Genomic DNA, 72,089 nt, shown 5'->3' on the forward strand with positions numbered 1-72,089 from the left:
ATCCCGACCATCCTGGCCTTCCCGACCTTCCTGTCCTTCCCGACCACCCTGGCCATCCCGACCTTCCTGTCCTTCCCGACCACCCTGGCCATCCCGACCATCCTGTCCTTCCCGACCATCCCGTCCTTCCCGACCATCCTGTCCTTCACGACCATCCTGGCCTTCCCGACCATCCTGGCCATCCCGACCATCCTGTCCATCCCGACCACCCTGGCCATCCCGACCATCCTGTCCTTCCCGACCATCCTGTCCTTCCCGACCATCCTGGCCTTCCCGACCATCCTGTCCTTGCCGACCATCCTGGCCTTCCCGACCATCCTGTCCATCCCGACCACCCTGGCCATCCCGACCATCCTGTCCTTCCCGACCATCCTGTCCTTCCCGACCACCCTGGCCATCCCGACCATCCTGTCCTTCCCGACCATCCTGGCCATCCCGACCATCCTGTCCTTCCCGACCATCCCGTCCTTCCCGACCATCCTGTCCTTCCCGACCATCCTGGCCTTCCCGACCATCCTGTCCTTCCCGACCATCCTGGCCTTCCCGACCCTCCTGTCCATCCCGACCACCCTGGCCATCCCGACCATCCTGTCCTTCCCGACCATCCTGTCCTTCCCGACCACCCTGGCCATCCCGACCTTCCTGTCCTTCCCGACCACCCTGGCCTTCCCGACCATCCTGTCCTTCCCGACCACCCTGGCCATCCCGACCTTCCTGTCCTTCCCGACCATCCTGTCCTTCCCGACCATCCTGTCCTTCCCGACCATCCTGGCCTTCCCGACCATCCTGTCCATCCCGACCACCCTGGCCATCCCGACCATCCTGTCCTTCCCGACGATCCTGTCCTTCCCGACCACCCTGGCCATCCCGACCTTCCTGTCCTTCCCGACCATCCTGGCCTTCCCGACCACCCTGGCCATCCCGACCATCCTGTCCTTCCCGACCATCCTGGCCTTCCCGACCATCCTGTCCTTCCCGACCACCCTGGCCATCCCGACCACCCTGGCCTACCCGACCACCCTGGCCATCCCGACCATCCTGTCCTTCCCGACCATCCTGTCCATCCCGACCACCCTGGCCATCCCGACCATCCTGTCCTTCCCGACCATCCTGTCCTTCCCGACCATCCTGTCCTTCCCGACCATCCTGTCCTTCCCGACCATCCTGCCCTTCCAGACCATCCTGTCCTTCCCGACCATCCTGTCCTTCCCGACCACCCTGGCTATCCCGACCATCCTGTCCTTCCCGACCAACCTGGCCATCCCGACCATCCTGTCCTTCCCGACCATCCCGTCGTTCCCGACCATCCTGTCCTTCCCGACCATCCTGGCCTTCCCGACCATCCTGTCCTTCCCGACCATCCTGGCCTTCCCGACCATCCTGGCCTTCCCGACCATCCTGTCCATCCCGACCATCCTGTCCTACCCGACCATCCTGTCCTTCCCGACCACCCTGGCCATCCCGACCTTCCTGTCCTTCCCGACCATCCTTGCCATCCCGACCATCCTGTCCTTCCCGACCACCCTGGCCTTCCCGACCATCCTGTCCTTCCCGACCATCCTGTCCATCCCGACCATCCTGCCCTTCCCGACCTTCCTGTCCTTCCCGACCATCCTGTCCATCCCGACCATCTTGCCCTTCCCGACCTTCCTGTCCTTCCCGACCATCCTGTCCTTTCCGACCACCCTGGCCATCCCGACCATCCTGTCCTTCCCGACCATCCTGGCCATCCCGACCATCCTGTCCTTCCCTACCATCCTGGCCATCCCGACCGTCCTGTCCTTCCCGACCATCCTGTCCTTCTTGACCATCCTGTCCATCCCGACCATCCTGCCCTTCCCGACCTTCCTGTCCTTCCCGACCATCCTGTCCTTCCCGACCATCCTGGCCTTCCCGACCACCCTGGCCATCCCGATCATCCTGTCCTTCCCGACCATCCTGGCCTTCCCGACCATCCTGTCCTTCCCGACCACCCTGGCCATCCCGACCACCCTGGCCTTCCCGACCACCCTGGCCATCCCGACCATCCTGTCCTTCCCGACCATCCTGGCCTTCCCGACCATCCTGTCCATCCCGACCACCCTGGCCATCCCGACCATCCTGTCCTTCCCGACCATTCTGTCCTTCCCGACCACCCTGGCACTCCCGACCATCCTGTCCTTCCCGACCATCCTGGCCATCCCGACCATCCTGTCCTTCCCGACCATCCCGTCCTTCCCGACCATCCTGTCCTTCCCGACCATCCGGGCCTTCCCGACCATCCTGTCCTTCCCGACCATCCTGGCCTTCCCGACCATCCTGTCCATCCCGACCACCCAGGCCATCCCGACCATCCTGTCCTTCCCGACCATCCTGTCCTTCCTGACCACCCTGACCTTCCCGACCATCCTGTCCTTCCCGACCATCCTGTCCATCCCGACCATCCTGCCCTTCCCGACCTTCCTGTCCTTCCCGACCATCCTGTCTTTCCCGACCATCCTGTCCTTCCCGACCACCCTGGCCATCCCGACCTTCCTGTCCTTCCCGACCATCCTGGCCTTCCCGACCACCCTGGCCATCCCGACCATCCTGTCCTTCCCGACCATCCTGTCCTTCCCGACCTTCCTGGCCTTCCCGACCATCCTGTCCTTCCCGACCACCCTGGCCATCCCGACCACCCTGGCCTTCCTGACCACCCTGGCCATCCCGACCATCCTGTCCATCCCGACCATCCTGTCCATCCCGACCATCCTGTCCTTCCCGACCATCCTGTCCTTCCCGACCATCCTGTCCATCCCGACCATCCTGGCCTTCCCGACCATCCTGTCCTTCACGACCATCCTGTCCTTCCCGACCATCCTGTCCATCCCGACCACCCTGGCCATCCCGACCATCCTGTCCATCCCGACCATCCTGTAATTCCCGACCATCCTGTCCTTCCCGACCATCCTGTAATTCCCGACCATCCTGTTCTTTCCAGACCATCCTGTCCTTCCCGACCATCCTGTCCCTCCCGACCATCCTGTCCCTCCCGACCATCCTGTCCATCCCGACCATCCTGTCCTTCCCGACCATCCTGTCCTTCCCGACCACCCTGGCCATCCCGACCATCCTGTCCTTCCCGACCATCCTGTCCTTCCCGTCCATCCTGTAATTCCCGACCATCCTGTCCTTCCCGAACATCCTGTCCTTCCCGACCATCCTGTCTTTCCCGACCATCCTGTCCTTCCCGACCATCCTGTCCATCCCGACCATCCTGTCCTTCCCGACCATCCTGTCCATCCCGACCATCCTGTCCATCCCGACCATCCTGTCCTTCCCGACCATCCTGTCCATCCCGACCATCCTGTCCCTCCCGACCATCCTGGCCATCCCGACCACCCTGGCTATCCCGACCATCCCGTCCTTCCCGACCATCCTGGCCTTCCCGACCATCCTGGCCTTCCCGACCATCCTGGCCTTCCCGACCATCCTGGCCTTCCCGACCATCCTGGCCTTCCCGACCATCCTGGCCTTCCCGACCATCCTGGCCTTCTTGACCATTCTGGCCATCCCGACCATCCTGGCCTTCCCGACCATCCTGACCATCCCGACCACCCTGGCCATCCCGACCATCCTGGCCATCCCGACCATCCTGGCCTTCCCGACCATCCTGGCCTTCCCGACCATCCTGTCTATCCCGACCATCCTGTCCTTCCCGACCATCCTGGCCTTTCCGACCATCCTGTCCTTCCCGACCATCCTGGCCTTCCCGACCATCCAGGCCTTCCCGACCATCCTGGCCATCCCGACCACCCTGGCCATGCCGACCATCCTGACCATCCCGACCATCCTGTCCATCCCGACCATCCAGGCCATCCCGACCATCCTGGCCTTCCCAACCATCCTGTCCTTCCCGACCATCCTGTCCTTCCCGACCATCCTGTCCATCCCGACCATCCTGGCCTTCCCGACCATCCTGGCCTTCCCGACCACCCTGGCCTTCCCGACCACCCTGGCCTTCCCGACCATCCTGTCCATCCCGACCATCCTGGCCTTCCCGACCTTCCTGTCCTTCCCGACCACCCTGGCCATCCCGACCTTCCTGTCCTTCCCGACCACCCTGGCCATCCCGACCATCCTGTCCTTCCCGACCATCCCGTCCTTCCCGACCATCCTGTCCTTCACGACCATCCTGGCCTTCCCGACCATCCTGGCCATCCCGACCATCCTGTCCATCCCGACCACCCTGGCCATCCCGACCATCCTGTCCTTCCCGACCATCCTGTCCTTCCCGACCATCCTGGCCTTCCCGACCATCCTGTCCTTGCCGACCATCCTGGCCTTCCCGACCATCCTGTCCATCCCGACCACCCTGGCCATCCCGACCATCCTGTCCTTCCCGACCATCCTGTCCTTCCCGACCACCCTGGCCATCCCGACCATCCTGTCCTTCCCGACCATCCTGGCCATCCCGACCATCCTGTCCTTCCCGACCATCCCGTCCTTCCCGACCATCCTGTCCTTCCCGACCATCCTGGCCTTCCCGACCATCCTGTCCTTCCCGACCATCCTGGCCTTCCCGACCCTCCTGTCCATCCCGACCACCCTGGCCATCCCGACCATCCTGTCCTTCCCGACCATCCTGTCCTTCCCGACCACCCTGGCCATCCCGACCTTCCTGTCCTTCCCGACCACCCTGGCCTTCCCGACCATCCTGTCCTTCCCGACCACCCTGGCCATCCCGACCATCCTGTCCTTCCCGACCATCCTGTCCTTCCCGACCATCCTGTCCTTCCCGACCATCCTGGCCTTCCCGACCATCCTGTCCATCCCGACCACCCTGGCCATCCCGACCATCCTGTCCTTCCCGACGATCCTGTCCTTCCCGACCACCCTGGCCATCCCGACCTTCCTGTCCTTCCCGACCATCCTGGCCTTCCCGACCACCCTGGCCATCCCGACCATCCTGTCCTTCCCGACCATCCTGGCCTTCCCGACCATCCTGTCCTTCCCGACCACCCTGGCCATCCCGACCACCCTGGCCTACCCGACCACCCTGGCTATCCCGACCATCCTGTCCTTCCCGACCATCCTGTCCATCCCGACCACCCTGGCCATCCCGACCATCCTGTCCTTCCCGACCATCCTGTCCTTCCCGACCATCCTGTCCTTCCCGACCATCCTGTCCTTCCCGACCATCCTGGCCATCCCGACCATCCTGTCCTTCCCGACCATCCCGTCGTTCCCGACCATCCTGTCCTTCCCGACCATCCTGGCCTTCCCGACCATCCTGTCCTTCCCGACCATCCTGGCCTTCCTGACCATCCTGGCCTTCCCGACCCTCCTGTCCATCCCGACCACCCTGGCCATCCCGACCATCCTGTCCTTCCCGACCACCCTGGCCATCCCGACCATCCTGTCCTACCCGACCATCCTGTCCTTCCCGACCACCCTGGCCATCCCGACCTTCCTGTCCTTCCCGACCATCCTTGCCATCCCGACCATCCTGTCCTTCCCGACCACCCTGGCCTTCCCGACCATCCTGTCCTTCCCGACCATCCTGTCCATCCCGACCATCCTGCCCTTCCCGACCTTCCTGTCCTTCCCGACCATCCTGTCCATCCCGACCATCTTGCCCTTCCCGACCATCCTGTCCTTCCCGACCATCCTGTCCTTTCCGACCACCCTGGCCATCCCGACCATCCTGTCCTTCCCGACCATCCTGGCCATCCCGACCATCCTGTCCTTCCCGACCATCCTGGCCATCCCGACCATCCTATCCTTCCCGACCATCCTGTCCTTCTTGACCATCCTGTCCATCCCGACCATCCTGCCCTTCCCGACCTTCCTGTCCTTCCCGACCATCCTGTCCTTCCCGACCATCCTGGCCTTCCCGACCACCCTGGCCATCCCGATCATCCTGTCCTTCCCGACCATCCTGGCCTTCCCGACCATCCTGTCCTTCCCGACCACCCTGGCCATCCCGACCACCCTGGCCTTCCCGACCACCCTGGCCATCCCGACCATCCTGTCCTTCCCGACCATCCTGGCCTTCCCGACCATCCTGTCCATCCCGACCACCCTGGCCATCCCGACCATCCTGTCCTTCCTGACCATTCTGTCCTTCCCGACCACCCTGGCACTCCCGACCATCCTGTCCTTCCCGACCATCCTGGCCATCCCGACCATCCTGTCCTTCCCGACCATCCCTTCCTTCCCGACCATCCTGTCCTTCCCGACCATCCGGGCCTTCCCGACCATCCTGTCCTTCCCGACCATCCTGGCCTTCCCGACCATCCTGTCCATCCCGACCACCCAGGCCATCCCGACCATCCTGTCCTTCCCGACCATCCTGTCCTTCCCGACCACCCTGACCTTCCCGACCATCCTGTCCTTCCCGACCATCCTGTCCATCCCGACCATCCTGCCCTTCCCGACCTTCCTGTCCTTCCCGACCATCCTGTCTTTCCCGACCATCCTGTCCTTCCCGACCACCCTGGCCATCCCGACCTTCCTGTCCTTCCCGACCATCCTGGCCTTCCCGACCACCCTGGCCATCCCGACCATCCTGTCCTTCCCGACCATCCTGTCCTTCCCGACCTTCCTGGCCTTCCCGACCATCCTGTCCTTCCCGACCACCCTGGCCATCCCGACCACCCTGGCCTTCCTGACCACCCTGGCCATCCCGACCATCCTGTCCATCCCGACCATCCTGTCCATCCCGACCATCCTGTCCTTCCCGACCATCCTGTCCTTCCCGACCATCCTGTCCATCCCGACCATCCTGGCCTTCCCGACCATCCTGTCCTTCACGACCATCCTGTCCTTCCCGACCATCCTGTCCATCCCGACCACCCTGGCCATCCCGACCATCCTGTCCTTTCCGACCATCCTGTAATTCCCGACCATCCTGTCCTTCCCGACCATCCTGTAATTCCCGACCATCCTGTTCTTTCCAGACCATCCTGTCCTTCCCGACCATCCTGTCCCTCCCGACCATCCTGTCCCTCCCGACCATCCTGTCCATCCCGACCATCCTGTCCTTCCCGACCATCCTGTCCTTCCCGACCACCCTGGCCATCCCGACCATCCTGTCCTTCCCGACCATCCTGTCCTTCCCGTCCATCCTGTAATTCCCGACCATCCTGTCCTTCCCGACCATCCAGTCCTTCCCGACCATCCTGTCTTTCCCGACCATCCTGTCCTTCCCGACCATCCTGTCCATCCCGACCATCCTGTCCTTCCCGACCATCCTGTCCATCCCGACCATCCTGTCCATCCCGACCATCCTGTCCTTCCCGACCATCCTGTCCATCCCGACCATCCTGTCCCTCCCGACCATCCTGGCCATCCCGACCACCCTGGCTATCCCGACCATCCCGTCCTTCCCGACCATCCTGGCCTTCCCGACCATCCTGGCCTTCCCGACCATCCTGGCCTTCCCGACCATCCTGGCCTTCCCGACCATCCTGGCCTTCCCGACCATCCTGGCCTTCCCGACCATCCTGGCCTTCTTGACCATTCTGGCCATCCCGACCATCCTGGCCTTCCCGACCATCCTGACCATCCCGACCACCCTGGCCATCCCGACCATCCTGGCCATCCCGACCATCCTGGCCTTCCCGACCATCCTGGCCTTCCCGACCATCCTGTCCATCCCGACCATCCTGTCCTTCCCGACCATCCTGGCCTTCCCGACCATCCTGTCCTTCCCGACCATCCTGGCCTTCCCGACCATCCAGGCCTTCCCGACCATCCTGGCCATCCCGACCACCCTGGCCATCCCGACCATCCTGGCCATCCCGACCATCCTGTCCTTCCCGACCATCCTGGCCTTCCCGACCATCCCGTCCTTCCCGACCACCCTGGCCTTCCCGACCATCTTGGCCTTCCCGACCATCCTGTCCTTCCCGACCATCCTGTCCTTCCCGACCATCCTGGCCTTCCCGACCATCCTGGCCTTCCCGACCATCCAGGCCTTCCCGACCATCCTAGCCTTCCCGACCATCCTGGCCTTCCCGACCATCCTGGCCTTCCCGACCATCCTGGCCTTCCCCACCATCCTGGCCATCCCGACCATCCTGGCCTTCCCGACCATCCTGGCCATCCCGACCACCCTGGCCATCCCGACCATCCTGGCCATCCCGACCATCCTGGCCTTCCCGACCATCCTGGCCTTCCCGACCATCCTGTCCATCCCGACCATCCTGTCCTTCCCGACCATCCTGGCCTTCCCTATCATCCTGTCCTTCCCGACCATCCTGGCCTTCCCGACCATCCTGTCCTTCCCGACCATCCTGTCCTTCCCGACCATCCGGGCCTTCCCGACCATCCTGTCCTTCCCGACCATCCTGGCCTTCCCGACCATCCTGTCCATCCCGACCACCCAGGCCATCCCGACCATCCTGTCCTTCCCGACCATCCTGTCCTTCCCGACCACCCTGACCTTCCCGACCATCCTGTCCTTCCCGACCATCCTGTCCATCCCGACCATCCTGCCCTTCCCGACCTTCCTGTCCTTCCCGACCATCCTGTCTTTCCCGACCATCCTGTCCTTCCCGACCACCCTGGCCATCCCGACCTTCCTGTCCTTCCCGACCATCCTGGCCTTCCCGACCACCCTGGCCATCCCGACCATCCTGTCCTTCCCGACCATCCTGTCCTTCCCGACCTTCCTGGCCTTCCCGACCATCCTGTCCTTCCCGACCACCCTGGCCATCCCGACCACCCTGGCCTTCCTGACCACCCTGGCCATCCCGACCATCCTGTCCATCCCGACCATCCTGTCCATCCCGACCATCCTGTCCTTCCCGACCATCCTGTCCTTCCCGACCATCCTGTCCATCCTGGCCTTCCCGACCATCCTGTCCTTCACGACCATCCTGTCCTTCCCGACCATCCTGTCCATCCCGACCACCCTGGCCATCCCGACCATCCTGTCCTTCCCGACCATCCTGTAATTCCCGACCATCCTGTCCTTCCCGACCATCCTGTAATTCCCGACCATCCTGTTCTTTCCAGACCATCCTGTCCTTCCCGACCATCCTGTCCCTCCCGACCATCCTGTCCCTCCCGACCATCCTGTCCATCCCGACCATCCTGTCCTTCCCGACCATCCTGTCCTTCCCGACCACCCTGGCCATCCCGACCATCCTGTCCTTCCCGACCATCCTGTCCTTCCCGTCCATCCTGTAATTCCCGACCATCCTGTCCTTCCCGACCATCCTGTCCTTCCCGACCATCCTGTCTTTCCCGACCATCCTGTCCTTCCCGACCATCCTGTCCATCCCGACCATCCTGTCCTTCCCGACCATCCTGTCCATCCCGACCATCCTGTCCATCCCGACCATCCTGTCCTTCCCGACCATCCTGTCCATCCCGACCATCCTGTCCCTCCCGACCATCCTGGCCATCCCGACCACCCTGGCTATCCCGACCATCCCGTCCTTCCCGACCATCCTGGCCTTCCCGACCATCCTGGCCTTCCCGACCATCCTGGCCTTCCCGACCATCCTGGCCTTCCCGACCATCCTGGCCTTCCCGACCATCCTGGCCTTCTTGACCATTCTGGCCATCCCGACCATCCTGGCCTTCCCGACCATCCTGACCATCCCGACCACCCTGGCCATCCCGACCATCCTGGCCATCCCGACCATCCTGGCCTTCCCGACCATCCTGGCCTTCCCGACCATCCTGTCCATCCCGACCATCCTGTCCTTCCCGACCATCCTGGCCTTCCCGACCATCCTGTCCTTCCCGACCATCCTGGCCTTCCCGACCATCCAGGCCTTCCCGACCATCCTGGCCATCCCGACAACCCTGGCCATCCCGACCATCCTGGCCATCCCGACCATCCTGTCCTTCCCGACCATCCTGGCCTTCCCGACCATCCCGTCCTTCCCGACCACCCTGGCCTTCCCGACCATCTTGGCCTTCCCGACCATCCTGTCCTTCCCGACCATCCTGTCCTTCCCGACCATCCTGGCCTTCCCGACCATCCTGGCCTTCCCGACCATCCAGGCCTTCCCGACCATCCTAGCCTTCCCGACCATCCTGGCCTTCCCGACCATCCTGGCCTTCCCGACCATCCTGGCCTTCCCCACCATCCTGGCCATCCCGACCATCCTGGCCTTCCCGACCATTCTGGCCATCCCGACCACCCTGGCCATCCCGACCATCCTGGCCATCCCGACCATCCTGGCCTTCCCGACCATCCTGGCCTTCCCGACCATCCTGTCCATCCCGACCATCCTGTCCTTCCCGACCATCCTGGCCTTCCCTACCATCCTGTCCTTCCCGACCATCCTGGCCTTCCCGACCATCCTGTCCTTCCCGACCATCCTGTCCTTCCCGACCACCCTGGCCTTCCCGACCATCCTGTCCTTCCCGACCATCCTGTCCTTCCCGACCATCCTGGCCATCCCGACCACCCTTGCCATCCCGACCATCCCGTCCTTCCCGACCATCCTGGCCTTCCCGACCATCCTGGCCTTCCCGACCATCCTGTCCTTCCCGACCATCCTGTCCATCCTGTCCTTCCCGACCACCCTGGCCATCCCGACCATCCTGGCCATCCCGACCATCCTGTCCTTCCCGACCATCCTGGCCTTCCCGACCATCCTGGCCTTCCCGACCATCCTGGCCTTCCCGACCATCCTGGCCTTCCCGACCATCCTGTCAATCCCGATTATCCTGTCCTTCCCGACCATCCTGTCCTTCCCGACCAACCTGGCCTTCCCGACCATCCTGGCCTTCCTGACCATTCTGTCCTTTCCGACCATCCTGTCCTTCCCGACCATCCTGGCCTTCCCGACCATCCTGTCCTTCCCGACCATCCTGTCCTTCACGACCACCCTGGCCTTCCCGACCATCCTTGCCTTCCCGACCATCCTGTCCTTCCCGACCATCCTGTCCTTCCCGACCACCCTGGCCTTCCCGACCACCCTGGCCTTCCCGACCATCCTGGCCTTCCCGACCATCCTGTCCTTCCCGACCATCCTGTCCTTCCCGACCATCCTGTCCTTCCCGACCATCCTGGCCTTCCCGACCATCCTGGCCTTCCCGACCACCCTGGCCTTCCCGACCATCCTTTCCTTCCCGACCATCCTGTCCTTCCCGACCATCCTGGCCTTCCCGACCACCCTGGCCATCCCGACCATCCTGTCCTTCCCGACCTTCCTGGCCATCCCGACTATCCTGGCCTTCCCGACCATCCTGGCCTTCCCGACCATCCTGGCCTTCCCGACCATCCTGGCCTTCCCGACCATCCTGTCAATCCCGACCATCCTGTCCTTCCCGACCATCCTGTCCTTCCCGACCAACCTGGCCTTCCCGACCATCCTGGCCTTCCTGACCATCCTGTCCTTTCCGACCATCCTGTCCTTCCCGACCATCCTGGCCTTCCCGACCATCCTGTCCTTCCCGACCATCCTGTCCTTCACGACCACCCTAGCCTTCCCGACCATCCTGGCCTTCCCGACCATCCTGTCCTTCCCGACCATCCTGTCCTTCCCGACCACCCTGGCCTTCCCGACCACCCTGGCCTTCCCGACCATCCTGGCCTTCCCGACCATCCTGTCCTTCCCGACCATCCTGTCCTTCCCGACCATCCTGTCCTTCCCGACCATCCTGGCCTTCCCGACCACCCTGGCCTTCCCGACCATCCTTTCCTTCCCGACCATCCTGTCCTTCCCGACCATCCTGGCCTTCCCGACCACCCTGGCCATCCCGACCATCCTGTCCTTCCCGACCTTCCTGGCCATCCCGACCATCCTGTCCTTCCCGACCATCCCGTCCTTCCCGACCATCCTGTCCTTCCCGACCATCCTGGCCTTCCCGACCATCCTGTCCTTCCCGACCATCCTGGCCTTCCCGACCATCCTGTCCATCCCGACCACCCTGGCCATCCCGACCATCCTGTCCTTCCCGACCATCCTGTCCTTCCCGACCACCCTGGCCATCCCGACCTTCCTGTCCTTCCCGACCATCCTGGCCATCCCGACCATCCTGTCCTTCCCGACCAGCCTGGCCTTCCCGACCATCCTGTCCTTCCCGACCATCCTGTCCTTCCCGACCACCCTGGCCTTCCCGACCATCCTGTCCTTCCCGACCATCCTGTCCATCCTGTCTTTCCCGACCACCCTGGCCATCCCGACCATCCTGGCCATCCTGACCATCCTGTCCTTCCCGACCATCCTGGCCTTCCCGACCATCCTGGCCTTCCCGACCATCCTGGCCTTCCCGACCATCCTGGCCTTCCCGACCATCCTGGCCTTCCCGACCATCCTGTCCTTCCCGACCATCCTGTCCTTCCCGACCATCCTGGCCTTCCCGACCATCCTGTCCTTCCCGCCCATCCTGTCCTTCCCGACCATCCTGTCCTTCCCGACCATCCTGTCCTTCCCGACCATCCTGGCCTTCCCGACCATCCTGTCCTTCCCGACCATCCTGTCCTTCCCGACCATCCTGGCCTTCCCGACCATCCTGTCCTTCCCGACCTTCCTGTCCTTCCCGACCACCCTGGCCTTCCCGACCATCCTGGCCTTCCCGACCATCCTGTCCTTCCCGACCACCCTGGCCTTCCCGACCACCCTGGCCTTCCTGACCATCCTGGCCTTCCCGACCATCCTGTCCTTACCGACCATCCTTTCCTTCCCGACCATCCTGTCCTTCCCGACCATCCTGGCCATCCCGACCATCCTGTCTTTCCCGACCATCCTGTAATTCCCGACCATCCTGACCATCCCGACCATCCTGTCCATCCCGACCATCCAGGCCATCCCGACCATCCTGGCCTTCCCAACCATCCTGTCCTTCCCGACCATCCTGTCCTTCCCGACCATCCTGTCCATCCCGACCATCCTGGCCTTCCCGAGCATCCTGGCCTTCCCGACCACCCTGGCCTTCCCGACCACCCTGGCCTTCCCGACCATCCTGTCCATCCCGACCATCCTGGCCTTCCCGACCTTCCTGTCCTTCCCGACCACCCTGGCCATCCCGACCTTCCTGTCCTTCCCGACCACCCTGGCCATCCCGACCATCCTGGCCATCCCGACCATCCTGTCCTTCCCGACCATCCCGTCCTTCCCGACCATCCTGTCCTTCACGACCATCCTGGCCTTCCCGACCATCCTGGCCATCCCGACCATCCTGTCTATCCCGACCACCCTGGCCATCCCGACCATCCTGTCCTTCCCGACCATCCTGTCCTTCCCGACCATCCTGGCCTTCCCGACCATCCTGTCCTTGCCGACCATCCTTGCCTTCCCGACCATCCTGTCTTTCCCGACCATCCTGTCCTTCCCGACCATCCTGTCCATCCCGACCATCCTGTCCATCCCGACCACCCTGGCCATCCCGACCATCCTGTCCTTCCCGACCATCCTGTCCTTCCCGACCACCCTGGCCATCCCGACCATCCTGTCCTTCCCGACCATCCTGGCCATCCCGACCATCCTGTCCTTCCCGACCATCCCGTCCTTCCCGAACATCCTGTCCTTCCCGACCATCCTGGCCTTCCCGACCATCCTGTCCTTCCCGACCATCCTGGCCTTCCCGACCCTCCTGTCCATCCCGACCACCCTGGCCATCCCGACCATCCTGTCCTTCCCGACCATCCTGTCCTTCCCGACCACCCTGGCCATCCCGACCTTCCTGTCCTTCCCGACCACCCTGGCCTTCCCGACCATCCTGTCCTTCCCGACCACCCTGGCCATCCCGACCTTCCTGTCCTTCCCGACCATCCTGTCCTTCCCGACCATCCTGTCCTTCCCGACCATCCTGGCCTTCCCGACCATCCTGTCCATCCCGACCACCCTGGCCATCCCGACCATCCTGTCCTTCCCGACGATCCTGTCCTTCCCGACCACCCTGACCATCCCGACCTTCCTGTCCTTCCCGACCATCCTGGCCTTCCCGACCATCCTGGCCATCCCGACCATCCTGTCCTTCCCGACCATCCTGGCCATCCCGACCATCCTGTCCTTCCCGACCATCCCGTCCTTCCTGACCATCCTGTCCTTCACGACCATCCTGGCCTTCCCGACCATCCTGGCCATCCCGACCATCCTGTCCATCCCGACCACCCTGGCCATCCCGACCATCCTGTCCTTCCCGACCATCCTGTCCTTCCCGACCATCCTGGCCTTCCCGACCATCCTGTCCTTGCCGACCATCCTTGCCTTCCCGACCATCCTGTCCATCCCGACCACCCTGGCCATCCCGACCATCCTGTCCTTCCCGACCATCCTGTCCTTCCCGACCACCCTGGCCATCCCGACCATCCTGTCCTTCCCGACCATCCTGGCCATCCCGACCATCCTGTCCTTCCCGACCATCCCGTCCTTCCCGACCATCCTGTCCTTCCCGACCATCCTGGCCTTCCCGACCATCCTGTCCTTCCCGACCATCCTGGCCTTCCCGACCCTCCTGTCCATCCCGACCACCCTGGCCATCCCGACCATCCTGTCCTTCCCGACCATCCTGTCCTTCCCGACCACCCTGGCCATCCCGACCTTCCTGTCCTTCCCGACCACCCTGGCCTTCCCGACCATCCTGTCCTTCCCGACCACCCTGGCCATCCCGACCTTCCTGTCCTTCCCGACCATCCTGTCCTTCCCGACCATCCTGTCCTTCCCGACCATCCTGGCCTTCCCGACCATCCTGTCCATCCCGACCACCCTGGCCATCCCGACCATCCTGTCCTTCCCGACGATCCTGTCCTTCCCGACCACCCTGACCATCCCGACCTTCCTGTCCTTCCCGACCATCCTGGCCTTCCCGACCACCCTGGCCATCCCGACCATCCTGTCCTTCCCGACCATCCTGGCCTTCCCGACCATCCTGTCCTTCCCGACCACCCTGGCCATCCCGACCACCCTGGCCTTCCCGACCACCCCGGCCATCCCGACCATCCTGTCCTTCCCGACCATCCTGTCCATCCCGACCACCCTGGCCATCCCGACCATCCTGTCCTTCCCGACCATCCTGTCCTTCCCGACCATCCTGTCCTTCCCGACCATCCTGTCCTTCCCGACCATCCTGCCCTTCCAGACCATCCTGTCCTTCCCGACCATCCTGTCCTTCCCGACCACCCTGGCTATCCCGACCATCCTGTCCTTCCCGACCATCCTGGCCATCCCGACCATCCTGTCCTTCCCGACCATCCCGTCGTTCCCGACCATCCTGTCCTTCCCGACCATCCTGGCCTTCCCGACCATCCTGTCCTTCCCGACCATCCTGGCCTTCCCGACCATCCTGGCCTTCCCGACCATCCTGTCCATCCCGACCACCCTGGCCATCCCGACCATCCTGTCCTTCCCGACCACCCTGGCCATCCCGACCATCCTGTCCTACCCGACCATCCTGTCCTTCCCGACCACCCTGGCCATCCCGACCTTCCTGTCCTTCCCGACCATCCTTGCCATCCCGACCATCCTGTCCTTCCCGACCACCCTGGCCTTCCCGACCATCCTGTCCTTCCCGACCATCCTGTCCATCCCGACCATCCTGCCCTTCCCGACCTTCCTGTCCTTCCCGACCATCCTGTCCATCCCGACCATCTTGCCCTTCCCGACCTTCCCGTCCTTCCCGACCATCCTGTCCTTTCCGACCACCCTGGCCATCCCGACCATCCTGTCCTTCCCGACCATCCTGGCCATCCCGACCATCCTGTCCTTCCCGACCATCCTGGCCATCCCGACCATCCTGTCCTTCCCGACCATCCTGTCCTTCTTGACCATCCTGTCCATCCCGACCATCCTGCCCTTCCCGACCTTCCTGTCCTTCCCGACCATCCTGTCCTTCCCGACCATCCTGGCCTTCCCGACCACCCTGGCCATCCCGATCATCCTGTCCTTCCCGACCATCCTGGCCTTCCCGACCATCCTGTCCTTCCCGATCACCCTGGCCATCCCGACCACCCTGGCCTTCCCGACCACCCTGGCCATCCCGACCATCCTGTCCTTCCCGACCATCCTGGCCTTCCCGACCATCCTGTCCATCCCGACCACCCTGGCCATCCCGACCATCCTGTCCTTCCCGACCATTCTGTCCTTCCCGACCACCCTGGCACTCCCGACCATCCTGTCCTTCCCGACCATCCTGGCCATCCCGACCATCCTGTCCTTCCCGACCATCCCGTCCTTCCCGACCATCCTGTCCTTCCCGACCATCCGGGCCTTCCCGACCATCCTGTCCTTCCCGACCATCCTGGCCTTCCCGACCATCCTGTCCATCCCGACCACCCAGGCCATCCCGACCATCCTGTCCTTCCCGACCATCCTGTCCTTCCCGACCACCCTGACCTTCCCGACCATCCTGTCCTTCCCGACCATCCTGTCCATCCCGACCATCCTGCCCTTCCCGACCTTCCTGTCCTTCCCGACCATCCTGTCTTTCCCGACCATCCTGTCCTTCCCGACCACCCTGGCCATCCCGACCTTCCTGTCCTTCCCGACCATCCTGGCCTTCCCGACCACCCTGGCCATCCCGACCATCCTGTCCTTCCCGACCATCCTGTCCTTCCCGACCTTCCTGGCCTTCCCGACCATCCTGTCCTTCCCGACCACCCTGGCCATCCCGACCACCCTGGCCTTCCTGACCACCCTGGCCATCCCGACCATCCTGTCCATCCCGACCATCCTGTCCATCCCGACCATCCTGTCCTTCCCGACCATCCTGTCCTTCCCGACCATCCTGTCCATCCCGACCATCCTGGCCTTCCCGACCTTCCTGTCCTTCACGACCATCCTGTCCTTCCCGACCATCCTGTCCATCCCGACCACCCTGGCCATCCCGACCATCCTGTCCTTCCCGACCATCCTGTAATTCCCGACCATCCTGTCCTTCCCGACCATCCTGTAATTCCCGACCATCCTGTTCTTTCCAGACCATCCTGTCCTTCCCGACCATCCTGTCCCTCCCGACCATCCTGTCCCTCCCGACCATCCTGTCCATCCCGACCATCCTGTCCTTCCCGACCATCCTGTCCTTCCCGACCACCCTGGAAATCCCGACCATCCTGTCCTTCCCGACCATCCTGTCCTTCCCATCCATCCTGTAATTCCCGACCATCCTGTCCTTCCCGACCATCCTGTCCTTCTCGACCATCCTGTCTTTCCCGACCATCCTGTCCTTCCCGACCATCCTGTCCATCCCGACCATCCTGTCCTTCCCGACCATCCTGTCCATCCCGACCATCCTGTCCATCCCGACCATCCTGTCCTTCCCGACCATCCTGTCCATCCCGACCATCCTGTCCCTCCCGACCATCCTGGCCATCCCGACCACCCTGGCTATCCCGACCATCCCGTCCTTCCCGACCATCCTGGCCTTCCCGACCATCCTGGCCTTCCCGACCATCCTGGCCTTCCCGACCATCCTGGCCTTCCCGACCATCCTGGCCTTCCCGACCATCCTGGCCTTCCCGACCATCCTGGCCTTCTTGACCATTCTGGCCATCCCGACCATCCTGGCCTTCCCGACCATCCTGACCATCCCGACCACCCTGGCCATCCCGACCATCCTGGCCATCCCGACCATCCTGGCCTTCCCGACCATCCTGGCCTTCCCGACCATCCTGTCCATCCCGACCATCCTGTCCTTCCCGACCATCCTGGCCTTCCCGACCATCCTGTCCTTCCCGACCATCCTGGCCTTCCCGACCATCCAGGCCTTCCCGACCATCCTGGCCATCCCGACCACCCTGGCCATCCCGACCATCCTGGCCATCCCGACCATCCTGTCCTTCCCGACCATCCTGGCCTTCCCGACCATCCCGTCCTTCCCGACCACCCTGGCCATCCCGACCTTCCTGTCCTTCCCGACCACCCTGGCCTTCCCGACCATCCTGTCCTTCCCGACCACCCTGGCCATCCCGACCTTCCTGTCCTTCCCGACCATCCTGTCCTTCCCGACCATCCTGTCCTTTCCGACCATCCTGGCCTTCCCGACCATCCTGTCCATCCCGACCACCCTGGCCATCCCGACCATCCTGTCCTTCCCGACGATCCTGTCCTTCCCGACCACCCTGACCATCCCGACCTTCCTGTCCTTCCCGACCATCCTGGCCTTCCCGACCACCCTGGCCATCCCGACCATCCTGTCCTTCCCGACCATCCTGGCCTTCCCGACCATCCTGTCCTTCCCGACCACCCTGGCCATCCCGACCACCCTGGCCTTCCCGACCACCCTGGCCATCCCGACCATCCTGTCCTTCCCGACCATCCTGTCCATCCCGACCACCCTGGCCATCCCGACCATCCTGTCCTTCCCGACCATCCTGTCCTTCCCGACCATCCTGTCCTTCCCGACCATCCTGTCCTTCCCGACCATCCTGCCCTTCCAGACCATCCTGTCCTTCCCGACCATCCTGTCCTTCCCGACCACCTTGGCTATCCCGACCATCCTGTCCTTCCCGACCATCCTGGCCATCCCGACCATCCTGTCCTTCCCGACCATCCCGTCGTTCCCGACCATCCTGTCCTTCCCGACCATCCTGGCCTTCCCGACCATCCTGTCCTTCCCGACCATCCTGGCCTTCCCGACCATCCTGGCCTTCCCGACCATCCCGTCCATCCCGACCACCCTGGCCATCCCGACCATCCTGTCCTTCCCGACCACCCTGGCCATCCCGACCATCCTGTCCTACCCGACCATCCTGTCCTTCCCGACCACCCTGGCCATCCCGACCTTCCTGTCCTTCCCGACCATCCTTGCCATCCCGACCATCCTGTCCTTCCCGACCACCCTGGCCTTCCCGACCATCCTGTCCTTCCCGACCATCCTGTCCATCCCGACCATCCTGCCCTTCCCGACCTTCCTGTCCTTCCCGACCATCCTGTCCATCCCGACCATCTTGCCCTTCCCGACCTTCCTGTCCTTCCCGACCATCCTGTCCTTTCCGACCACCCTGGTCATCCCGACCATCCTGTCCTTCCCGACCATCCTGGCCATCCCGACCATACTGTCCTTCCCGACCATCCTGGCCATCCCGACCATCCTGTCCTTCCCGACCATCCTGTCCTTCTTGACCATCCTGTCCATCCCGACCATCCTGCCCTTCCCGACCTTCCTGTCCTTCCCGACCATCCTGTCCTTCCCGACCATCCTGGCCTTCCCGACCACCCTGGCCATCCCGATCATCCTGTCCTTCCCGACCATCCTGGCCTTCCCGACCATCCTGTCCTTCCCGATCACCCTGGCCATCCCGACCACCCTGGCCTTCCCGACCACCCTGGCCATCCCGACCATCCTGTCCTTCCCGACCATCCTGGCCTTCCCGACCATCCTGTCCATCCCGACCACCCTGGCCATCCCGACCATCCTGTCCTTCCCGACCATTCTGTCCTTCCCGACCACCCTGGCACTCCCGACCATCCTGTCCTTCCCGACCATCCTGGCCATCCCGACCATCCTGTCCTTCCCGACCATCCCGTCCTTCCCGACCATCCTGTCCTTCCCGACCATCCGGGCCTTCCCGACCATCCTGTCCTTCCCGACCATCCTGGCCTTCCCGACCATCCTGTCCATCCCGACCACCCAGGCCATCCCGACCATCCTGTCCTTCCCGACCATCCTGTCCTTCCCGACCACCCTGACCTTCCCGACCATCCTGTCCTTCCCGACCATCCTGTCCATCCCGACCATCCTGCCCTTCCCGACCTTCCTGTCCTTCCCGACCATCCTGTCTTTCCCGACCATCCTGTCCTTCCCGACCACCCTGGCCATCCCGACCTTCCTGTCCTTCCCGACCATCCTGGCCTTCCCGACCACCCTGGCCATCCCGACCATCCTGTCCTTCCCGACCTTCCTGGCCTTCCCGACCATCCTGTCCTTCCCGACCACCCTGGCCATCCCGACCACCCTGGCCTTCCTGACCTCCCTGGCCATCCCGACCATCCTGTCCATCCCGACCATCCTGTCCATCCCGACCATCCTGTCCTTCCCGACCATCCTGTCCTTCCCGACCATCCTGTCCATCCCGACCATCCTGGCCTTCCCGACCTTCCTGTCCTTCACGACCATCCTGTCCTTCCCGACCATCCTGTCCATCCCGACCACCCTGGCCATCCCGACCATCCTGTCCTTCCCGACCATCCTGTAATTCCCGACCATCCTGTCCTTCCCGACCATCCTGTAATTCCCGACCATCCTGTTCTTTCCAGACCATCCTGTCCTTCCCGACCATCCTGTCCCTCCCGACCATCCTGTCCCTCCCGACCATCCTGTCCATCCCGACCATCCTGTCCTTCCCGACCATCCTGTCCTTCCCGACCACCCTGGAAATCCCGACCATCCTGTCCTTCCCGACCATCCTGTCCTTCCCATCCATCCTGTAATTCCCGACCATCCTGTCCTTCCCGACCATCCTGTCCTTCCCGACCATCCTGTCTTTCCCGACCATCCTGTCCTTCCCGACCATCCTGTCCATCCCGACCATCCTGTCCTTCCCGACCATCCTGTCCATCCCGACCATCCTGTCCATCCCGACCATCCTGTCCTTCCCGACCATCCTGTCCATCCCGACCATCCTGTCCCTCCCGACCATCCTGGCCATCCCGACCACCCTGGCTATCCCGACCATCCCGTCCTTCCCGACCATCCTGGCCTTCCCGACCATCCTGGCCTTCCCGACCATCCTGGCCTTCCCGACCATCCTGGCCTTCCCGACCATCCTGGCCTTCCCGACCATCCTGGCCTTCCCGACCATCCTGGCCTTCTTGACCATTCTGGCCATCCCGACCATCCTGGCCTTCCCGACCATCCTGACCATCCCGACCACCCTGGCCATCCCGACCATCCTGGCCATCCCGACCATCCTGGCCTTCCCGACCATCCTGGCCTTCCCGACCATCCTGTCCATCCCGACCATCCTGTCCTTCCCGACCATCCTGGCCTTCCCGACCATCCTGTCCTTCCCGACCATCCTGGCCTTCCCGACCATCCAGGCCTTCCCGACCATCCTGGCCATCCCGACCACCCTGGCCATCCCGACCATCCTGGCCATCCCGACCATCCTGTCCTTCCCGACCATCCTGGCCTTCCCGACCATCCCGTCCTTCCCGACCACCCTGGCCTTCCCGACCATCTTGGCCTTCCCGACCATCCTGTCCTTCCCGACCATCCTGTCCTTCCCGACCATCCTGGCCTTCCCGACCATCCTGGCCTTCCCGACCATCCAGGCCTTCCCGACCATCCTAGCCTTCCCGACCATCCTGGCCTTCCCGACCATCCTGGCCTTCCCGACCATCCTGGCCTTCCCCACCATCCTGGCCATCACGACCATCCTGGCCTTCCCGACCATCCTGGCCATCCCGACCACCCTGGCCATCCCGACCATCCTGGCCATCCCGACCATCCTGGCCTTCCCGACCATCCTGGCCTTCCCGACTATCCTGTCCATCCCGACCATCCTGTCCTTCCCGACCTTCCTGGCCTTCCCGACCATCCTGTCCTTCCCGACCATCCTGGCCTTCCCGACCATCCTGTCCTTCCCGACCATCCTGTCCTTCCCGACCACCCTGGCCTTCCCGACCATCCTGTCCTTCCCGACCATCCTGTCCTTCCCGACCATCCTGGCCATCCCGACCACCCTGGCCATCCCGACCATCCCGTCCTTCCCGACCATCCTGGCCTTCCCGACCATCCTGGCCTTCCCGACCATCCTGTCCTTCCCGACCATCCTGTCCATCCTGTCCTTCCCGACCACCCTGGCCATCCCGACCATCCTGGCCATCCCGACCATCCTGTCCTTCCCGACCATCCTGGCCTTCCCGACCATCCTGGCCTTCCCGACCATCCTGGCCTTCCCGACCATCCTGGCCTTCCCGACCATCCTGTCAATCCCGACCATCCTGTCCTTCCCGACCATCCTGTCCTTCCCGACCAACCTGGCCTTCCCGACCATCCTGGCCTTCCTGACCATTCTGTCCTTTCCGACCATCCTGTCCTTCCCGACCATCCTGGCCTTCCCGACCATCCTGTACTTCCCGACCATCCTGTCCTTCACGACCACCCTGGCCTTCCCGACCATCCTGGCCTTCCCGACCATCCTGTCCTTCCCGACCATCCTGTCCTTCCCGACCACCCTGGCCTTCCCGACCACCCTGGCCTTCCCGACCATCCTGGCCTTCCCGACCATCCTGTCGTTCCCGACCATCCTGTCCTTCCCGACCATCCTGTCCTTCCCGACCATCCTGGCCTTCCCGACCATCCTGGCCTTCCCGACCACCCTGGCCTTCCCGACCATCCTTTCCTTCCCGACCATCCTGTCCTTCCCGACCATCCTGGCCTTCCCGACCACCCTGGCCATCCCGACCATCCTGTCCTTCCCGACCTTCCTGGCCATCCCGACTATCCTGGCCTTCCCGACCATCCTGGCCTTCCCGACCATCCTGGCCTTCCCGACCATCCTGGCCTTCCCGACCATCCTGTCAATCCCGACCATCCTGTCCTTCCCGACCATCCTGTCCTTCCCGACCAACCTGGCCTTCCCGACCATCCTGGCCTTCCTGACCATCCTGTCCTTTCCGACCATCCTGTCCTTCCCGACCATCCTGGCCTTCCCGACCATCCTGTCCTTCCCGACCATCCTGTCCTTCACGACCACCCTAGCCTTCCCGACCATCCTGGCCTTCCCGACCATCCTGTCCTTCCCGACCATCCTGTCCTTCCCGACCACCCTGGCCTTCCCGACCACCCTGGCCTTCCCGACCATCCTGGCCTTCCCGACCATCCTGTCCTTCCCGACCATCCTGTCCTTCCCGACCATCCTGTCCTTCCCGACCATCCTGGCCTTCCCGACCACCCTGGCCTTCCCGACCATCCTTTCCTTTCCGACCATCCTGTCCTTCCCGACCATCCTGGCCTTCCCGACCACCCTGGCCATCCCGACCATCCTGTCCTTCCCGACCTTCCTGGCCATCCCGACCATCCTGTCCTTCCCGACCATCCCGTCCTTCCCGACCATCCTGTCCTTCCCGACCATCCTGGCCTTCCCGACCATCCTGTCCTTCCCGACCATCCTGGCCTTCCCGACCATCCTGTCCATCCCGACCACCCTGGCCATCCCGACCATCCTGTCCTTCCCGACCATCCTGTCCTTCCCGACCACCCTGGCCATCCCGACCTTCCTGTCCTTCCCGATTATCCTGGCCATCCCGACCATCCTGTCCTTCCCGACCAGCCTGGCCTTCCCGACCATCCTGTCCTTCCCGACCATCCTGTCCTTCCCGACCACCCTGGCCTTCCCGACCATCCTGTCCTTCCCGACCATCCTGTCCATCCTGTCCTTCCCGACCACCCTGGCCATCCCGACCATCCTGGCCATCCTGACCATCCTGTCCTTCCCGACCATCCTGGCCTTCCCGACCATCCTGGCCTTCCCGACCATCCTGGCCTTCCCGACCATCCTGGCCTTCCCGACCATCCTGGCCTTCCCGACCATCCTGGCCTTCCCGACCATCCTGTCCTTCCCGACCATCCTGTCCTTCCCGACCATCCTGGCCTTCCCGACCATCCTGTCCTTCCCGCCCATCCTGTCCTTCCCGACCATCCCGTCCTTCCCGACCATCCTGTCCTTCCCGACCATCCTGGCCTTCCCGACCATCCTGTCCTTCCCGACCATCCTGTCCTTCCCGACCATCCTGGCCTTCCCGACCACCCTGGCCTTCCCGACCATCCTGTCCTTCCCGACCATCCTGTCCTTCCCGACCATCCAGTCCTTCCCGACCATCCTGTCCTTCCCGACCATCCTGTCCATCCCGACCATCCTGTCCTTCCCAACCACCCTGGCCTTCCCGACCATCCTGTCCTTCCCGACCATCCTGTCCTAGTATCCCAGACCATACCCCTATACTTTTAGGGAGCACAGTTGCAAGCGTCTGACCTTCAGCATTGGACAGACAGACAAACAAAGGGTCAGACAGACATTCTCTCCTTCACCACAGCATCATTATTTCCTGTGTCTCATCTCTGTCTTTTTTCCACAATATTTCTCACTTTTCATCTAATATCGCTCTACTATCTCGATGTGTCCGACATTTATTTGGTACTAACGTATTCCACCACTCGAAATTATATCCATTCCCTTGTGTTTTTACCATTTTCTCTTTATATGTAGTTCATGTTTACGTCTCATTACTGTGTTTCTTCTTTCTATCTTTACTACTGCTTCCTCTCTCCCTGTGTCTCAGTTTTTACGTCTTCACCCTCTCGACCTCATTGGTCCATCACCTCCTGTGTGTACACTCCCAGTGTCTAATGTCTCTGTGTTTACCATTCATGGTTGTTGCCTAAACGTGCTCATCCCATGTCTCTCTTCTTCGCTCTCAACTCTTCGTCTTCACTACCAGCGATTCTCTGCTATTTATCCCTGCGTATCTCCCCCTTCATCCTGAACTCTTGTTTGTTACATCTTAGTCTTAGCATTGTGTCTCACTATTATGGCAACACCACGTATCACTATTCATTCCTCACTCATCTGCACTCATCTAGCTGTAACTATTTTCTTAATCTATGCTATACCCGTCACGTGGTATGTAATGTCTACATTTCTTTTATTAGGTTCATATTTTTGCAGAATCCTCTGCATTTATTATGTGCTCTTGTTGCATGTTTTCAATGATAGTTTTGGAATCTGAATGTATGATGACATGCCGTCGATCATCAGCAAGGACGTGTTCTAAACATTTTTGAATGTCTACCATCTGTGTTTGTAAAGTTGATCGCACGTTTGAGTCTCTACCAATAGGATTTCCTGCCTAAACTGCAACTCCAAATTCTTGTCTCTCCTGGTATACTGAGCTGGTATACTGATATGAATGTTAAGTATATGAAGCACTAGGATACCATGTATTCTTCAATATATATTGTTTATCTTTGTTGTGATTCATAGCAGATGGGAATCTGATTCTTCTTTCCTTGAAGAGCCAAAATGTTAAAGCGTGTTGGTAAATATTCACACGGTGCTTGCACAACGAAATCTACAAGTGTTTCCTAGTCACCTTTCTCACTGATTATATTTCTGATATCAAATGTATTGATGACAATTGTTGTAAAATGTTGTTGTCGTTGTTAAAGATTCGCTACCTGAAACAAAAAGGTCCAAGTAGCACGGGCTATGGTGAGCCCGTCGTGTAAAATGTGTCAACCAGTTGCTATTGGAGGCACATGTGAACATTGTTACAGCTCCACTAAGTGTATGGTATGTTATAGTTAACTTTTCTCAGTGAAGTCAGTATTTTGGTCACAATGTATTGAGCAAGGCCTTTTATCTAAATTGTAACCGCTGTTAGTTTGGTTTCTTCAGCTAAGTATTTTAGGCCATCATGGATTCCTCCGCTGTAAGATGCACTGCGTTGTTCAGAACAACATCAACCTTGGCGGTCGCTGCATAATCAACAAGCACACTTCATGTATGTAAAACATCCTGAACCATCTAAGTCCCACTCCTACTTGCGGCCATGACTTTTTCTCATAATTTGCTATCGGAATTGCTCATTTTACACCCCCATATTGAATTTGCTTGTTAAACATATAATAATAATTCCACACTGAGATATAACCCATTAACGGATACAGTTGTGAATGTGTAGGTGGTGAATGTTTGCTGACATAACTGAAACAGTGGATCTTGTTATGTCTAAAATTACGATCACTGCACATGACACGTTACAATTGTTCTGATTACCGGACTTTGTTCTAATATGTGTTGAGGTAAAAGTCTAGTGTTTGGCATTTTTTCTTTTACATTTTTTAATGTTTTTTAAAGGCAACAAATGAAAGGATCCTGTTAAAGAAGAAACGATTGATTTAATTGTTGTTCTTTCTTTGTATGGGGTTGAGAAGCATGATTCATGGTGTTGAGATCCACATATAGCCTCATGATTCATGGTGTTGAGAACCCCATATAGCCTCATGATTCATGGTGTTGAGAACCTCATATAGCCTCATGATTCATGATGATGAGAAGCCCATACAGCCTCATGATTCATGGTGTTGAGAACCCCAAATAGTCTCATGATTTATGGTGTTGAGAACCCCATATAGCCTCATGATTCATGGTGTTGAGAACCCCATATAGCCTCATGATTCATGGTGTTGAGAACCCCATATAGCCTCATGATTCATGGTGTTGAGATCCTCATATAGCCTCATGATTCATGATGATGAGAAGCCCATACAGCCTCATGATTCATGGTGTTGAGAACCCCAAATAGTCTCATGATTTATGGTGTTGAGAACCCCATATAGCCTCATGATTCATGGTGTTGAGAACCCCATATAGCCTCATGATTCATGGTGTTGAGAACCCCATATAGCCTCATGATTCATGGTGTTGAGAACCTCATATAGCCTCATGATTCATGGTGTTGAGAACCCCATATAGCCTCATGATTCATGGTGTTGAGAACCTCATATAGCCTCATGATTCATGGTGTTGAGAACCCCATATAGCCTCATGATTCATGGTGTTGAGAACCTCATATAGCCTCATGATTCATGATGATGAGAAGCCCATATAGCCTCATGATTCATGGTGTTGAGAACCCCAAATAGTCTCATGATTCATGGTGTTGAGAACCCCATATAGCCTCATGATTCATGGTATTGAGAACCCCAAATAGTCTCATGATTCATGGTGTTGAGAACCCCATATAGCCTCATGATTCATGGTGTTGAGAACCCCATATAGCCTCATGATTCATGGTATTGAGAACCCCAAATAGTCTCATGATTCATGGTGTTGAGAACCCCATATAGCCTCATGATTCATGGTGTTGAGAACCCCATATAGCCTCATGATTCATGGTGTTGAGAACCCCATATAGCCTCATGATTCATGGTGTTGAGAACCCCATATTGCCTCATGATTCATGGTGTTGAGAACCCCATATTGCCTCATGATTCATGGTGTTGAGAACCCCATATTGCCTCATGATTCATGGTGTTGAGAACCCCATATTGCCTCATGATTCATGGTGTTGAGAACCCCATATAGCCTCATGATTCATGGTGTTGAGAACCCCATATAGCCTCATGATTCATGGTGTTGAGAACCCCATATTGCCTCATGATTCATGGTGTTGAGAACCCCATATAGCCCCATGATTCATGGTGTTGAGAACCCCATATAGCCTCATGATTCATGGTGTTGAGAACCCCATATAGCCTCATGATTCATGGTGTTGAGAACCCCATATAGCCCCATGATTCATGGTGTTGAGAACCCCATATTGCCTCATGATTCATGGTGTTGAGAACCCCATATAGCCTCATGATTCATGGTGTTGAGAACCCCATATAGCCTCATGATTCATGGTGTTGAGAACCCCATATATAGCCTCATGATTCATGGTGTTGAGATCCACATATATCCTCATGATTCATGGTGTTGAGAACCCGATATATAGCCTCATGATTCATGGTGTTGAGATCCACATATATCCTCATGATTCATGGTGTTGAGAACCCCATATAGCCTCATGATTCATGGTGTTGAGATCCTCATATAGCCTCATGATTCATGATGATGAGAAGCCCATACAGCCTCATGATTCATGGTGTTGAGAACCCCAAATAGTCTCATGATTCATGGTGTTGAGAACCCCATATAGCCTCATGATTCATGGTGTTGAGAACCCCATATAGCCTCATGATTCATGGTGTTGAGAACCCCATATAGCCTCATGATTCATGGTGTTGAGAACCCCATATAGCCTCATGATTCATGGTGTTGAGAACCCCATATAGCCTCATGATTCATGGTGTTGAGAACACCATATAGCCTCATGATTCACGGTGTTGAGAACCCCATATAGCCTCATGATTCACGGTGTTGAGAACCCCATATAGCCTCATGATTCACGGTGTTGAGAACACCATATAGCTTCATGATTTATGGTGTTGAGAACCCCATATAGCCCCATGATTCATGGTGTTGAGAACCCCATATAGCCCCATGATTCACGGTGTTGAGAACCCCATATAGCCTCATGATTCATGGTGTTGAGAACACCATATAGCCTCATGATTCATGGAGTTGAGAACCCCATATATCCTCATAATTCATGGTGTTGAGAACCCCATATAGCCCCATGATTCATGGTGTTGAGAACCCCATATAGCCTCATGATTCATGGTATTGAGAATGGTGAGCAAGAGGAGGGCGATTGTGGCTTTCATCTCGACTTGTGGGGACCAGAAAGGCAATCTGGAGTCAAAGGGTGATTGTACCCTGGTAGTCAACTGTGGTAAACCTAAGAAGATGTCTGTTTATCATAGGAAAGAATCTGTTGAGAGGTAAACCGATGTTGGAGCCTGTGTCTTGACCCCATACTCAGGTTAGAGTATAGAGAAGTCGAGAGTGACGGTCGAATATACAATTTGAAGGTGACTTGAAAGACTTAAACTCCAAGCGCCATTTTGACATTGGAAAACAAGCGTCGTCACTCCCATAATTTTGTGGTAAGATCCTTTGATTGATATAGCATGCTGTGAGAGTTTTTCCTCATAATATTCTAGCATTATGTCCTGAGGAAGCACCTGTTTAGCTAACATGCTAAGTGTAGTAAGCAGCTCATTCCCCACTCTGGAGATAGAAAAAATGACTAGGCACAAGCAAATGCCAAGACCTCACAAGTATGAAATCCCTATAATTAGACCGTCGACCTTCGTCATTCGCTGGAGCGAATCTAACGAGTAGGTCACGGATTATCACAACTTATTTGTATAGTTGTGTGGTGCTATGAATTCTGTCCAAATCTCAGTGAAACAATCTCAAATGAATAGCAATAATAATTTCAGGTCACATAGCAGAACAAATGTAAATCAATAAAGTGTGGGGTGTAACGAAAGACACCGTTCAACATAACAACTCAGTTTATTCCAGAAAGTACTAACTACTACAACAAGGAAAAATATCAGTGACGTCACTGGAAATCCTTCGTGTGACACCTTTACGACAGCTAAACACCAGCCACGAGTATGACTACAGGATCCTTCCTGCAATCGTGTTGTGCTGCATAAATTAACTAACTTAAACATACTGAGTGTTCACAAAGGATGCAATCATGCAAGCAACACATACTAATTTATAATCACTAATGCAACAACAAGGTGGGTTAGAAGACAAGTCTCCTGTAGCCTTCTATAAGTTACTTTACGCTCCTTGCAGCCCTCCCCTGCAATAGCAGTTGGAATGCAATCAAACTAGTAGCCTATCAGTGACATTACAATGACTAATGGGGTTACTGGCAACTCCAGCAACCCTCCTGATTTAAATTCTTACGTTAAATTCAAACTTGTTCGCAATTGTGTTGCTCACGTGGCCCCACAAAGTGAGGTGATTCAGTGAAATATCTATGCCCAAGCTTACCTCAAAGTGCTGTCGGGATGTTGGGGAAATAGCCTCGGCTACCAATGTCTTTTGAACAGTCACAGTGGTCGAGTGGTTAAAGAACCAGGTAAGCCATGGTGTATAGTGCTCCTGGCTGTCTGGATTCGAATCCTTCTGAAGTGTGGAGTTTTCATTTGCATATATGCCTGGGGACCATTCAGGGTTGTTCTCATATGTATATATATATATATATATATATATATATATATATATATATATATATATATATATATATATATATATATATATATATATATATATATATATATATATATATGGTATATATATATATATATATATATATATATATATATATATATATATATATATATATATATATATATATATATATATATATATATATATATATATATATATATATACCATGCACAGTGAACATATAAAAGAGGAAAGAATAATGAAAGAAATAATCCGTAAAGGAGTAAAAAGCACTACTCCTAACCAAAACATAAACCTGATAATATTCTACAAAACCAAGAAGACTTCCGAACTCCTTATCAAAAACAGCCCGAAGCCGACGGAGAACCCTCTACAGCAGTCAAGCGTTGTATACATGTACACTTGCCCCCACGAAGGATGTAACCTTCAATGTAAGTACATAGGTATGACGTCGACCAAGCTGACGACGCGTTTGACATGCCATCTTCAATCTGGTGCCCCTAGGAATCACATGAGACAAGCCCATGACATTCCTCTAACAAGAGAAATGTTGAACAAGAATACTTGCATAATAGACAAAACCCAAGATTCAAGAAGATTACAAATTCTTGAGGCAATTCACATAAGAATAGAGCGACCTACCATGAACACCCAAATCACGGAACTATTTACTCTACCCACCATGAGAGTAGGGACAAGACAAGAACATATCGATGCCAACACAGAAGACAATGTCCAACATAACAGGCCAATTACACTGGATTAATCTTTGTGTTTGGATAGGAGATGCCTCGTATGGGCCAATAAGCCTTCTGCAGCCCCTATGTTTATCCCTTATGTATCCCCCCATGTTTTCACCTTCATTGTATTATCACCTGACCTAATGCGGGTATAAAATCAACTAGTATTGTAAGATCTGTTCACTTGAGAATGAACCATGGAGGTTCGAAACGTCGTGCAAATTATACAAATAAGTGTAATACACTCTATAGTAAATCACTTCTTTTCTTCACCTTAAAAGTACGAAAATGAGTTTTGGAGAACTGCTATTTCAATTAAGCCCTGATGCTAAGAAAATAGTTAGAGGGATAGAAGCCCTAAACCAGAAAATAATAAATACAGAATATGCGGTCATATTCAATGAAACATGTTTGAAAGAAAACCTGCTGCCAGTATACACTAATATATATATATATATATATATATATATATATATATATATATATATATATATATATATATATATATATATATATATATATATATATATATATATATATATATATATATATATATATATATTATATATTCACGGCCCTATGATTCATCCTAAACTGATGATATTTTTAAAAAACTAGAAGCAGATGATTTCTGAATAGGTGATTTAGAAGTGATAAGTTGTTACTGCTGTCGACCGTATTCTCTCTGGTGTGTGATAACATGCACTACTGGTGGACGTGTAGTGACAGTCACTGCCAATGTGCGAGCCATCCACATGTTTAAATAGTATTTTTGTAACTGTGCAACATAGTTATAACATTGATATGTAAGGCGATTAGATAGTAGAATTTTATACTATTCACTTTATTGAGTCCTATAAAACGATGCTAAAAACTAACATAAATATTCCAAGCCCTGGTATAGAACATATATGTACTATATGAGGGCCCCAGATAGCGTGTATTAGGCCTAAGAAGGTTAGGTGAGATTAGTTTAGGTTGTCTTTACAACATAAATTCAAAACCGGTTCCGGTTTGTCCAAATATAATAGTAACAATTTCTACTTCTAATTGTTAATTACGTTAAATATGTACTATGGTCCTCATCGTTACTATTAGTACTAACTAGAGGGAAGGCTGGGCTGCAATGTGACAATGGCAAGTATAAACATAATACCCTGGAACAGTATACTTTATCCTATAGTTTAACTTTTGGTATCCAACTGAATTTAATTGATAACTGTAATACAACAATTTGCTCCATATGACAATGACATTAGGGAGAGAAATTTTATTCAGCATTCTTCAAGCATTTACATCAATCTATATTTATAGAAGAGAATGTTTGTGTGTGTTCTAGGTTGGAGGTCAGATGGTGACCTCCAACCTGACTGTCATAGGCAGGTCATGGTCGACCCATTCTTACCTTTAATATGCCAGTCTCCTATTGTGACCTTTTAGTCACCCCTATGATGTCTCCTCTAAGGTTCACATTTCCTGAATGTTTTCAAACGTTTTAGCTGTTCATCACACATAAATTTGTCACAATATTATTACAACGTTGTGCTAAAGTAACAATAGTTAAACAACGTTGTGGTTATGTTATGTGTTTGTTGGTCACATGCTCCATGTTCAGAGAAAGAGAGAGAGAGAGAGAGAGAGAGAGAGAGAGAGAGGGGGAGGGGGGAGAGAGAGAGAGAGAGAGAGAGAGAGAGAGAGAGAGAGAGAGAGAGAGAGAGAGAGAGAGAGAGAGAGAGAGAGAGAGAGAGAGAGAGAGAGAGAGAGAGAGAGAGAGAGAGGGGGAGGGGGGAGAGAGAGAGAGAGAGAGAGAGAGAGAGAGAGAGAGAGAGAGAGAGAGAGAGAGAGAGAGAGAGAGAGAGAGAGAGAGAGGGAGGGGGGGAGAGAGAGAGAGAGAGAGAGAGAGAGAGAGAGAGAGAGAGAGAGAGGGAGGGGGGGAGAGAGAGAGAGAGAGAGAGAGAGAGAGAGAGAGAGAGAGAGAGAGAGAGAGAGAGAGAGAGAGAGAGAGAGAGAGAGAGAGAGAGAGAGAGGGAGAGAGAGAAAGAGAGAGAGAAAAAAAAAGAGAGAGGGAGAGGGAGAGAGAGAGAGAGAGAGAGAGAGAGAGAGAGAGAGAGAGAGAGAGAGAGAGGGGGGGGGGGGGAAGGAAAATGAATAAATCGGTAAGTTAGGAGATAGAAGGGTAGAGGAAAAGAGGGGAGAACGAGTGGAGTAGAGTGTGAAGGGCAAGAGAAGGCAAGGGGTCCGGGAAAGATAAAGGGTAGGGAAGGGAGTGGGTAAGAGAGGGGTAGAGGAGGGAGGAGGTGGGGGAAAATGGGAGAAGTTGTAATTGAGGGTGGAAAATTGTATAGAGAGGAGAGAGATGGAAACAAAAGGTGATGAAAGTGGGGATGTGTTTAAGGGAAGATACCCGGCCATCGCCGAATATCCCACCTTGTTATGTTATAAAGTTCATGGATTTCTTACCAAATCGCCTAAATTGCCTAATATCGTTGCTATACACTTCATTCTCCTCGTTGATATCTGCACCATAATGGGTGAGGATCTTCACCACGTCGTTGTTACCTCTAAAGGCTGCGTGCTGAACAGCTGTCCAACCTGTCAAACAAATATATTGTTATCTGGTATGATTTATCACGACTCAAGATGCTTCTGAAATGATCATACATAAGTATTATGAACATAACAATTTGTTATGTGTTGCCAGGGTTGGATATGAGAGTAAGGGAATGTTCATATGTGTTCTTGGGAACACTCAGTACTCTTGGCTGAGAGGTGTGGCCAGGGTGGGATATGAGAGTAAGGGAATGTTCTTATGTGTTCTTGGGAACACTCAGTACTCTAGGCTGAGAGGTGTGGCCAGGGTGGGATATGAGAGTAAGGGAATGTCCTTATGTGTTCTTGGGAACACTCAGTACTCTAGGCTGAGAGGTGTGGCCAGGGTGGGATATGAGAGTAAGGGAATGTTCTTATGTGTTCTTGGGAACACTCAGTACTCTAGGCTGAGAGGTGTGGCCAGGGTGGGATATGAGAGTAAGGGAATGTCCTTATGTGTTCTTGGGAACACTCAGTACTCTAGGCTGAGAGGTGTGGCCAGGGTGGGATATGGGAGTAAGGGAATGTTCTTATGTGTTCTTGGGAACAAAGTCGTTAGGAGTTTGGTAGTGTCATTCTTATCTTTAGTGTAGCCTCGTGTTGTTAATATATTTCTTGTTATTTATGTGTCTAGTACAGTTACTGTGCATACACTGAGGGTGTCATGTGTGAAGACAACAACAGGGAAGGAGTCCTGGGATTCTTACCTTATATACCTCAGGAAACTACACCTGTAACTCAATACTAACTCAAACTGTAATTCAATACCCAGTTACAATTAATTGTAGCCAATGAGTGCTGTTTATTTAAACATTTTAAATTCTAGTTGTTTCTAAGCATTACAATAGTTCTATTTTCAATCAGGAGCAAAAATCATTTAGAATCTTTATTTTCACTAATTTTTATGTAATAATAGTCACACATATAAGCTGCTGCCTGGATGCCACTGTGATAACAGTATCCGATAAATAGCTGAGGACGTAATAGTTAATGATTCAAAACTTCTAAAGAAAATCAGTTATCATTTATAGTGACTGCTCGACCTACATGTTCATAAAAGGCCTTACGTTCAAAATTGCCATTAGTCTAAACGATAAATTAATATTTATATATTAATGAGACGGAGAAACTTTTGAAAATATTTGGTAACGTTAATATACCCAGATTCATTGGCATAGTTTGAACGAACTCAACACCTGAAGCAGACTGTGTAAGAGTTGTTCTACACCTGCAGCAGCCTGTATACGAATTGCTCTACACCTGAAGCAGCCTGTGTAAGAATTGTTCTACACCTGTAGTAGCATGTGTAAGAATTGCTCAACACCTGAAGCAGACTGTGTAAGAGTTGTTCTACACCTGAAGCAGACTGTGTAAGAGTTGTTCTACACCTGCAGCAGCCTGTATACGAATTGCTCTACACCTGAAGCAGCCTGTGTAAGAATTGTTCTACACCTGTAGTAGCATGTGTAAGAATTGCTCAACACCTGAAGCAGACTGTGTAAGAGTTGTTCTACACCTGAAGCAGACTGTGTAAGAATTGTTCTACACCTGAAGCAGCCTGTTTAAGAATTGTTCTACACCTGAAGCAGACTGTGTAAGAATTGTTCTACACCTGTAGTAGCCTGTGTAAGAATTGTTCTACACCTGTAGTAGCCTGTGTAAGAATTGTTCTACACCTGAAGCAGCCTGTGTATGAATTGTTCTACACCTGAAGCAGACTGTGTAAGAATTGTTCTACGCCTGAAACAGCCTGTGTAAGAATTGTTCTGCACCTGTAGTAGCCTGTGTAAGAATTGTTCTACACCTGTAGTAGCCTGTGTAAGAATTGTTCTACACCTGAAGCAGCCTGTGCAAGAATTGTTCTACACCTGTAGTAGTCTGCGTAAGAATTGTTCTACACCTGTAGTAGCCTGTGCAAGAATTGTTCTACACCTGTAGTAGTCTGCGTAAGCATTGTTCTACACCTGTATTAGCCTGTGTAAGAATTGTTCTACACCTGTAGTAGCCTGTGTAAGAATTGTTCTACACCTGTAGTAGCCTGTGTAAGCATTGTTCTACACCTGTATTAGCCTGTGTAAGAATTGTTCTACACCTGTAGTAGCCCGTGTAAGAATTGTTCTACACCTGAAGCAGCCTGTGTAAGAATTGTTCTACACCTGAAGCAGCCTGTGTAAGCATTGTTCTACACCTGTAGTAGCCTGTGTAAGAATTGTTCTACACCTGTAGTAGCCTGTGTAAGAATTGTTCTACACCTGAATCAGCCTGTGTAAGCATTGTTCTAACACCTGTAGTAGCCTGTGTAAGAATTGTTCTACACCTGTAGTAGCCACAGATGGGCTACCTGTAAGCATGGGGAATCGGGAAGAATAAATGGAACATGTACACACGGTCACCCTAGAAAGTGCAGAAACCTCCTCAATACAGGTAAATGTACCAAAAGCTGTGAATTATTTCACCCAGAAATTTGCAAGAACTCTTTGGACAGGAAAGAGTGCTTCAATGCTGAATGTCCAGCTTTTCATATAAGAGGTACCAGGCGAATAAAACCGACAGACTAACACTATGAAAACAGCCACTACTCCATCGACCGGGATAATTTTTTAGCAAGAGGAGGAGGAGAAGAATGGCTAAAAATGACCAGAACCTACCACAAACTCGGTCAAATGCTAGAGAGGACGCAAACACAGTGGCCTCCTTACCAGAGCCTCAGATATTAACACCAATTAAAGCATCCAGCACTTCCACTAACACAATAATATCATTTATATTTGCCAACATCCAGGGTATAAAAACACGCAAATCCAACAAAGTTCACTTTATAGATGGTCTCCTTCATGAGGCAAATGCAGTGTTTGCAGCCCTAACGGAAACTCACACAAAGGACTACCTTGATGGTGAAATATGGATCTCATAATACAATCTCTTCAGATGTGATAGGAAACACCGGCTTCAGGGTGGGGTCAGCCTCTACATCAAAGACACACTCATCTGTACTGAGCTGCTAAACACCTCAAATGATATGGTGGAAGTGCTGATAGTCAAAATAGAGATTCTAAATGTAGTTGTTGTCCTTGTATATAAGTCACCGGAGGCAAACCCTCAGCAGTTTAAAGACCAACTAATGAAAATAGAGCACTGCTTGGAAAACCTCACAAATCCAGCTCCGAGCATCATCCTGCTTGGGGACTTCAACCTACGGCACCTGAGATGGAAGCACCTGGCTAATACAGTAATATCAGAAAGAATACCAGGAAGTAGCCTAAATGAACAGGCACATGCAAATGACCTGCTACGGATGTGCGATAGGTTTGCCTTAAACCAGCAAATAGTAGAACCAACTAGGAAGGAGAACACGCTGGACCTCATTTTCACTAATAATGATGAGTTGATCGGGAACATAATGATTACAAATACCTGTTACTCAGATCACAACTTAATTGAAGTTCTGACAACCATGGGGAATGGACCTTCAAAACCAGTCCAGATTCCCGGTGGAGGAGATTTCAGCAAATTCAACTTCAATAATAAACGGATAAACTGGGAGCAAATAAACCAGGACTTCACAGAAATAAACTGGGAAGAACAGCTAGGAAATGCAAACCTGAACCAGTGCCTGGAAAAAATACCCCTAAGAAAAAAGAGAAAGAGATGCAGATTGGAACGGGAACGTCGTTCCCTATATAGGCGAAGAAAACGAATCGCGGAACAACTTGAGAGTCGCACCCTATCTCAAGAACGGCGAAGAAGGTTAGGTAGAGAAATAGAAACAATTGAACTCAAGCTACAAGAATCATACAAAACCCAGGAGAGGCAAAGAGAGCAAAAGGCCATCAGTGAAATAGAGAGAAATCCGAAATATTTTTTCTCCTATGCAAAATCAAGATCAAAAACCACATGTAGTATCGGACCCCTGCGAAAGGGAGATGGAACTTTCACCGATGACAACAAAGAAATGAGCGAGTTACTGAGGAAACAGTACCACTCTGTTTTCAGCGAGCCATTAAATGCACTAAAGATTGATAACCCAAATGAATTTTTCATGGATATCATACTAACATCAAATCATATATCAGACGTCGCCCTATCCCCACTAGATTTTGAAGAAGCAATAAACAGTATGCCTATGCACTCTGCACCAGGCCCGGATTCTTGGAACTCCATATTCATCAAGAACTGTAAGAAACCACTATCGCAGGCCCTTCACATACTGTGGAGACAAAGCCTAGATACTGGCGTTATCCCTGACATACTAAAAACAGCAGAGATAGCACCACTCCATAAAGGAGGAAATAAGGCAGAGGCAAAAAATTACAGACCGATAGCACTGACATCGCACATCATATAAATTTTTGAGAGAGTGCTAAGAAGTAAGATCACAAAATACATGGAATCACAGCATCTCCATAACCCCGGACAACATGGTTTCTGAACAGGGCGCTCTTGCCTGTCGCAGTTGCTGGACTACTATGATATGGCATTAGATGCTATGGAAGACAAACAAAACGCTGATGTAATTTACACAGATTTCGCAAAAGCTTTTGATAAATGTGACCATGGTGTTATTGCACATAAAATGCGTTCAAAAGGAATTACCGGGAAAATAGGCAGATGGATCTACAATTTCCTGACCAACAGAACCCAATGTGTAATAGTCAACAAAATAAAATCCAGACCATCAACCGTGAAGAGCTCAGTCCCCCAGGGTACTGTGCTTGCTCCAGTACTTTTTCTCATCCTCATATCGGACATAGACCAGAACACAACCTATAGCACTGTATCATCCTTTGCAGATGACACTAGGATTTTCATGAGAGTTGGCAACATAGAGGACACGATAAACCTCCAATCAGATGTAGATCAGGTCTTTCTATGGCCTACAGAAAATAATATGGTGTTTAACGAGGATAAGTTCCAGCTCATAACCTACGGAAAAATTGAAAATATAAAAACAGAAACCACGTACAAAACTCAGGCAAATCATAACATAGAACGAAAAGGCAATGTAAAGGACCTGGGTGTACTCATGTCGGAAGACCTTACCTTTAAAGAACACAATAAAGTAGCCGTCACAACTGCAAGAAAAATGACAGGTTGGATAACAAGAACTTTTCACACTAGAGATGCTATACCGATGATGATACTTTTCAAAACGCTTGTGCTCTCTAGAGTGCAGTACTGCTGCACAATGACAGCCCCTTTCAAAGCTGGAGAAATTGCTGACCTAGAGAGCGTGCAGAGATCCTTTACTGCTAGAATCCACTCAGTAAAACATCTAAATTACTGGGACCGACTAAAGAGCCTAAATCTGTACTCCCTTGAGCGCAGGCGGGAGAGATACATAATAATTTACACGTGGAAAATAATTGAGGGGCTGGTCACAAACCTGCACACAGAAATAACACCACATGAGACCAGAAGACATGGCAGGATGTGCAGAATACCCCCGTTGAAAAGCAGAGGTGCAACAGGTACTCTGAGAGAGAACTCTATCAACATCAGAGGCCCGAGACTGTTCAACACGCTTCCACTACACATAAGGGGCATAACTGGTAAACCCCTCACAGTGTTCAAGAGAGAACTGGATAAGCACCTCCAAAGGATACCTGATCAACCAGGCTGTGACTCATACGTCAGGCTGCGAGCAGCCGCGTCTAACAGCCTGGTTGATCAGTCCAGCAACCAGGAGGCCTGGTCGACGACCGGGCCGCGGGGACACTAAGCCCCGGAAGCACCTCAAGGTAGGTAAGGTAGCCTGTGTAAGAATTGTTCTACACCTGAAGCAGCCTGTGTAAGCATTGTTCTACACCTGTAGTAGCCTGTGTAAGAATTGTTCTACACCTGTAGTAGCCTGTGTAAGAATTGTTCTACACCTGAAGCAGCCTGCGATGTCTGTGAAAATAGTAACATTATTGGTAATATTTACATGAAAACTGGTAAAGGAAAATATGTGAACCCAATAACCATCCTACACACTCATCTCTTAGACATAGATTATATGTTTATTGCATTTGGTGATAACAACAGCATCAATTACTAATATGGATCTACTTCAAGCTTCTTGCTGCTTATTTTGGAAAAGATGAATTGACATATAATCAAATAGCTGATATATGTAACACGAACGAATCAGTCTTAATTGGTGACGTAAATCTACCTACACCATATTGGGGATATTATGGCTGGAAATGGGAACAATCCCGTTATTTGCATTAGCGCGGGAGGAAATGATGTTGGTCGAGTTAGGAGTGAGGAACTGATTCAGAGGTATAAAACAGCCATATAATTAGTTAGGAGCAAGGGAGGAATCCCGATCATATGTGGCATTCTTCCAAGAAAGGGAGTGGGAAATAAATGGATGTCGAGCGCACTTGGTGTCGATTGCCGGCTGTAAAGATATTGCAAATCAAATGAAATATCTTTCATAGATAACTGGAAACGCTTCTATGGAAGAAATGAAATGTATGCTCGTGATGGGGTGCATCTATCGAGGGCTGGGGTTGTTGCTGTTGCGAACTCGTTGGAACCAGTGGTTAGAGGTGTTTGTTTGGGTTTAAACTGTTAGTAGATAGTGGTATGGGAATTGATTTGGAGGAAGGAGGTAATAAAAGTATGTGTTTGTGGGAGAAAAGAATTAGCAAAATGATGAGGGAAAGAGAAGGGCCTCAAAATAACAATTCACTTAGGGTATATTACACTAACACTAGAAGTCTAAGAAATAAAATAAACGATTTAAATGCTCTTGTCTGCACAGAAAAACATAGATATTATCGCACTTACCGTTATATATAGGCCACCAAATTTAGACAGAATGGATACAAAGCATCTATGGGATGAAATATCTAGAGCATCTAGATCTAACAGTATTTATGTCGTGGGTGACATTAATTTTAATGGAATAAACTGGTCAAACAAAACAGGGAATAATGAAGCAGAAGATTTTCTAGAAGTAATTGATGATTGCTTTCTTACGCAACACATTAAGGGACTAGCGCGGGGAAATAATATTTTAGATTTAGTGTTAACTAACAGGGAAACACAAATTAAGGACATCGAAATAGGGAGTGAGCTAGGGAAAAGTGATCATAAAGAAATCAGATTTAGCATTGAATGGAATAGATCTGTCGGAGAAAATTCTGTTAAAGTGCCTGATTTTCGAAAAGCTGATTTCAATAGCTTAAAAAAATTTTGGGGTCAAATAGATTGGAAAGTCTTGGGTATGGGGTGTGGGCTGGTATTGGAGCTAGACGCGAACCCAGCGATAGGTGACGTAAAAGGGGTTTTCGATGTGGATTCAAAATATAACCTATTTAAAAATAGTCTAAGCAAAGCCCAGGAATGTAGTATACCATATCAATTGAATAGATCGAATACTAATGATCCAAAGTGGATAACAAAGGATCTGAAGAACCTTATAGGTAAAAAGAGAGCGTGGTACAAAAGGATTAAGAATGGGGAAATCAGTTTAGAACAGGAGTTCGTACAACTAGTTAGAAATACTAAAAAAGAGATAAGGAAAGCAAAAAGAAACTATGAAGTTCTCATAGCAGAGCAAGTGAAGACAAATCCTAAAGGGTTTTTTCCAGTTATTCCGGACAAAGATTTGGGAAAGGATAGATCCATTAAAACTGAGACAGGTCAAATAACAGATAGTGATGAAATGATGAGTAGTATTTATAATAAATATTTTTTATCTGTATTTACTAAAGAGGAACTTAACAATATGCCTTCAGCCGAACAAGTCTATGTGGGTGGGGACGAGGACAGGTTGACGAGTTTAACAGTTACCAGGGAGGATGTTCTTAAACAAATAGTAAAACTCAAACCAAACAAATCCCCAGGGCCGGATGAAGTGTTTGCCAGGGTGCTTAAAGAATGCAAAGAGGAACTTTCCGAGCCACTGTCTACCATTTTAATAAATCAATAGAGTCAAGCAGAGTGCCAGAGTCATGGAAAGTTGCTAATGTGATACCAGTTTATAAGAAAGGAGATAGATCACTTGCGTCAAACTATCGGCCAATTAGCCTAACGTACATTGTGGGAAAGTTACTCGAATTGATAATTGCAAATAAAATTCGTCTTCATCTTAAAAAAAAATAAATTAATAATAAAGCAGTCGCAAAATGGTTTTATAAATGGCCGTTCATGTTTATCAAATTTGTTATCTTTTTATTCTAGCATAGTTGAGGCAGTTTATAGTGGTAAGGATTGTGATGTTGTGTACCTTGAATTTAGCAAAGCTTTTGATACAGTGCCACATGAAAGACTGGTTAAAAAGATAGAGTCTCATGGTATTGGGGGTGCTATATTAAGCTGGATTACGGCATGGCTATCCCAAAGGAAACAGAGAGTTAGTATAAATGGAGTCAAGTCAGAGTGGGAAAATGTTGTAAGTGGAGTGCCTCAAGGCTCTGTCCTGGGACCTCTGTTGCTTATAATATATGTAAATGATTTAGATTCAGGTTTGAGTAGCAACATTTGCAAATTTGCCGATGATACAAAAATCGGTAGAGAAATTAATTCGGAAGAAGACACGCTATCACTTCAAGTTGATCTAAATAGGGTTTTGAAATGGAAAAAGGATTAGCAAATGCAGTTTAATGCTGATAAATGTAAAGTTCTGAGGCCAGGTAATGATAGAATTACAAGATACGAGCTAGATGGTGTTAAGATTGCGAAAGGGATCTGGGAGTTATGATTAGTAAGAACTTAAAACAAAAGGATCAATGCTTGAATGTTCGTAATAAGGCAAATAGGACACTGGGATTTATTAATCGAAGCGTTAGTAACAAGACACCTGGTGTGGTTCTTAAGCTATATCTTGCTCTGGTTAGGCCCTATTTAGATTATGCTGTACAGTTTTGGTCGCCGTACTATAGAATGGATATCAATTCACTTGAACGTGTCCAGCATAGGATGACTAAGTTAATTCCCCAAATTAGAAATCTTTCATATGAAGAAAGATTAACAAAGCTTAAGTTGCATTAACTGGAAAGGTGAAGAGTTAGGGGTGACATGATAGAGGTTTACAAGTGGATGAATGGACATAACAAAGGGGATATTAATAGGGTTAATAGGGATTATTAGGGATTATTAATAGGGATTGCTAAAAAAAAAATTACTATCCGATCTTCATTTTTTTTTAAATGAGAGCCATTGTTTTCCCACAATCCTCCATAGGCCGCATGGGATTAAGGGTCACGCCATGCGGTCGGCCTAGACCTTTGTTTACCTCAGTCGTGACCGGAATGCCGCCCGCCTGCGTCCAGAACTTGTGCACCTCTCTGCCCTGTTTAGGCGTGTTTATTCGTTCCTGTGTCTTGCAATCACCGTATTACTTGAAAACATGGATCGTGGTAAAGGACAGAGCACCCAGGGGCAACAGGGTAAAAGAAACCTTGCCCATTGTTTTCCAGGATCGAACCCTGGTCCCTAGGTCCACAAGTCAAGAGCGCTCTCCACTGAGCCAGCCAGCCCCCCTGGCTGGCTTTGTAGTCGATTTGTAGTTGTTGTAGTAACAAAGTTGTGTGTGTGTGTGTACTCACCTAATTTTGCTTGCGGGGGTTGAGCTTTGGCTCTTTGGTCCCGCCTCTCAACTGTCAATCAACTGGTGTACAGATTCCTGAGCCTACTGGACTCTATCATATCTACATTTAAAACTGTGTATGGAGAAGCCTCCTCCACATCTCTGCCTAATGCATTCCACCTGTTAACTACTCTGACACTGAAGAAGTTCTTTCTAACGTCTCTGTGGCTCATTTGGGTACTCAGTTTCCACCTGTGTCCCCTTGTTCACATACCGCCAGTGTTGAATAGTTTACCCTTGTTTACCCTGTCAATTCCCCTGAGGATTTTGTAGGTAGTGATCATGTCTCCCCTCACTCTTCTGTCTCCCAGTGTCGTAAGGTGCATTTCCCGCAGTCGTTCCTCATATCTCATGCCTCTTAGTTCTGGGACCAGTCTAATGGCATACCTCTGAACTTTTTCCAGCTTCGTCTTGTGCTTGACAAGGTACGGGCTCAATGCTGGGGCCGCATACTCCAGGATTGGTCATATGTATGGGGTGTACAAGATTCTAAACGATTCCTCACACAGGTTCCTGAAGGCTGTTCTGATGTTAGCCAGCCTTGCATATGCCGCAGACGTAATTATTTTTATGTGGGCTTCAGGAGACAGGTTTGGTGTGATGTCAATTCCTACATCTGTCTCTTTCTCCATTTCATTAAGTACTTCATCTCATATTCTGTATCTTGTGTCTGGCCTCCTGTTTCCACCGCCTACTTTCATTACTTTGCATTTACTCGGGTTAAACTTTAACAGCCATTTGTTTGACCATTCATTCAGTCTGTCTAGGTCGTCCTGTAGCCTCATACTATCATCCTCTGTTTCAATCCTCCTCATAATTGGTTTCAGGAGGATTGCACACGCACACAGGAGGATACACACACACACAAACACATATTGTGTTTGTGTGTGTGTGTGTGTGTGTGTGTGTGTGTGTGTGTGTGTGTGTGTGTGTGTGTGTGTGTGTGTGTGTGTGTGTGTGTGTGTGTGTGTGTGTGTGTGTGTGTGTGTGATGTGAGGGGGTGGTACAGAGGGGGGGTTAGCCGATGGCGGGAGGGAGGGAAGGATGGAGAGGGGGGGAGGAATGATGTGAGGAAGAGGGAGGAAGAGAGAGAGGAGAGTGTGGTTGAGTGAGGGAGAGAGAGAAAGTAAGTGTGTGTGTTTGTGTGGTGGGTGGTGTATGTTGAGGAGGAGGGAGGGGGGAGGGGGTGATGGTGTGATCTTATGGCACTTAGGTGTGATAAAGTAATATCCACATGATCAGTATATTTTTAGATTCTTTACGTTTTCATAGCTTATGACCAAGACTAATTGATATACTAAATGCACTGTACACCGTTAATTGACACATGAGGCACTTACCTGCCTTCTCAATCCCCAGAGCACACTAGGTGCGTATGAAGCATTGTAGCCATTGTAGTTGTTGTTGACCACACCGCTGCCAGACTCCAAGTTTCCTCCCTCGTAGCATGAATGACTTACTCCTATTGTAATTGTCCACTTAGCACAATCCGACACTGCCACTAAATTGCTATTGCCTATGCCTTGTGTTACTCTTTTTAATATCACTACACACTGACCTCACACTAGTGTGTGTGCAGAGTCTGCCGATGTCTGGTAATTACCTAAGTAATTACCTAAGTGTAGTTACAGGATGAGAGCTACGCTCGTGGTATCCCGTCTTCCCAGCACTCTTTGTCATATAACGCTTTGAAACTACTGACGGTCTTGGCCTCCACCACCTTCTCACCTAACTTGTTCCAACCGTCTACCACTCTGTTTGCGAAAGTGAATTTTCTTATATTTCTTCGGCATCTGTGTTTAGCTAGTTTAAATCTATGACCTCTTGTTCTTAAAGTTCCAGGTCTCAGGAAATCTTCCCTATCGATTTTATAAATTCCTGTTACTATTTTGTAGGTAGTGATCATATCACCTCTTTTTCTTCTGTCTTCCAGTTTTGGCTACAACTCCTGTAAACAGGGATGCCTGAAAATCAGTTGAAGTGGAATGCTGAGCTCAGGTGCACATTCTCTCAGAACCCATGGTGAAACTCCATCTGGATCAACTGCTTTGTTCTTATTTAGCTCCTTGAGCATTTTTTCCACTTCATCTCTAGACACCTCTATGTGCTCTATGTTGTTCTCTGGAATTCTTATTGTATCTGGTTCCCTGAAGATTTCATTTTGTACAAACACTCTTTGGAACTTTTCGTTTAATGATTCACGCATTTCCTTTTCATTTTCCGTGAATCTATTTCCCACTTTCAACCTCTGAATATTATCCTTTACCTGCAATTTGTTGTTCATGAATTTATAGAATAGGCCTGGTTCTGTTTTACATTTGTCTGCAATCTCTTTTTCAAAATTTCTTTCTGCCTCTCTCCTCACTGCCGTGTAGTTGTTTCTCGCATCTCTGTATCGTAGGTATGCTTGGGGGTTTGGCCTCTTCCTGTATTGAATCCATTTTTGTGTCTTTTGGTCTCTGGGCCTCTCGCAATTTCTGATGAACTAATCCTGTTTCCTAGTTCTGCATCTCTGTTTTGGTATAATTTTTTTGTGCCTTTATCATATATTTCACAAAACTTGCCATACATCTCATTCACTTCCTTGTCTAGCAATAAGTCTGTCCAATTATACTCACTAAAATTTTTTATAAGGCTGCCATAATGTCCTCTCCTAAAGTCAGGTTTTTCAATTGCATCAACCTTCATATTTTCTTCCAGATTATAACGCATTGCATACTTTATTCCCAATAAGACATGATCACTTTTACCCAAGGGAAGGAAGGTATTGAATGTCAAATATTTCTTTCTCCTTCCTGGTAAATATCAAATCTAGCATGGAGGGAACGTCCTCGTAGCTTGTTTAACATGTTGATACAAGAATGTTTCCAGGATGAGGTCTACAAATTTACAGGTCCAAAAATCTTCTGTTTTAGCTTCACATGCTTCCCAGTCTATGGATTTCAACTTGAAGTCGCCAACTATCAACAGTCGTGAACTATCGTTATCCGCTCTCGCTATGATCTCTCTCATTATTGTTATAAGACCTTCTCGTTTACTATCTAGCTCCTCCTTTGACCATGTGCTGCTTGGCGGTGGACTATATACATTTATGATCATTAGTGTGTGTGTGTGTGTGTGTGTGTGTGTGTGTGTGTGTGTGTGTGTGTGTGTGTGTGTGTGTGTGTGTGTGTGTGTGTGTGTGTGAGTGTGTGCACTCACCTAATTGTACTCACCTAATTGTGCTTGCGGGGGTTGAGCTTTGGCTCTTTGGTCCCGCCTCTCAACTGTCAATCAACTGGTGTACAGATTCCTGAGCCTACTGGGCTCTATCATATCTACATTTGAAACTGTGTATGGAGTCAGCCTCCACCACATCACTTCCTAATGCATTCCATTTACTAACTACTCTGACACTGAAAAAGTTCTTTCTAACGTCTCTGTGGCTCATTTGGGTACTCAGCTTCCACCTGTGTCCCCTTGTTCGCGTCCCACCAGTGTTGAATAGTTCATCCTTGTTTACCCGGTCGATTCCCCTGAGGATTTTGTAGGTTGTGATCATGTCCCCCCTTACTCTTCTGTCTTCCAGTGTCGTAAGGTGCATTTCCCGCAGCCTTTCCTCATAACTCATGCCTCTTAGTTCTGGGACTAGTCTAGTAGCATACCTTTGGACTTTTTCCAGCTTCGTCTTGTGCTTGACAAGGTACGGGCTCCATGCTGGGGCCGCATACTCCAGGATTGGTCTTACATATGTGGTGTACAAGACTCTGAATGATTCTTTACACAGGTTCCTGAACGCCGTTCTGATGTTAGCCAGCCTCGCATATGCCGCAGACGTTATGCTCTTTATGTGGGCTTCAGGAGACAGGTTTGGTGTGATATCAACTCCTAGATCTTTCTCTCTGTCTGTTTCATTAAGTACTTCATCTCCTATTCTGTATCCTGTGCCTGGCCTCCTGTTTCCACTGCCTAGTTTCATTACTTTGCATTTACTCGGGTTGAACTTCAACAGCCATTTGTTGGACCATTCACTCAGTCTATCCAGATCATCTTGTAGCCTCCTACTATCATCCTCTGTTTCAATCCTCCTCATAATTTTTGCATCGTCGGCAAACATTGAGAGGAACGAATCTATACCCTCTGGGAGATCATTTACATATACCAGAAACAGTATAGGTCCAAGGACTGACCCCTGCGGGACTCCACTTGTGACGTCTCGCCAATCTGAGACCTCACCCCTCACGCAGACTCGCTGTCTCCTGTTGCTTAGGTACTCCTCTATCCACCGGAGTACCTTCCCTCTCACTCCAGCCTGCATCTCCAACTTTCGCACTAGCCTCTTGTGTGGCACTGTATCAAAGGCTTTCTGACAATCCAAAAATATGCAGTCTGCCCACCCTTCTCTTTCTTGCCTTATTTTTGTTGCCTGGTCGTAGAATTCAAGTAACCCTGTGAGGCAGGACCTGCCATCCATGAACCCATGTTGATGCTGTGTTACAAAGTTCCTTCGCTCCAGATGCTCCACTAGTTTTTTTCGCACAATCTTCTCCATCAGCTTGCATGGTATGCAGGTTAGGGACACTGGCCTGTAGTTCAGGGCCTCCTGTCTATCCCCTTTCTTGTATATCGGGACTACGTTAGCTGCTTTCCAAATATCTGGCAGTTCCCCTGTTGCCAGTGATTTGTTATACACTATGGAGAGTGGTAGGCTCAGTTCTCTTGCTCCTTCCTTTAGAACCCAAGGGGAGATTCCATCTGGGCCTATAGCCTTCGTCACGTCCAACTCTAGTAAACACTTCCTTACTTCCCCACTGGTAATCTCAAACTCTTCCAGTGGTTCCTGGTTAGCTATTCCCTCACTTACCTCTGGAATTTCTCCTTGCTCTAAGGTGAAGACCTCCTGGAATTTCTTATTCAATTCCTCACACACTTCCTTGTCATTTGTAGTGAATCCTTCCGCCCCTATCCTTAATCTCATAACCTGTTCCTTTACTGTTGTTTTTCTCCTAATGTGGCTATGCAACAATTTAGGCTGAGTCTTTGCCTTGCTTGCGATGTCATTTTCGTATTGTCTTTCTGCCTCTCTTCTCATCCTGACATATTCATTCCTGGCATTCTGGTATCTTTCTCTGCTCTCCAGTGTCCTGTTATTCCTATAGTTTCTCCATGCCCTTTTACTTTGCTGCTTAGCTAGCCTACATCTTTGATTAAACCATGGGTTTCTCATCTTCATTTCTCTGTTTTCCTTTTGGACTGGGACAAACTTGTTTGCTGCGTCCTTGCACTTCTGAGTGATGTAATCCATCATATCTTGGGCCGTCTTTCCCCTGAGCTCTGTTTCCCATGCTATATCTGTTAGGAATTTTCTTATCCCCTCATAGTTTCCCTTTCGGTATGCTAACCTTTTGGTTTCGGTATCCCTCCTCGAGTTCAATAACCCTTCTTCAATCAAGTACTCAAACACCAGTACACTGTGGTCGCTCATCCCTACTGGGTCCTCAAAACCGATTTCTCTTATGTCGGAGTCGTTCAGAGTGAAGACTAGGTCGAGTCTCGCTGGTTCGTCATTGCCTCTCATCCTTGTGGGTTCTCCGACATGCTGGGTTAAAAAGTTGCTTGTCACCACCTCCAATAGTTTGGCTCTCCACGTATCCTCGCCTCCATGCGGTTCCTTGTTCTCCCAGTCAATCTTTCCGTGATTGAAGTCGCCCATGATGAGCAGGTGGGATCTATTTCTACAGGCAGCAGAGGCTGCCCTCTCAATTATAGTGTTAACTGCCTTGTTGTTGTTTTCATACTCTTGACTGGGTCTCCTGTCATTTGGTGGAGGGTTGTATATTACTGCTACTACTATTCTTGGTCCTCCCATTGTTATGGTGCCTGCTATTTAGTCTCTGAAGTCCTCACAGCCCGGGATGGCCATCTCCTTAAAACTCCATTCCCTTCTCATGAGTAGGGCCACTCCGCCTCCTCCCCTATCCTTCCCTCTCTTTCCTTATTACTGTATACTCCTGGGGAAACACGGCATTCGTTATGATTCCAGAGAGTTTTGTTTCAGTGAGTCCGATTACATCTGGGTTAACTTCTTGTGCTCTTTCCCTTAGTTCACTTGTCTTGCTTGTGATCCCATCTATGTTCGAGTACATCACCCTGAAACTGACTCTCTTCTGCTTCTTTTCTGGGGGGGACCTTTGGGATCTGGGGTGAGTGGGAGCTGGGGGGACCTGGCACGGGGGGATTGGTGGAGGAGGGAGGGCTTGGGGTGGTGGGGGAGAGGGGGAGGGTATAGGGGGTGGATAAGAGGGGGAGGGTACAGGGGGTGGATAAGAGGGGGAGGGTACAGGGGGTGGGTAAGAGAGGGAGGGTTGGGGAAGCATGGGGGGAGGAGAGGCTGTGGGGGATAGGGGAGATGGGGGGGCTTGGGGGGAGAGAAAAGGGTGGAGGGCTTGGGGGGCGTGGGGGAAAAGGGAGGGCTGAGGTGGGCGAGGAAGAGGGGAGGGTTTAGGGGAGTGGGGGAGAGGGGAAGACTTAGGTGGGGTGGGGGAGAGTGGGGGGCTTAGGGGGGAGGAGGGGAAGGGAGAGCATGGGGGTGGGAGAGACGGAAAGGCATGTGGGAGAAGGGAGGGCATGGGGGATGGGGGAGAAGGGAGGTCCTGGGGAGAGGGGTGAGGGGGAGAAGGGGGGTGAGTGGGGAGGGGGGTGGGTGGGGGGAGGGGGGTGGGTGGGGGGAGGGTGCCCAAGGTGGGTACTTAGTGGGGGGCTGACAGGGGATGGGGCAGGTTGGGTGTCTGTTGGGTAGAATGTGGGGGTGGTGCCCCAATCCCTGTGGCTGTTGCACTGTTTGAGGAGGGTTCTCCACTTCCCTCTGGGATTGTAGGGTTCTGGGTTGTGGTACTCTGATTTCCTTCTCTCTCCCTGCGCTCCTTCCTCGCGTCTGCTGTCCGTATTCTCTCTTCCCTTGTCATATCCCTCTGCAGGAATATTTTCTTGAACTTCTCTACACCTTTTAGACAACACTTCCTTGCTAGCAGTTCCTCTTTCGCGATTTCGCTCATGAAAACCACCTTTATCATTCGGTCTCTGTCCTTGTTGTACTTTCCAAGCCTGAAAACCTTTTCAACATTTCGCTCAGCTCCCTCCATCCTTCCCTCTTTAAGGATCTCTTTAATCATGTTTTTGTCCTTGTCTCTCCGCTCCTTTGGTCTGGTCCCTGTTTGTTCTTTAATGCCTGCTACTACTACTGCTCTATTTCTCTCTATCAGCCGGCTAGTACATCTAGCTGCTTCCTGAGAGGAAGCCACTTCCATGGCAACTTCCTTGACCGCAGACCTAGCTTCAGGGCTCTTTTTAAGCATTTCAGCAAATGAGATCTGGGTTGTGGTGGTCCCCTCCACAGTAGCATTCCCATCTCCCTGGGGTACGGTTTGTGCCTGGTATTGTGGAAGAGTCTCCTTTAGGTATCTTATCTCCTCCTTTGCTGCCCTTAAATCATCTTGCAGGTTGGCTACTGTCTCCCTCATTACCCTCAGTCCTTCACTGAATTCATTCTGCATTTGCTGGAGTACTTCCTTCATCCAGGCTTCCTGTTCCATCCCATCCTCTGTGTTTGTTCCAGTTGTGAATGTCCTGCGTTTGGCAGTCAGAGTTCGTCTCCCTTCCATGATTTCCCTATGAGTGTGTGTGTGTGTGTGAGAGAGAGAGAGAGAGAGAGAGAGAGAGAGAGAGAGAGAGAGAGAGAGAGAGAGAGAGAGAGAGAGAGAGAGAGAGAGAGAGAGAGAGAGAGAGAGAGAGAGAGAGAGAGAGAGAGAGAGAGAGGGGGGGGGAGGGAGAGAGAGGGGGGAGGAAGAGAGAGAGGGGGGGGAGGAAGAGAGAGAGGGGTGGGAGCGAGAGAGGGGAGGGAGAGAGAGAGGGGAGGGAGAGAGAGAGGGGAGGGAGAGAGGGGGTGAGGGAGAGAGAGGGGGAGGGGGAGAGAGAGAGGGGGGGAGAGAGAGAGGGGGAGGGGGAGAGAGAGAGGGGGAGGGGGAGAGAGAGGGGGGGAGGGGGAGAGAGAGGGGGGAGGGGGAGAGAGAGGGGGGAGGGAGAGAGAGGGGGGAGGGAGAGAGAAGGGGGAGGGAGAGAGAGGGGGAGAGGGAGAGAGAGGGGGAGAGGGAGAGAGAGGGAGAGAGAGGGGGAGAGGGAGAGAGAGGGGGAGAGGGGGAGAGGGAGAGAGAGGGGGAGAGGGAGAGAGAGGGGGAGAGGGAGAGAAAGGGAGAGAGAGAGAGAGAGAGAGAGAGAGAGAGAGAGAGAGAGAGAGAGAGAGAGAGAGAGAGAGAGAGAGAGAGAGAGAGAGAGAGAGAGAGAGAGAGAGAGAGAGAGAGAGAGAGAGAGAGAGGGGGGAGAGAGAGAGAGAGGGGGGGGGGAGAGAGAGAGAGAGAGGGGGGGAGAGAGAGAGAGAGAGGGGGGAGAGAGAGAGAGAGAGAGGAGGTGTGTGAGTATATGGGGAGAGGTGGAAGGTGGAAGTGAGGGAGGGGGATGGAGAGGGTGTGTGGGGGTGGGTTAGTGCGGGAGGGTACAGAGAGAGGTTGTGTGTGTGTGCGTGTGTGCGTGTGCGTGTGTACGTGTGTGTGTGTGTGTGCGCGCGCGTGCGCGCGTGTGTGTGTGTGTGTGTGTGTGTGTGTGTGTGTGTGTGTGTGTGTGTGTGTGTGTGTGTGTGTGTGTGTGTGTGTGTGTGTGTGTGTGTGTGTGTGTGTGTGTGTGAGTGTGAGTGTGTGTGTGTGTGAGTGTGAGTGTGTGTGTGTGTGTGTACTCACCTAATTGTGCTTGCGGGGGTTGAGCTCTGGCTCTTTGGTCCCGCCTCTCAACCGTCAATCAACTGGTGTACAGATTCCTGAGCCTATTGGGCTCTATCATATCTACATTTGAAACTGTGAATGGAGTCAGCCTCCACCACATCACTTCCTAATGCATTCCATTTGCTAACTACTCTGACACTGAAAAAGTTCTTTCTAACGTCTCTGTGGCTCATTTGGGTACTCAGCTTCCACCTGTGTCCCCTTGTTCGCGTCCCACCAGTGTTGAAAAGTTCGTCCTTGTTTACCCGGTCGATTCCCCTGAGGATTTTGTAGGTTGTGATCATGTCCCCCCTTACTCTTCTGTCTTCCAGTGTCGTGAGGTGCATTTCCCGCAGCCTTTCCTCATAACTCATGCCTCTTAGTTCTGGGACTAGTCTAGTAGCATACCTTTGGACTTTTTCCAGCTTCGTCTTGTGCTTGACAAGGTACGGGCTCCATGCTGGGGCCGCATACTCCAGGATTGGTCTTACATATGTGGTGTACAAGATTCTGAATGATTCCTTACACAGGTTCCTGAACGCCGTTCTGATGTTAGCCAGCCTCGCATATGCCGCAGACGTTATTCTCTTTATGTGGGCTTCAGGAGACAGGTTTGGTGTGATATCAACTCCTAGATCTTTCTCTCTGTCTGTTTCATTAAGTACTTCATCTCCTATTCTGTATCCTGTGCCTGGCCTCCTGTTTCCACTGCCTAGTTTCATTACTTTGCATTTACTCGGGTTGAACTTCAACAGCCATTTGTTGGACCATTCACTCAGTCTATCCAGGTCATCTTGTAGCCTCCTACTATCATCCTCTGTTTCAATCCTCCTCATAATTTTTGCATCGTCGGCAAACATTGAGAGGAACGAATCTATACCCTCTGGGAGATCATTTACATATACCAGAAACAGTATAGGTCCAAGGACTGACCCCTGCGGGACTCCACTTGTGACGTCTCGCCAATCTGAGACCTCATCCCTCACACAGACTCGTTGTCTCCTGTTGCTTAGGTATTCCTCTATCCACCGGAGTACCTTCCCTCTCACTCCAGCCTGCATCTCCAACTTTCGCACTAGCCTCTTGTGTGGCACTGTATCAAAGGCTTTCTGACAATCCAAAAATATGCAGTCTGCCCACCCTTCTCTTTCTTGCCTTATTTTTGTCGCCTGGTCGTAGAATTCAAGTAACCCTGTGAGGCAGGACCTGCCATCCCTGAACCCATGTTGATGCTGTGTTACAAAGTTCCTTCGCTCCAGATGCTCCACTAGTTTTTTTCGCACAATCTTCTCCATCAGCTTGCATGGTATGCAGGTTAGGGACACTGGCCTGTAGTTCAGTGCCTCCTGTCTATCCCCTTTCTTGTATATCGGGACTACGTTAGCTGCTTTCCAAGTATCTGGCAGTTCCCCTGTTGCCAGTGATTTGTTATACACTATGGAGAGTGGTAGGCTCAGTTCTCTTGCTCCTTCCTTTAGAACCCAAGGGGAGATTCCATCTGGGCCTATAGCCTTCGTCACGTCCAACTCTAGTAAACACTTCCTTACTTCCCCACTGGTAATCTCAAACTCTTCCAGTGGTTCCTGGTTAGCTATTCCCTCACTTACCTCTGGAATTTCTCCTTGTTCTAAGGTGAAGACCTCCTGGAATTTCTTATTCAATTCCTCACACACTTCCTTGTCATTTGTAGTGAATCCTTCCGCCCCTATCCTTAATCTCATAACCTGTTCCTTTACTGTTGTTTTTCTCCTAATGTGGCTATGCAACAATTTAGGCTGAGTCTTTGCCTTGCTTGCGATGTCATTTTCGTATTGTCTTTCTGCCTCTCTTCTCATCCTGACATATTCATTCCTGGCATTCTGGTATCTTTCTCTGCTCTCCAGTGTCCTGTTATTCCTATAGTTTCTCCATGCCCTTTTACTTTGCTGCTTAGCTAGCCTACATCTTTGATTAAACCATGGGTTTCTCATCTTCATTTCTCTGTTTTCCTTTTGGACTGGGACAAACTTGTTTGCTGCGTCCTTGCACTTCTGCGTGATGTAATCCATCATATCTTGGGCCGTCTTTCCCCTGAGCTCTGTTTCCCATGCTATATCTGTTAGGAATTTTCTTATCCCCTCATAGTTTCCCTTTCGGTATGCTAACCTTTTGGTTTCGGTATCCCTCCTCGAGTTCAATAACCCTTCTTCAATCAAGTACTCAAACACCAGTACACTGTGGTCGCTCATTCCTACTGGGTCCTCAAAACCGATTTCTCTTATGTCGGAGTCGTTCAGAGTGAAGACTAGGTCGAGTCTCGCTGGTTCGTCATTGCCTCTCATCCTTGTGGGTTCTCCGACATGCTGCGTTAAAAAGTTGCTTGTCACCACCTCCAATAGTTTGGCTCTCCACGTATCCTCGCCTCCATGCGGTTCCTTGTTCTCCCAGTCAATCTTTCCGTGATTGAAGTCGCCCATGATGAGCAGGTGGGATCTATTTCTACAGGCAGCAGAGGCTGCCCTCTCAATTATAGTGTTAACTGCCTTGTTGTTGTTTTCATACTCTTGACTGGGTCTCCTGTCATTTGGTGGAGGGTTGTATATTACTGCTACTACTATTCTTGGTCCTCCCATTGTTATGGTGCCTGCTATGTAGTCTCTGAACTCCTCACAGCCCGGGATGGCCATCTCCTTAAAACTCCATTCCCTTCTCATGAGTAGGGCCACTCCGCCTCCTCCTCTACCTTCCCTCTCTTTCCTTATTACTGTATACTCCTGGGGAAACACGGCATTCGTTATGATTCCAGAGAGTTTTGTTTCAGTGAGTCCGATTACATCTGGGTTAACTTCTTGTGCTCTTTCCCTTAGTTCACTTGTCTTGCTTGTGATCCCATCTATGTTCGAGTACATCACCCTGAAACTGACTCTCTTCTGCTTCTTTTCTGGGGGGGACCTTTGGGATAAGGAGTGAGTGGGAGCTGGGGGGACCTGGCACGGGGGGATTGGTGGAGGAGGGAGGGCTTGGGGTGGTGGGGGAGAGGGGGAGGGTACAGGGGGTGGATAAGAGGGGGAGGGTACAGGGGGTGGATAAGAGGGGGAGGGTACAGGGGGTGGATAAGAGGGGGAGGGTACAGGGGGTGGGTAAGAGAGGGAGGGTTGGGGAAGCATGGGGGGAGGAGAGGCTGTGGGGGATAGGGGAGATGGGGGGGCTTGGGGGGAGAGAAAAGGGTGGAGGGCTTGGGGGCGTGGGGGAAAAGGGAGGGCTGAGGTGGGTGAGGAAGAGGGGAGGGTTTAGGGGAGTGGGGGAGAGGGGAAGACTTAGGTGGGGTGGGGGAGAGTGGGGGGCTTAGGGGGGAGGGGGAGAAGGGAGGGCATGGGGGAGGGAGAGACGGGAAGGCATGTGGGAGAAGGGAGGGCATGGGGGATGGGGGAGAAGGGAGGTCCTGGGGAGAGGGGTGAGGGGGAGAAGGGGGGTGAGTGGGGGGAGGGGGGTGGGTGGGGGGAGGGTGCCCTAGGTGGGTACTTAGTGGGGTGGGTACTTGTGTGTGTGTGTGTGTGTGTGTGTGTGTGTGTGTGTGAGTGTGTGTGAGTGTGTGTGAGTGTGTGTGTGTGTTGAGTGCGGGGGTGTTTGTGTATAGGGGGAGGGGTAGGGGGGTGTCTTGGGGCAGTGTAAGGCGTGGGAACGTGAGGGGTGAGGGTGGGTGAGTGAGGGTGAGCGGTCACCAGTGTGTGCGTGCGTGCATGTGTGTGTGTGTGTTTACACTGGCTTGTTGTGGTGAGGAAGAGGGGGGGGGGTAGGTCTAGTCAGTGGCGGTGTAATGTAACACAGAGGTGTGAGAAGCTAGTACCAAGCTGAGGCTCTTGAGCTACTTTTTCGTATTTTAATTAACTTATGTTCAAAGCTAATTACTATATAAAAAAAAAACACTGTACACCTTATATGACTGACTTTGAGAGGCACTCACCTCCGAGTAAGCATCCCACAGCACAATTAGGTGATTTGTGAAGCGATGTCCGATATTGTTGTTGACGTCCCCACCAGAGGTCCTCCCATGTGGTGGTCCAAACTCTTCCCTTCGCGGCCTCTGGTGCCACCGTCTTGCCAGAATCTCGTTCTTTTTCAATTTTTTTTCTTATCAAACGTTATAAGAATTCACTATGTTGCATTATCACTGCGTTACTGTACCTTTCATATGACCAAAAACTATGTTTTGGGCTCACTGGTACGTAAATATCCCGAGAATATTGAAGTAATTCGCGGATTGCACGTCCTACCCTTGTTCACTGACCGCCGTCCTACTGCCTACTACTGTGTGTGTGTATGTGTGTGTGTGTGTGTGTGTGTGTGTGTGTGTGTGTGTGTGTGTGTGTGTGTGTGTGTGTGTGTGTGTGTGTATGATTATTTGGTAGGGTTGTGTTTGGTGTGATTGTGAGTTTTTGTGTGTGTTTGGTATGTGAGTGTGTGTGTGTTTGGTATGTGTGTGTGTGTACTCACCTATTTGTACTCACCTATTTGTGCTTGCGGGGGTTGAGCTTTGGCTCTTTGGTCCCGCCTCTCAACTGTCAATCAACTGGTGTACAGGTTCCTGAGCCTACTGGGCTTTATCATATCTACATATGAAACTGCGTATGGAGTCAGCCTCTGCCACATCACTTCCTTGAGCATTCAATTTATTAACTGTTGTTGTTGTTAAAGATTCGCTACCTGGAACAAGAAGTTCCAAGTAGCACGGGCTATGGGGAGCCCGTAGATTTATTAACTACTCTGACACTCAAAAAATTATTTCTAACGTCTCTGTGGCTCATCTTGGTACTACGTTTCCACCTGTGTCCCCTTGTTCGTGTCCCACCCGTGCTGAAGAGTTTGTCTTTGTCCACCCTGTCAATTCCCCAGAGAATTTTGTAGGTGGTTATCATGTCTCCCCTTACTCTTCTGTTTTCCAGGGACTCGAGGTTCAGCTTCTTTAGCCTTTCCTCGTTGCTCATTCCTCTCAGTTCCGGGACGAGCCTGGTGGCATACCGCTGAATCTTCTCTAACTTTGTCTTGTGTTTAACTAGGTATGGATTCCAGGCTAGAGCTGCATATTCCAGGATTGGTCTGACATAAGTGGTATACAGGGTCCTGAATGATTCCTTACACAAGTTTCTAAAGGCCGTTCTTATATTGGCCAGTCTTGCATATGCCGCTGATGATATTCTTTTGATGTGTGTCTCTGGGGACAGGTTCGGTGTGATATCGACCCCCAGATCTTTCTCTGTATTTGACTCTTGCAGGATTTCACCTCCCAGATAGTAAATTGTGTTCAGCCTCCTGCTCCCTTCGCCTAATTTCATTTCCTTACACTTTGCTGAGTTGAACTTTAGCAGCCATTTTCTAGACAATTCCTCCAGTTTTTCCAGGTTCCTCTCAGACATTGAGAGGAATGAGTCTATACACTCCGGAAGATCGTTTACATATATTAGAAGCAGGATGGGTCCAAGTACAGAGCCCTGTGGGACTCCGCTGGTGACATCTCGCCACTCTGATGTCTCACCCCTCACCGTTACTCGCTGTTTCCTGTTGCTTAAGTACTCCCTTATCCACTGGAGCACCTTCCCGTTAATCCTGCCTGTTCCTCCAACTTTTTTAGCAGCTTTTTATGAGGTACTGTGTTAAAGGTTTTCTGGCAGTCCAAGAAAATGCATTTGGCCCACCCTTCTCTTTCCTGCCTAATATTTGTTGCCTGGTCATAGAATTCTATCAAACCTGTGAGGCATGATTTACCATCCCTGAACCCATGTTGGTGGTGCATTGCAAAGTTATTTCCTTCCAGATGCTCCACGAGCCTTTTCCTCACAATCTTCTCCATCACCTTGCATTGTATACAAGTTAGGGAAAATGGCCTGTAGTTCAGTGCCTCTTGCCTGTCACCATTCTTGTATAATGGGACCACGTTAGCTGTCTTCCAACTTTCTGGTAGGTCTCCTGTTTCCAGTGACCTGTTATACACCATAGAGAGTGGCACACTTAGTGCTTCTGCACCTTCCTTTAGTATCCATGGTGAAATTCTGTTAGGCCCAACAGCCTTTGTCACATCCAGCTCCAGCAGACACCTTTTGACCTCATCACTTGTGAGGTCACATTCCTCCAAGGTTGCATGGTTTGCCTCCTCATTTAGTGCAGAGGCTTCTCCTTGTTCTATTGTGAAGACCTCCTGGAATCTCTTGTTGAGTTCTTCACACACCTTTTTGTCATTCTCTGTGTATGTGTTCTCCCTTTTTTTAAATTTCATCACGTGTTCCTTCACTGCTGTTTTCCTCCTGATGTGGCTGTGGAGCTTTAGCTTTGTGTATGTGTGTGTGTGTGTGTGTGTGTGTGTGTGTGTGTGTGTGTGTGTGTGTGTGTGTGTGTGTGTGTGTGTGTGTGTGTGTGTGTGTGTGTGTGTGTGTGTGTGTATGTGTGTGTGTGTGTGTATGTGTGTGTGTGTGTGTGTGTGTGTGTGTGTGTGTGTGTGTGTGTGTGTGTGTGTGTGTGTGTGTGTGTGTGTGTGTGCAGGATCGAGCATTGACTCTTGGATAACGCCTTTCAAGCCATCGGTTGTTTAAAGCAATGACTTCTGTCCCATTTCCCTATCATATCTAGTTTTAAATTATGAATAGAGTTTGTTTCCACAACCTGCTCCATTAAGTGCATTCCATTTTTCCCCTACTCTTACGCTAAAAAAATACTTCCTAACATCTCTGTGACTCATCTGAGTTTCGACCCATGTCCCCTCGTTCTGTTACTATTCCGTGTGAACATTTCGTCTATTTCCATTTTGTCAATTCCCCCGAGTATTTTATACGTTCCTATCGTATCTCCCCCTCTCCCTTCTTTTTTCTAGTGTCGTAAGGTTCAGTTCCTTTTGGCACTCTTCATAGCCCATCCCTAGTAGCTCTGGGATGAGCCTCGTTTCAAACTTTTCCAGTTTCGTTATGTGTTTCTTCAGGTGGGGACTCCATGATTGTGGAGCATACTTCAAGACTGGTCTCACGCAGGCAGTGTAAAGTACCCTAAAAGCCTCCTCACTTAGGTTTCTGAATAACTTTTGCCAGTGCAGAGTATGCTGCTGTTGTTATCCTTAATATATGTGCCTCAGGAGTTAGATTAGGTGTTACATCCACTCCCTGGTCTCATTCTCGAATCGTCATAGGTAGGCACTTCCCCTTCACTTTTGTACTGTCTCTTTGTTCTCCTATCACATAATCCCATTTCCATAACTTTACATTTGCTCCTGTTGAACTCCAGTAACCATTTCTCTGACCATCCCTGCATCCTGTTCAAGTCCTCTTAGAGGAATCTATAATCCTCATCTGTCATAACTCTTTTCAGTAATTTTGGGGCATCTGCGAACATTGACATGAAAGATTCTACTCCTGTAAACATGTCATTTACGTAATTTAGAAACAGAATTAGTCCCAGCACCGACCCTTGAGGTACTCCACTCATTACTGTTCGCCGGTCCTACTTCTCGCCCTTTACCATTATTTTCTGGCTCTTTCCTGTTAGATACTCACCTAATTATGCGTGCGGAGGTCCAGCTTTGTTTCTTTGGTCCCGCCTCTCAACTGTCAATCAACTGGTGTACAGATTCCTGAGCCTACTGGGCTCTATCATATCTACATATGAAACTGTGTATGGAGTCAGCCTCCACCACATCACTTTCTAGAGCATTCCATTTATTAACTACTGTGACACTAAAAAAAAAAATTTCTAACGTCCCTGTGGCTCATCTGGGTACTAAGTTTTCACCTGTGCCCCCATGTTAGTGTTCCACCCGCACTAAAGAGCTTGTCTTTGTCAACCCTGTCAATTCCCCTGAGAATTTTGTAGGTGGTTATCATGTCTCACCATACTCTTCTGTTTTCCAGGGTTGTGATGTTCAGTTCCCTTAGCCTTTCCTCGTAACTCATTCCTCTCAGTTCCGGGACTAGTCTGGTGGCATACCTCTGAATCTTCTCTAACTTCGTCTTGTGTTTAACTAGATATGGACTCCAGGCTGGAGCTGCATAATCCAGGATTGGTCTTACATAAGTGGTATACAGGGTCCTGAACGATTCCTTGCACAAGTTTCTAAAGGCAGTTCTTATATTGGCCAGTCTAGCATATGCCGCTGATGATATCCTTTTGATGTGGGCCTCTGAGGACAGGTTCGGCGTGATATCGACCCCCAGATCTTTCTCTGTATTTGACTCTTGTAGGATTTCACCTCCCAGATGGTACCTTGTGTTCAGCCTTCTGCTCCCTTTGCCTAATTTCATTACTTTACACTTTCCTGAGTTGAACTTTAGCAGCCATTTTCTAGACCATTCTTCCAGTTTATCCAGGTCATCCCGTAGTCTCTGCCTATCTTCATCTGACTTGATTATTCTCATAATTTTTGCATCATCAGCAAACATTGAGAGGAATGAGTCTATACCATCAGGAAGGCCGTTTACAAGTACTAGAAACAGGATGGGTCCGAGTACAGAGCCCTGTGGGACTCCGCTGGTGACATCTCGCCCCTCTGATGCCTCCCCCTTCACCGTTACTCGATGTTTCCTATTGCTTAGATACTCCCTTATCCACTGGAGCACCTTACCTTTTACTCCTGCCTGCTGCTCCAACTTTTGTAACAGCCTTTTGTGAGGTACTGTGTCAAAGGATTTCTGACTGTCCAAGAAAATGCAGTCTGCCCACCCTTCTCTTTCCTACCTAATTTGTGTTGCTTGGTCATAGAATTCTATTAGGCCTGTGAGGCAGTATTTACCATCTCTAAACTCATGCTGGTGGTTGTTACGGACCCGGATTCAGCGTCCGAGCCTGGAGCAGTGACAAACACGCCATCTGTGGGTCAGCTCCCGAAACCCCCGCCAAACGAACGACGACACCTAGTGAGGACAGCGTGTACTGGCCTCGAGGACCAGTTTCCAGTCTGGTTCAGCACTCAACACCGCCGCTCCTGACCTCTGGTGAGGTGGTGCTCCGACGACAGCGCCATCTATGGACTGGATGCGTCAGGTGTTAGTATCTGAGCCTGTGAGTGTGGTGTATTAGTGTCCATTATTGATGACGTGTCTGCTTACAGAGCCGACCTGGGACCACTGTGTTGAAGGTGAAGTCAGTCTACCCGAGGCAGCCAGTCTCCATACTGTGAAGTTTGCTGCAGCTGTCGTGACGTCGTCCCCCCGGAAGAACACTGTGGTGTGTTAAGCCTGCCAGTGGAGTGGCAGTGGAAGGATTTACCCGGGACCGACGTTTGGAGACGATAATCCACTGGGGTATTGAGGACAGGAGGGTGATTGGTGATATCACACGAGACTCCTGTCTAGGGTGTACCCCTTTTATCGTTCGTGGAGTGGCCGTACCAGCCTTGGTGGCTCAGTACCTGCCAGCAGACCTGCTGGACGTGTGGTTGACGGCCTCCACGACGGTGCCCCCAGTGGACCTGTGTTGTGGCTGACCTGTGGCCAGGGTAGGCTCGGTGTTCTCAGAGGACACGTCTTAAGGCCACGAAGAAAGCACCAAGGAATCGGCACCGAAAGTGGTGTGGCACCAGAGTCTTCAGCAGAAGACTACAGTGAATAATCCCCTTGCATAGCATTAATACCCCTCCCCCTGTGTACTCCTTTTATATAATATTTATTTATTGGTGGTGGTCAATATATTATATTAAGTTCTTACCTTTCTTTCCCTACTCCCTTTAAGTTACTTGCGTCACAGATCGCATCCCTTGATAGCCTCTACTGGCTTGGGGCCGGATATATATCTTCCTCTAACTACATCAGAGTAAGAACCCCGTTGCGTCCCGAGAGGGCCGTAACATAATTGGCATCCCCAGCGGGATCCGTCCCCTTGTTAAGTATGTTTGACAGGGGTGGTGAAGTGGCGTAATCCCTGTATATAATTCCCCCTGTGTGACGATTGCGACGTTATACGTCCTGTGCGGTGCTCAGTGACTAAGTGCGATATTGTGCAGTGCGGTGCTCGCTGTGATTAAGCGATTAAGTGCAATATTGACTAGTGCGGTGCTCAGTGATTTAGTGTAATATTGTAGAGCGAAGTGTTCGCTTGGACTCAGTGTAATATTGGGTAGTGCGGTGCCCGAAGTGATTACGTGCAATATTGGCAAGTGCAGTGTTTGGTGCGATAAAGGGCAATATTGACGTAGAATAGTGCTCGGTGCGTTAAGTGCTAAAGTGTAAGCGGTGTGTCAAGTGCTAGTGGAGTATTCCATCTGGGACAATGGCAGAAAAAGCTACCATCGATGATCTGGACGATGTTCAGGCTTTTCTGAACAGAGAAGATTGTCTTGCCAGATTAAAATATCTGAGCAAACCAGAACTTGTACTAGTGAGCGCCTACCTGGAGATAAAGATCCGTGCCAGTGATTCCCGTGTGGAGATTTTGTCCAAGGTTCACCGGCACCTGAAGGCAGAAGAGAAACAGGAAGGCGGGACTCCTAGTACAAAGGAAGGTGAGGAAATAGCTTCCACGGAAAAGGAAGATAAGGGCAGCGACGTTGACAGTGATGCAGGTGAGCTTAATATCAGCTTCCTAACAGTCAAAATGCGTGCCCTAGAGATCAATCGCGAGATAGAATGGAAGAAATTAGAAATGGAACGAGAGAGACAAGATAAAGAAATGGAGATGAAAGAAAAAGAATTGGCGATGAGGCGTTTAGAATTAGAAAGAGAAGAAAGAAGAGAAGAACGAGAAAGAGAAGAGAAACGAGAAAGAGTAGAACGAGAAAGAGAAGAGAGACGGGAGAAGGAAGAACGAGAACGAGAGAGAGAAGAACGAGAAAGAGAAGAGAGACGAGAGAGAGAAGAACGAGAGCGAGAAAGGGAGGAAAGAGAGAGACAACATGAACTAGAAGTATTGCGATTAGGCGGTGGTCGGAGGCAAACAACGGACACCAGTGGCTTCGATCCGGTAAGGAATATCAAAATGGTCCCCAAATTCAACGAGAGAGAAGTTTCGAAGTTCTTCGCAGCCTTCGAGAAAGTCGCTGCCTCTTTGGAGTGGCCAAGGGAGAATTGGGCCATCATGATAGTCAGTCTTGACTGGGAAGGCCCAAATCGCCTACTCCACGTTATCCCTTGACGATTCCAGCGATTACGACAAGGTGAAGAAAGTGGTGCTCATGGCGTACCAATTGGTACCTGAGGCTTATAGGCAAAAGTTCAGAAACCTGAAGAAGACCTCAGAGCACACTTTCACCGAATTCGCCACCATCAAGGAGCGACTTTTCCAGGAATGGTGTGCCTCTCGGAAGGTGGAGACCAGAGAAGACCTCGAACAGCTGATTCTGCTCGAGGACTTCAAGGATTGTTTATCTGGAGACCTCAAGACGTACTTAGAGGAACAGCAGGTGGAGACCTTGAGTGCAGCAGCCACCATGGCTGAAGAGTATATCCTGACTCATAGGCCGTCTGCTAAGTACGTCCCGAGGAATTACCAGCGCCGGTTTGACAGACCTCACGACGAAGAAGAAAGACCCGTCCCACCAAGTGCTAAGAAGACTCCCCCAAGTAGCCCTCGAAGAACAAGTCCTAGTAGTCCGAAACACCGTAGTCCGAGGAGGAACATGGTGTGCTGGACTTGTGGGCAGAAGGGGCACATAGCTGCTAGGTGCCGAGGTAGAAGAGGTGGCAGCGCACGAAGGGAGGTGATGTTGATGAGCTGTGTTACACCACCAGCAGGAAGCCAGTCGACGACTACGCAGGACGAACCCAGATTGTTTTCCCCTCACACTTCAGGTGGGTATGTAACGAGTGATCATACTGGTAGATCAATTGTAGTGCTCAGAGATAGTGGAGCAGCCCAGTCCCTGATCGTGAAGAGCTCGTTACCCGAGGGAGTAAGTGTGGATGGGAGACCAGAGGTGATCCTGGTTGGGTTTCCTAGGACGCAGTACATCGCCCCCTTAGTGCCAGTACATCTTGATTCGCCTTATTTCAGCGGCACATGTGAGTTGGCAGTAGTCGATACCCTCCCTGTGGCTGGGATTGACGTGGTACTAGCCAACGACTTGGTGACCGATTGGAGCACCAATCGTCCCAAGGTTGCGGACGAGTCTACCAGAACAGCAAGGTCGGAGGTGACAACAGGCAATGGTAATGTCCAGGTAAAGACAGACCCGGATTTGAACATGTCTAATTGGTCCTCTCACCCGCAGATCGATGATATTCTAGCAGTGTCCCATGATTCTCTCAACAAGGAACATGAGGTTAAGAAGGCAGAGGTACCTGAGCAAGAAGAGAGGCCTCGTGTGCAGGCACCCACGGATACCAACGAGTCTGGAACGAAGGCGGATGTGTGCTTGCGGTATGGCAAGTTACAGCATGTAGTGAACCAGCCAGAGATTCCCCAGACGTCAGAGGTAGGTGCGGTGTGTTCAAAAGGTCTAGTGCCCTCTTCGGTCCAAGCCAGGCGTGTGGATGTTGCCGGCTATGGACATGACAAGCTCAGGAAACTTATCCCTCGACTTACCAAATGTTTCCTACCGGTATTTTGTTTTGTTCTCCTATGTGTTCTCTGTGTTCTCAGTAAGGATCAGTGGACGACCCGAAGGATGATGGCTCCCATGAACATCGTGAAGAGGTCCCAGGGATTGGAGATTAGTACTGCAGGTGTTGCAGTTGAAGGAGGGACCTGGAAGGTGATAATTGATACAGGAGGTACGACAAATGATAATATGAGTGACTGTTTCCGACAGGTTGACACCCCCCGCGTGATTGCTGAGCCTCAATACAGCGTTATACGGAACGTTGGTCGACCTGACTGTGGCAGAGCGAATGCCATCTTCAGTGAGCAAGCAACCCTGTTGAAACTAGGTGTGGGCCTAGTAGAGGAGAGTATAGTAAGTACTGACTTGCCCATTGTCGCTAGCACTCTGAATTATCAGACCCCTGTATTCCAGGTTCCTGCCTCCCTGAAGGACCATCGGACCGTCACCAGAAATGCCGTCTGTGGACAGCCATCATCGGTGCCACGACATAGGGAAGTGTCGAGTTACCCCAGATCGTGTCGAAACCAATCCGTACTCGAGAGAGGTGAGATGAAGCCCCTGCTTGACATCGCAGTGGAGACGTGGAAGACGTGGAAGGTTACGCCAGGCAGGTCATCGCCTGCCATTTTCAAGCTCTCTTTGTGCCAGAGTTTCTCGGTAGAAAAGTTCCGTGGACAAGACAGCCTCATCTCTCCAGTTCATAGTATAAGTAAGTCCATTTGGAGTTGTGTCGCCCTGCTAATTTGGTTTGTGTTTTTTATAGAACCCCAAACCAAATTCTTTTTGGTGGGGAGGTGTTACGGACCCGGATTCAGCGTCCGAGCCTGGAGCAGTGACAAACACGCCATCTGTGGGTCAGCTCCCGAAACCCCCGCCAAACGAACGACGACACCTAGTGAGGACAGCGTGTACTGGCCTCGAGGACCAGTTTCCAGTCTGGTTCAGCACTCAACACCGCCGCTCCTGACCTCTGGTGAGGTGGTGCTCCGACGACAGCGCCATCTATGGACTGGATGCGTCAGGTGTTAGTATCTGAGCCTGTGAGTGTGGTGTATTAGTGTCCATTATTGATGACGTGTCTGCTTACAGAGCCGACCTGGGACCACTGTGTTGAAGGTGAAGTCAGTCTACCCGAGGCAGCCAGTCTCCATACTGTGAAGTTTGCTGCAGCTGTCGTGACGTCGTCCCCCCGGAAGAACACTGTGGTGTGTTAAGCCTGCCAGTGGAGTGGCAGTGGAGGATTTACCCGGGACCGACGTTTGGAGACGATAATCCACTGGGGTATTGAGGACAGGAGGGTGATTGGTGATATCACACGAGACTCCTGTCTAGGGTGTACCCATTTTATCGTTCGTGGAGTGGCCGTACCAGCCTTGGTGGCTCAGTACCTGCCAGCAGACCTGCTGGACGTGTGGTTGACGGCCTCCACGACGGTGCCCCCAGTGGACCTGTGTTGTGGCTGACCTGTGGCCAGGGTAGGCTCGGTGTTCTCAGAGAACACGTCTTAAGGCCACGAAGAAAGCACCAAGGAATCGGCACCGAAAGTGGTGTGGCACCAGAGTCTTCAGCAGAAGACTACAGTGAATAATCCCCTTGCATAGCATTAATACCCCTCCCCCTGTGTACTCCTTTTATATAATATTTATTTATTGGTGGTGGCCAATATATTATATTAAGTTCTTACCTTTCTTTCCCTACTCCCTTTAAGTTACTTGCGTCACGGATCGCATCCCTTGATAGCCTCTACTGGCTTGGGGCCGGATATATATCTTCCTCTAACTACATCAGAGTAAGAACCCCGTTGCGTCCCGAGAGGGCCGTAACAGTGGTGTGTTACAAAGCTGTTTCCCTCCAGATGCTCTACGAGCCTTTTCCTCACAATCTTCTCCATCACCTTGCATTGTATACAAGTTAGGGAAACTGGCCTGTAGTTCAGTGCCTCTTGCTTGTCACCCTTTTTGTAAATTGGGACTACCTTAGCTGTCTTCCTGCTTTCCGGAAGGTCTCCCGTTCCCAGTAACCTGTTATACACTGTAGAGAGTGGCACACATAGTGCTTCTGCACCTTCTTTTAGAATCCACGGTGAGATTCTGTCAGGCCCAACAGCCTTTGACACATTCAGCTCCAACAGATTCCTTTTGACGTCATCACTAGTGAGGTAAATTTCCTCCAAGGTTGTTCGGTTTGCCTCCTCATTTAGTGCAGGGATCTCTCCTTCTCCTATTGTGAAGACCTCCTAGAATCTAATGTTGAGTTCTTCACACACCTCTTTATCGTTCTCTGTGTATCTGTTCTCCGTTTCTCTCAGTTTCATCACTTGCTCCTTCACTGCTGTTTTCCTCCTGATGTGGCTATGGAGCAGTTTTGGTTATGTCTTAGCTTTACTCGCGATGTCATTTTCGTTCTGCCTCTCTGCTTCTCTTCTCACTCTGATGTACTCATTTCTGGCCCTCTGGTATTTCTCCCTGCTCTCTGGTGTTCTGTTGTTCTTGTAGTTTCGCCATGTTCTTTTACTCAATTGCGTCACTGCTGCACATTCCTGGTTGAACCACGGATTCTTTTGTTGCTTTTCATTTTTCACTATTTTTACTGGGATAAACCTGTCTGCAGCCTCCTGACACTTCTGAGTGATATAATCCATCATATCCTGTACAGTCTTTTCTCTAAGTTCTGTTTCCCCATGGTATTCCCATTAGGAAGTTCCTCATCTCGTCATATTTTCCTCTTCGGTAATTTAGTCTTTTTCTTTCCAATCCCATCCTTGGATAGGTTATCCCTACTTCTACAAGATAGTTAAATATCAGTACACTGTGGTCACTCATTCCTATGGGGGCTTCATATTTGACTTCCCTTATTTCTGAGCCACTTAAGGTGAAAATCAGGTCGAGTCTAGCTGGTTCGTCATTTCCTCTCATTCTTGTGGGCCCCTTGACATGTTGGCTCAGAAAGTTCCTTGTACTCACTTCGAAAACTTTAGATCTCCATGTGTCTTCAACTCCATGTGGGTCCCCTTTCTCCCAGTCTATCGTTCCATGGTTGAAATCGCCCATGATTAAGAGTCTGGATCCATTCCTGCAAGCAACTGAAGCTGCTCTCTCTATTATGTTAATGGTAGCCATGTTGTTCTTACTGAAGCGACCATACGAGTCATAAATACTCATACTCCGCCCAAGTAAAACAGAAACAAGCAACACTTAGTGGGCCAGCCAGAGGCTTAGGGCCCGTGCAGGAATATCCCTGCGAAAAAAAAAAAAAAAAGCCATGTTGTTTCTGTCGATTTTGTCATTTAATGGAGGGTTGTAAATGACTGCCACTATTATCTTAGGTTCACCCATTGTCATAGTTCCTGTTATGTAATCTCCGAATCCGTCGCAGCCCGGAATTTCCATCTCTTCAAAGCTCCAGTCCTTCCATATCACCAAAGCCACTCTTCCTCCTCCTCTCCCGTCTCTCTCTTTCCTTACTATATAAAAGTCCTTTGGAAACGCAGCATTTGTTATGACTCCTGACAATTTTGTTTCTGTGAGTCCTATTACATCTGTGTTTTCTTCTTGCACTCTTTCTGCCAGTTCACTTGCTTTGTTGGTAATCCCATCAATGTTTGAGTACGTTACCTTGAAGCTCACTTTCCTATGTCCATTTTCACCCACCCTCCCCACTAGTGCAGGAAGCTGTTCCATGGGCAATGCTGCTTGGGTAGGCTCATCCTCCTGTGGGGTAGTTACCAGGGGTTCTGAGGGAGGTGGGGGGGGGGGGAAGGAGGGGCAGGGGGAGGATGGCTTAAAACTGGGGTAAGGGTTGGTGGACTTAGTTCGTGTCTGGGCCAGCTTGGGGCAGGAGGAAGACCAGGGGGTGGAAGGGAAGGGGGTACTCGGGGTAGGGAGGGAAGGTGGAATTGGGTGGAATGGTGGAGCTCCCCACCTATAGGGTGGTGAGTTGGGATGTTGCAGTCCCCTCTGAGGTTCCCGAGGTGCTGGGTTGGGGTTCCACACTCCCCTCTGATATTGAGGTTCCCTGGCTCCCTTCCCTCAGCCTGCGCCTTTTCCTTGCATCTGCTGCCTATATTACCTCTGTCCTGGTCATGTCCCTCTGAAGGAATACCTGTCTGTAATTTGTTACATATTTCAGTTTGCTCTTTTTTGCTAGTATGTCCTCTTTGATGCACTCGTTTTTTAGCACTACCTTGATCAACCGGTCTTTGTCTTTGTTGTACTGGCCAATCCGGAAAAACTTTTCTATGTCTTTTTCAGCCCCTTCCAGACCTATCTCCTTTAGTATCCCTGCCACTGCAGCTTTGTCCTTAGACCTCCATTCTTTCCATGTAGAACCCTCTTGTTCCTTAACACTTATCACTACTACAGCTCTTTTCCTTTCCAGTAACTGGCTCGTGCATCTAGCTGCCTCCTGTGAGGTTACTGCTTTCATTACAACTTCCTTGACTGTGGACATTGCTCCTGGGCTCTTCAGCTTTTCAGCAAAGGTGGCACCCATTGTAGGGGTCCCTTCCATTGCTACATCTCCTGGTACCTGGGGGTTGGTCCCCTGGGCCTCAGTCTGAGGAGATCCTTTTTTTAAGGTTTTTTTATCTCTTCTTGCACTGCCATTGCGCTGTTCATTCTGCAGTTTATTTATGAGTCCTCTCATGTCTTTCAGTTCCTCAGTGATTTCCCTCCATGCGCGAACAGTCATCTCCATGTATGACTCGTCCTGTTCCTCTCCTCCACCTGTGTTCTGTTTTCTTACCATCCTGCTTGATCCCTATTCTTTTCCCTAGCGTTTGTTAGTCTACACTAACCTCAGTGTGTGCGTGTGTTTGTTTGTGTGTGTGTGTGTGTGTGTGTGAGTGTGTGTGTGTGTGAATTGACTATTGTGTGTGTGTGTGTGAGTATTGACTCTTGGATCCCGCCTTTCGAGCATCGGTTGTTTACAGCAATGACTCCTGTCCCATTTCCCTATCCTACCTGGTTTTAAAATTATGAATAGTATTTGCTTCCACAACCTGTTCCCCAAGTGCATTCCATTTTCCCACTACTCTCACGCTAAAAGAAAACTTCCTAACATCTCTGTGACTCATCTGAGTTTCAAGCTTCCATCCATGTCCCCTCGTTCTGTTACAAGTCCGTGTGAACATTTCGTCTATGTTCACTCTGTCAATCCCTCTGAGTATTTTATACGTTCCTATCATGTCCCCCTCTCCCTTCTTCTTTCTAGTGTCGTAAGGCACAGTTCTCTCAGGCGCTACTCATACCCCATCCCTCGTAGCTCTGGGACGAGTCTCGTTGCAAACCTCTGAACCTTTTCCAGTTTCATCATATGCTTCTTCAGATGGGGACTCCATGATGAAGCGGCATACTATAAGACGGGCCTCACGTAGGCAGTGTAAAGCGCCCTAAATGCCTCCTTACTTAGGTTTCTGAATGATGTTCTAACTTTTGCCAGTGTAGAGTACGCTGCTGTCGTTATCCTATTTATATGTGCCTCAGGAGATAGATTAGGTGTTACGTCCACACTCGGGTCTCTTTCGCGCGTCGTCACAGGTAGGCTGTTCCCCTTCATTGTGTACTGTCCCTTTGGTCTCCTATCTCCTAGTTCCATTTCCATAACTTTACATTTGCTTGTGTTGAATTCCAGTAGCCATTTCTCTGACCATCTCTGCAACCTGTTCAGGTCCTCTTGGAGGATCCTGCAATCCTCATCTGTAACAGCTCTGTGTACTCACCTATATGTACTCACCTATATGTGCTTGCAGGATCGAGCATTGACTCTTGGATCCCGCCTTTCTAGCTATCGGTTGTTTACAGCAATGACTCCTTTCCCATTTCCCTATCATACCTAGTTTTAAAAGTATGAATAGTATTTGCTTCCACAACCTGTTCCCCAAGTGCATTCCATTTTTCTACTACTCTCACGCTAAAAGAAAACTTCCTAACATCTCTGTGACTCATCTGAGTTTCCAGTTTCCACCCATGTCCCCTCGTTCTGTTATTATTACGTGTGAACATTTCATCTATTTCCACTTTGTCAATTCCCCTGAGTATTTTATATGTCCCTATCATATCTCCTCTCTCCCTTCTTTTCTCTAGTGTCGTAAGGTTCAGTTCCTTCAGCCGCTCTTCATATCCCATCCCTCGTAGCTCTGGGACAAGCCTCGTCGCAAACCTCTGAACCTTCTCCAGTTTCTTTATGTGTTTCTTCAGGTGGGGGCTCCATGATGGCGCGGCATACTCTAAGACGGGTCTCACGTAGGCAGTGTAAAGCGCCCTAAAAGCTTCCTCATTTAGGTTTCTGAATGGAGTTCTAATTTTCGCCAGTGTAGAGTACGCTGCTGTCGTTATCCTATTTATATGTGCCTCAGGAGTTAGATTAGGTGTCACATCCACTCCCAGGTCTCTTTCTCGAATCGTTACAGGTAGACTGTTCCCCTTCATTGTGTACTGTCCCTTTGGTCTCCTGTCACCTGATCCCATTTCCATAACTTTACATTTACTGGTGTTAAACTCCAGTAGCCATTTCCCTGACCATCTCTGCAGCCTGTTTAAGTCCTCTTGGAGGATCCTACAATCTTCGTCTGTCACAACTCTTCTCATTAATTTTGCGTCATCTGCAAACATTGACATGTATGATTCCACTCCTGTAAACATATCATTTACGTAAATTAGAAAGAGGATTGGTCCCAGCACCGATCCTTGAGGTACTCCACTTGTTACTGTTCGCCAGTCCGACTTTTCGCCCCTTACCATTACCCTCTGGCTCCTTCCTGTTAGGTAGTTCTTCACCCATACTTGGGCCTTTCCGCTTACTCCTGCCTGCCTCTCAAGTTTGTATAGCAGTCTCATGTGCGGTACCGTATCAAAGGCCTTTTGGCAGTCAAGAAATATGCAGTCTGCCCAGCCTTCTCTGTCCTGCCTTATCCTTGTTACTTTATCATAGAATTCTAAAAGGTTTGTTAGGCATGATTTCCCTGTCCAGAACCCATGTTGGTGCTTGTTTACAAACCCAATGCTCTCCAGGTGCTCAACAAGTCTTAGCCTAATTATTCTTTCAAGTATTTTGCAGGGGATGCTTGTCAGTGATACGGGTCTGTAGTTAAGTGCCTCCTCCCTATCACCCTTTTTGAAAATCGGTACGACATTTGCCTCCTTCCAGCAACTGGGCAATTCCCCCGACATAAGTGACTCATTAAAGATCATTGCCAGAGGCACGCTGAGAGCCTGCGCTGCCTCTTTAAGTATCCACGGTGATACTTTGTCTGGTCCAACAGCTTTATTTGCGTCCAGTGTTGTCAACTGTTTCATTACATCCTCTGCTGTCACCTCTATATCTGATAGTCTTTCATCTTGGGTAATCTCTTCTAACAATGGGAGCTGCTCAGGCTCGGTTGTGAACACTCCATGGAATTTTGCATTCAGTACCTCGCAGATTTCCTTGCTCTGTGTATGTGTGTGTGTGTGTGTGTGTGATTTCCTAAGCTGTGTGTGTGTGTGTGTGTGTGTGTGTGTGTACTCACCTATTTGTGCTTGCAGGATCGAGCATTGACTCTTGGATCCCGCCTTTCCAGCTATCGGTTGTTTACAGCAATGACTCCTGTCTCATTTCCCTATCATACCTAGTTTTAAAAGTATGAATAGAGTTTGCTTCCACAACCTGTTCCCCAAGTGCATTCCATTTTCCCACTACTCTCACGCTAAAAGAAAACTTCCTAACATCTCTGTGACTCATCTGAGTTTCCAGTTTCCACCCATGTCCCCACGTTCTGTTATTATTACGTGTGAACATTTCATCTATTTCCACTTTGTCAATTCCCCTGAGTATTTTATATGTCCCTATCATATCTCCTCTCTCCCTTCTTTTCTCTAGTGTCGTAAGGTTCAGTTCCTTCAGACGCTCTTCATATCCTATCCCTCGTAATTCTGGGACAAGCCTCGTCGTAAACCCCTGAACCTTCTCCACTTGCTTTATGTGTTTCTTCAGGTGGGGGCTCCATGATGGCGCGGCATACTCTAAGACGGGTCTCACGTAGGCAGTGTAAAGCGCCCTAAAATCCTCCTCACTTAGGTTTCTGAATGAAGTTCTAATTTTCGCCAGCGTAGAGTACGCTGCTGTCGTTATCCTATTTATATGTGCCTCAGGAGTTAGATTAGGTGTCACATCCACTCCCAGGTCTCTTTCTCGAATCGTTACAGGTAGGCTGTTCCCCTTCATTGTGTACTGTCCCTTTGGTCTCCTATCACCTGATCCCATTTCCATAACTTTACATTTACTGGTGCTAAACTCCAGTAGCCATTTCCCTGACCATCTCTGCAACCTATTTAAGTCCTCTTGGAGGATCCTACAATCTTCGTCTGTCACAACTCTTCTC

This window comes from Procambarus clarkii, unplaced genomic scaffold (genome assembly GCF_040958095.1).
Source record: "Procambarus clarkii isolate CNS0578487 unplaced genomic scaffold, FALCON_Pclarkii_2.0 HiC_scaffold_97, whole genome shotgun sequence".
Taxonomy (NCBI): Eukaryota; Metazoa; Arthropoda; class Malacostraca; order Decapoda; family Cambaridae; genus Procambarus; species Procambarus clarkii.